The sequence below is a fragment of the Phoenix dactylifera genome, chromosome 17 (genome assembly GCF_009389715.1).
Source record: "Phoenix dactylifera cultivar Barhee BC4 chromosome 17, palm_55x_up_171113_PBpolish2nd_filt_p, whole genome shotgun sequence".
Classification (NCBI taxonomy): Eukaryota; Viridiplantae; Streptophyta; class Magnoliopsida; order Arecales; family Arecaceae; genus Phoenix; species Phoenix dactylifera.
The window spans coordinates 2,442,829-2,514,379 of NC_052408.1; the positions used below are offsets into that span (position 1 = coordinate 2,442,829).

At 42.2% G+C, this 71,551-nt stretch overlaps 3 protein-coding genes across 14 annotated transcripts; all 3 read right to left on the reverse strand.

Annotated features, from left to right (window-relative positions):
- Positions 1 to 12,876: 12,876 nt before the first annotated feature.
- On the reverse strand, positions 12,877 to 20,432 carry LOC103705039 (gluconokinase). 5 transcript variants are annotated; one of them, XM_008788626.4, is made up of 5 exons: positions 20,308 to 20,432; positions 19,131 to 19,286; positions 18,830 to 18,872; positions 15,298 to 15,377; positions 12,877 to 14,546 (listed from the first exon to the last, which is right to left on the reverse strand). In XM_008788626.4, exons 2-5 carry the CDS (start codon positions 19,153 to 19,155, stop codon positions 14,134 to 14,136), a joined length of 561 nt encoding a protein of 186 aa, XP_008786848.2. In that variant the 5' UTR covers positions 19,156 to 19,286; positions 20,308 to 20,432; the 3' UTR covers positions 12,877 to 14,133. The 5 variants fall into 5 exon arrangements, with proteins under 5 accessions (XP_008786848.2, XP_038970670.1, XP_038970671.1 ...); XM_039114742.1 differs by having other exon boundaries at positions 19,131 to 20,168; positions 20,308 to 20,387; XM_039114743.1 differs by having other exon boundaries at positions 19,131 to 19,639; positions 20,308 to 20,373.
- Positions 20,433 to 24,095: 3,663 nt separating this feature from the next.
- LOC103705038 (probable cysteine desulfurase) lies at positions 24,096 to 26,995 on the reverse strand. The gene is made up of 5 exons (XM_008788624.4): positions 26,607 to 26,995; positions 25,891 to 26,392; positions 25,330 to 25,531; positions 24,823 to 25,236; positions 24,096 to 24,550 (listed from the first exon to the last, which is right to left on the reverse strand). Exons 1-5 carry the CDS (start codon positions 26,968 to 26,970, stop codon positions 24,215 to 24,217), a joined length of 1,818 nt encoding a protein of 605 aa, XP_008786846.4. The 5' UTR covers positions 26,971 to 26,995; the 3' UTR covers positions 24,096 to 24,214.
- A 9,704-nt stretch (positions 26,996 to 36,699) lies between these two features.
- On the reverse strand, positions 36,700 to 42,826 carry LOC103705037 (E3 ubiquitin-protein ligase SINAT2-like). Of its 8 annotated transcripts, XR_005506625.1 has the most exons (6): positions 42,564 to 42,808; positions 39,967 to 40,205; positions 38,250 to 38,636; positions 37,431 to 37,762; positions 37,266 to 37,377; positions 36,700 to 36,870 (listed from the first exon to the last, which is right to left on the reverse strand). XR_005506625.1 is itself a non-coding variant. In XM_039114745.1 (5 exons), the coding sequence occupies exons 2-4, from the start codon at positions 40,177 to 40,179 to the stop codon at positions 37,442 to 37,444; spliced, it is 921 nt and encodes a 306-aa protein (XP_038970673.1). In that variant the 5' UTR covers positions 40,180 to 40,205; positions 42,564 to 42,808; the 3' UTR covers positions 37,072 to 37,377; positions 37,431 to 37,441. The 8 variants fall into 8 exon arrangements, 6 of the variants coding, with proteins under 6 accessions (XP_038970673.1, XP_038970676.1, XP_038970677.1 ...); XR_005506624.1 differs by having other exon boundaries at positions 37,266 to 37,762; XM_039114745.1 differs by lacking the exon at positions 36,700 to 36,870 and having other exon boundaries at positions 37,072 to 37,377.
- Positions 42,827 to 71,551: the final 28,725 nt, after the last annotated feature.

Genomic DNA, 71,551 nt, shown 5'->3' on the forward strand with positions numbered 1-71,551 from the left:
GCTCGTTGGTCGGCCAAGGGCTGGCGCAAGCCGAGGCGACCGGTCGGGGCTTCAGGCTAGTCTGCTCCCGGGATGATCATCGGGTTAGCCTGGCATCCGAGGGCCAAGCCTCGGGGAATTCCGCTCGTTGGTCGGCCAAGGCTGGCGCAAGCCGAGGCGACCGGTCGGGGCTTCAGGCTAGTCTGCTCCCGGGATGATCATCGGGTTAGCCTGGCATCCGAGGGCCGAGCCTCGGGAAATTCCGCTCGTTGGTCGGCCAAGGCTGGCGCAAGCCGAGGCGACCGGTCGGGGCTTCAGGCTAGTCTGCTCCCGGGATGATCATCGGGTTAGCCTGGCATCCGAGGGCCGAGCCTCGGAAAATTCCGCTCGTTGGCCACGCGCCTGTCGCTTGCCGCTCGACGGGATTTCTCCATGGCCAGCTACGATCGTGTTTCTCCTCTTCTCCAAGCGTCGCCTGGGGAACACCAGAAGGGTATTAAATGCTAATTGAGGCGTTACCTGGAAAATCGGATCGCCAGTTGCTGCTTGCAAGGAGTGTCAGTTAAGCGGCCGCGATACGCGCGTTCTTCGAGGCGGATGCGGCCTGGGCGCGAGCGGAGATACGTGGGCCGTGGGATACACACCGCCCGGAGTGTCCTGCATGAGGAATGCAATTAAGGAGAACGACGCTTAGGAGATCGTGGGAGGATACGCCTCGAGAGCTGGAACGGCTCTGGATTCGATGCGCCCGCCTTTATTGGAGCCACCCGCATCGGAACGACCGGGGGGCCACAGTTTGGCTATAAATATAAGTGCAGGCGCGGTGGAGCCTGCCAAGCCGGAGCTATTCAGGTTGCCATGGATCGTGGACCTTCTCTCCGGCGTGTGGCTGGGAAACCCCCACCGGAGGAACGGGAGGCGCGCCCCTCGCGACTTCCGCCAACTAGCCGTTTCATCTGGGATCAACAAGGAGGTTCTCCCCGGCGGAACTCCGCTCTAGGCGTTTCATCCGGGATCACATCCCCCCTCCTTTCAGCCCCGCCTCCCGATTGAGCTCTGCGCCAGACGCTTCATCCGGGATCGCGCCTCCTCGCGCTCTTCTCCCTTGTATTCCTTCCCTCCCCTTCTCCTGGGGAGGACCGGAATATCCCTTGGAGGTGGCATTCCTCTGGAGGTAGCGGGAACTCCCCCTTCGTCCACTTCTTCTTCGTCCGCGCCGGCTCTTTGTCTTTTGCGTGAGGCGTTAATGGCGCCTCCGGGGAGAAGCACCCACGCCCGGTGGGATTGCAGCTGCTTCGGATGGAGGGTTCGGGATCCCAGATCTTCGGCTCCACGGAGTCTCCACCTCTTTCTTGTTTTCTTTATTCCCCAATTTCCCTCTGGAAATTCTTTGTAATCACACGAACACACCGTTGTAACTAGGAATTATTGAAATGAAAAGAATTGTACATTTTTTCGAACTGTCTTCCTGGCTTTGTCGTTCTACTGGTGATACACCCGCAGGTTAGCGGAATTCCAGCTTCTCGGAATTTCTCGACCATCTAGGGCCTCCAACTGGTAGGAGCCAGGTCGGTTTACCCAGCGAACCCTATACGGGCCTTCCCAATTTGGCGCCAGCTTCCCACCTTCCGCGAGTTGAGATGCTTTGGCTCGCCTTAGCACCAGATCTCCGATTCTGAAAAGTTTTGGTCGGACCTTGGAGTTATAATATCGGGCCACCCTCCGCTGATACATCGCCATCCGAACCTGTGCCATTTCTTTTGCTTCTTCCAAGAGGTCCAGGTTCCCTCGGAGTTGCTCCGAATTGGCCTCGGGTCGGTGCGCGGCCACCCGGGGCGAGGGGAGTCCGAGCTCCACGGGAACAACCGCTTCCGTGCCATAGGTTAGGCTGAAAGGCGTCTCCCCGGTAGGGGTCCGATGCGTGGTCCGATACGCCCAAAGGACATTCTCGAGTTCTTCGACCCAAGGTTGCCCCGTCCGACCGATTCGCGCCTTAATTCCTTGGAGGATTGTCCGATTTGTGACCTCGGCCTCACCGTTGGTTTGGGGATGCGACACAGATGTGAACCGATGCTCGATCCCGAACTCCTCGCAGAAGTCACGGAAATGCTTGTTGTCGAACTGTCGACCATTATCCGAGATGAGGACCCGAGGTACCCCAAATCGGACAATGATGTTTTTCTTCACGAACTTCCGGACTTGCGCCTTCGTGATAGTGGCCAGCGGCTCTGCTTCCACCCACTTGGTGAAGTAGTCGATTGCAACAATCAAAAATTTCCGCTGGGCTGAAGCGACGGGGAATGGTCCGAGGATATCCATTCCCCACTGTGCGAAGGGCCAGGGTGCGGTGATTGGTGCCAAGGGGACAGAAGGGACTCTCTGGACGTTGGCGTGGCGCTGGCAGGCGTCGCATTTCCGTACATGATCCTTCGAGTCCCCCAACAAGGTAGGCCAATAATAGCCTTGCCTCATGATCTTGTGCGCTAAGGACCTAGCCCCCAAGTGCGATCCGCAGACGCCCTCATGGATTTCGCCGAGGACGTAGGCCGCCTCCGAGGGGCGGAGGCACCTTAAGAGGGGGGCGGTGAACGAGGTCCGATACAGCCTCCCTTCATAGAGTACGTAGTGGGCGGATTTCTTGACAAGTCGCCGAGCTTGATCTTCGTCTTCAGGGAGGATCCCTTCGGCGAGGTAGGCGACGAGCGGGTCCATCCAAGACGGCTCCGGATCAATCGCCATCACCGCTCCAGCCTCGTCGATGCTCGGGGCATCCAGGGTCTCCAGGTAGATTGCCCTCGACAAGTTGTGCGCCTCTGTGCCCACCAAGCGGGACAACCTGTCGGCCCTTGCATTTTCGCTTCTGGGGACCTGCTGGATGTCGACACTGCCGAGGTCGGGAATGAGTGCTTGCACCTTCCGGACGTAGTTCTGCATGGTCGGGCTCCGGGCCTCGAACTCCCCACGAACCTGCCCGACCACCAGCTGGGAGTCGGTGAAGACCTTCAAACGCCGAATGCCGAGCTCCCTGGTGAGTTTGAGTCCCGTGACTAGGGCCTCGTACTCCGCCTCGTTGTTGGTCACTGGAAATCCAAACCTCAAGGCATACTCGGCTATCACTCCATCAGGACTGGTAAGGACCAGCCCGGCCCCTCCACCCTCGGGGTTCGACGACCCATCGATGTGAAGCGTCCAGATCGGGAGGTCGAGGCTGGGCATTTCCGGCGATCTAGGTTCCGCCTCCTGCACCGTGCACTCAGCGAGGAAGTCCGCGAGCACCTGGGCCTTGATGGCGGGTCGGGGCTGGTAGCGGATGTCGAACTCACCGAGTTCTACTGCCCACTTCACCAGTCGTCCCGCATTCTCGGGGTTGCTGAGGATCTGCCGTAGTGGTTGATCGGTTAAGAGGGTGACCGAATGAGCCTGGAAATAGGGGCGAAGCCTCCTGGTCGCGGTCAGCAGCGCGAAGGCGATCTTTTCAGCCTTCGTGTATCGCGTCTCGGCATCCCGTAGGACCCGGCTGATGTAGTACACAGGCTTCTGGAGCTTTGCCTCTTCCCGAACCAGCACCGCACTGACCGCGGTTGGGGAGACCGCCAGATAGAGGTAGAGCATCTCCCCTTCTTGCGGCTTGGACAGTAGGGGAGGAGACGCCAGGTATTCCTTGAGCTGGTCGAATGCTGCTTGACATTCGGCCGTCCAGAGGAAGTCTTTCGGGCGTTTTAACACCTTGAAGAATGGTTGGCAGCGTTCGGCCGATTTTGCCATAAATCGTCCAAGCGCGGCGACCCTTCCAGCGAGCTCCTGAACCTCCTTTACTTTGGTCGGAGGGGACATACCTTGGATGGCCTTGATTTTGTCCGGGTTGGCTTCGATACCCCGCTGGTTGACAATGAAACCGAGGAACCTCCCGGCCGAAGCGCCGAAGGCGTACTTCGCTGGGTTCAGCTTCATGCGAAACTTCCGCAAGGTGGTGAAAGTCTCCTCCAAATCCACGATGTGCTGGTCTGCATGGCGGCTCTTCACCAGCATATCGTCCACGTACACCTCCATGTTCCGGCCGATTTGCTCTTTGAAGATTTTGTTGACGAGGTGCTGGTAAGTGGCGCCAGCATTCTTCAGACCGAAGGGCATTACCTTGTAGCAGTACAGCCCCCGGTCTGTTATAAAGGCAGTTTTCTCCTCGTCCTGTGGGGCCATCATTATCTGGTTGTAACCGGAGAAGGCGTCCATGAAAGACAGCAGCTGATATCCGGAAGTCGCGTCGACCAGTTGGTCTATTCGCGGAAGCGGAAAGCTATCCTTAGGGCACGCCTTGTTCAGGTCGGTATAGTCGACGCACATCCTCCACTTTCCGCTCGCCTTCCGGACAAGTACAACATTTGCCAGCCACTCGGGGTAGCTTACCTCCCTTATGAATCCTGCCTCCAAGAGCTTGTCTACCTCCTGGTCGACCACCCGGATCCGATCCGGGGCACAGTGTCTCTTCTTCTGCTTTATTGGTCGGTGGGTCGGGTCGACGTTGAGGGCGTGAGAAATGACCTCCGGGTCGATCCCAGGTACATCGGCCGCCAACCAGGCAAATACGTCGGCATTGGCTCGGAGGAATTCCACCAACCGGGCCCGAGCTCCCGGGTCGAGATTGGCGCCGACTCGGACCGCCCGGTCGGGGCGGCCTTCCTCAAGGGGGACTTCGACCACACCCTCGGCCGGCTCCCCCTGCCGCAAGGCCACCTCGTCTCTGGCATCAAGGGACTCGACGCTTAGGGCTTCCACGGGCTTCTTCCCTTTGAGGGTTGCTAGAAAACATTGCCGTGCGGTCGGTTGGTCACCTCGGACCTCTCCGATCCCGACCGCCGTGGGGAACCGCATGAGCAAGTGGTACGTGGAGACCACCGCGCGAAGGGCGTTCAGCCCAGGTCGCCCGAGGATAGCGTTGTAGGCCGAGGGAACACGGACGACCAAGAACCCGAGTCGCACCGTGGCTTCTGCGGGTGCGACGCCCGCAGTCACAGGCAGCTCAACGACACCTTCCGCCGGGACAGCGTCACCGGTGAATCCTACGAGGGGGGTGGACATTTTGTGCAACAACTGTCTGGACAAGCTCATCTTTTGGAAGGCCTCGTAAAACAAAATATCAGCTGAGCTTCCACTATCCACAAGAACACGCCTTACATCATAGTTTGCCATAGTGAGGGAGATCACCATGGCGTCATCGTGGGGAGTCTGAACCCCCTTTACATCCTCATCAGAAAAGGTGATTACATTGCCGATCCTCTGCCTCTTTACGACGGCCGTCCCTGACGCTTCCGTCGAGCCCCCTGCGTTCCTCACGGGCCGAGAGCAGCCCCCAGTGATAGTGTGGATCACGCCCGCAACGGGTCGATTCTGCTCCCGAGGCTCCGGAGGAGCCGGGTCGGCCGGACGCGGGTCTGCGGGGGGACGTCGGTCGCTCACATATCGACCGAGACGCCCCCGACGGATAAGAGCCTCATCTCGTCCCGAAGCTGGAAGCAGTCCTCTGTGTCGTGGCCGTGGTCTCGGTGGTACTCACAGTACGCCCGGGAGGGCCTCTTTCCAGGGATCCTTCGTATCTGTCTCGGGGCCGGGAGGTCCTCCCGCCCCTTGATCTCCATAAGGATCTGGGCCCGAGGAGTCAGGAGAGGGGTGTACCGGTTGAATCGTCGGGGCGGAGAACGAGGGCGTGGGGCGCCGTGGTTCTTCGCCGGCGACGGGCTTCTGCACCGACGCTGGGGCGTCGGGCTCCTCCTCTGGCGTGCCTCTTTCCGCCTTTTCTTCCCAAGCTTTTGTGGGATCTCGGCGGCCTCCTTGCTCCGGTGGGCGGCCGCCTCCTCGGCGTCCGCATACTGGTTCGCCCGGGACAACAGCTCTGGGAAGCTCCGCGGCAGGCGTTTGTCCAGGAAGAAGGTGAGTCTGCCCTTCCGGAAGCCACGCTTCAGGGCTGAAAGAGCTACCTCCTGACTCAGGTTCCGGACCTCCAGCGTAGCCCTGTTGAAGCGGGTAAGATAATCCCGCAGGCTTTCTCCCTCGTTTTGCCGGACATCAAAGAGGGAATCGGAGACCAGTCGCCGCCGGCTACTGACGGCGAAATGAGTGATGAAGAGGCGAGTGAACTGATCGAAGGACCGGATTGAGTCAGCCTCCAGCCCGGCGAACCATGCCCTCGCCGGGCCACGGAGGGTTGCCGGGAAAGCTTTGCAGAGAAGGGGATCTGATGCTCCGTGGAGGAGCATAAGGGTCCTGAAACTCTCGACGTGATCCCGCGGGTCCGCCGCCCTGTCATAGGGCTCGATTGCCGGCATTTTGAACCCCGGCGAATTCGGGGTCCGCAGGATCCTCGAGGCGAGCGCCGGCTGGGAGGAGATCTCTAAGTCGGCGAAGGGATCTTTGGAATGGCCCTTCAGGACCTGGAGTTGTCGGTGGAGGTCGTCCACCCGCCGGTCCAGGGAACGCGACCGGCGGGTGGGAGACAAGGAGCGGCGAGAGGGGGACCGACTGGAGCGCGGGTTCCTCGAGGACTGGGGGGTCTGGGAACGCGCCCGGGCCCGCCTCTCGTATCCCGCGCAGCTTCGGTGGGAAGGTCCCGGCAGAATGGAGCGTGCTCGAGAATCCTCCTCACGCCGGCGCTCCTCCCCATGGGAGAGGAAGGAACGCGGGTTGAGGAGGACAGGCGAACGCTCAGGCAGCGGCGACTCCTGAGCCTGCTGCGGCGCCCGGGACATCGCACCCTGCAGATTCTGCACCGCCTCCGCGAGGGTGCGAACCTGCTGGGTTAGCTGGTCGAACTGGGCGGCTTCGACCATCTGAATGGGCGGTGGGGCGGTGGAGTGTTGCTGAGAGCGTGTTGGGGATGCAGCGGCCTCCCGGCCAGTGGCGCGAGAGGCCCCGCGACCGGAAGCATTGGAAGCTCCACGACCACCTCGCCGTGCCATTACGATCGCTCTGAGATCCGGCCCTTCCTCTAGCGCCAACTGTTGCTGGTGGTCCAAACCGAGAACGATTGGCACAGCGGTGTGAACGGGGTTCCCTTTCAGTTGCTTTGGTTGCGCTCCGCCTTCCGCCGTGAAACCTGCAAACAAGCCTCGCACCACCACCGGGGTAGTGGGGGCCCTCCGACGATCAAGTCAGAGGAGATCGAAGGAGAAGGAGAAGGAGAAGGTAGCAGGTGAGTTGATACTCTGGAAGATATATCTTACCCTCCCCCTTCCCCCCCAGCCTCATATATATCAGGCTGGGGGGTTTTTCCGGGGATTCGTCATCGTGGGGCACGATGGGGCTACCATTGACATGGCCGTTACAGGACGTCGTGGGGCAGCGCTGGGTACAGCCATGGCAGGGCATAGTGGAGCTCCGCTTTGTACGGCTGTTACAGGGGATCGTGGGGCAGCGCCGGATACGGCCGTTGCAGGGAGTAGTGGAGCAGGGGGCCGCGGCGTGCCTCAGAGGAACAGTCTGTTGTTGTCGAGAGATTGTCGACTCGGGGTCGGATTGCTGGATCAAGGGGCAGCCGACTCGGGGTCGGGCTGCGGAGCCGAAGATATCCGACCCGAGGTCGGATTGCTGGATCAAGGGGCAGCCGACTCGGGGTCGGGCTGCGGAGCCGAAGATATCCGACCCGAGGTCGGATTGCTGGATCAAGGGGCAGCCGTAGTCTTCCTGGGCGCGCGTGCCGGTCACGTGGGGCATGGTGGCTAAAACACATTTCTTTATTTAATGATAAAAAATAGAGCATCACTCAAACTCAAAAAAACAAGTGTCTGCCTGGTTGTTTTATAGTTCGGTCCGAGGGTTAAATTGCTTCGTGCATGAGAAAGATTCGTGTCGTGTAGTGCTTAGGAGCACTAGGAGTGGTGTTGGAGGAAGGCTCAAAAATTGTTGTATTTATGAATAATGATTCTCCCTCTTGATCTTGGGTTGTCGACGGATGATAGCTATTCTACATTTTCTTGAGATGGCACATGTCTATAGAGATGGCGGATGTCTATAAAGACGCAAATAGTGCTATTAATGGGATAGTTTACAAATGAGACCTCATACCAGGGTAACCTTGAGGGAGTTTATCTCTGCTGCTCCTCTCCAGCTTAGGAATTTTTTATTTTCGTATTCTCATGGATGTATTCATATCAACACTGTGTATATATCCATTCCAAAAAAAAAGGGTATCTGTTTCTTTGAGAAGAGAGACAAATAGAATGATATGGTGCTGAGGACAAACTAAAACATCATTTTGAGATCTTTTATCTTCCAAAGTATATAATATATCCATTCCAAACAAAACATTTCTTTTCTTAAAAACGTGGATAAGTGGAATGATGTGGTGCTGCTGAGGACAAACTAAAAGATCCAACCCTAGTTGAACAAGGAGACAATCAATTAATGATAAATTAGATTTTTTTTTAACTTTTAAAGTAATATAAACCAGCGAACACATGTCACTCGTGTTTTACTTATAAAGGAAAGAAATATTTGATAGAGGACTATAATTCCATCAGATTCCGTAGGATGCAATTTTAGAAAATAAAAGGACGGCAATAAAATCTAGTGGGATGCAAATGAATTAATTGATCAGATAATTATCGTATATACCAGCCAGAGCACCTATCCACTTGCTTATGTCCAAATTTATATGGTAATTAAATATCTAAGAGAGAAAGATGTTCTAGGACTCTCCAAAGTTGTATGCTGGCTTCGAATCCAACTCGACTAACTCAAACATGTTCACAAGTTGATTGACAAAATCCCCCAACCAACACCTTCTTTTAGCACGCCATCCTCTGCACTTGTAGGATTTCCAGCTCCCATGCACCAATGGCCTGAAGCCTTCCCACCACCTCACCGAGGCCTTTGCGTTCGCCTATTGCTTAGCCTAAAAACCCACACCATTATTCATCATAGCCTAAATATTCCGAAGCAGAGGATGGCCCTCTACCGTCATTGGAGCCACTCTGGATCCAGCCAATCACGGTGGCCGAGTCATCCTGCAATATGACTGAGCTAGCCTGCAGCAGGATTCAGGTCGGTCTAACTGAAAAGCAACACGCACAAATACACCTCTACAACCCTCATTTCTTCTTTTTTTTTTTTTTTTTTTTGGTTCGTATTGCTTTTTGTGTGTTGCTTTATGGTTGGATCTGGCTCCACGGCTGAGCTGGTAGATTTGGTCGAACTATTAATTTTTTAGGAGCTAAGGCTTCGTTGCATTTTTGGTTGGAATGCTCCACCTGCACCTAAATATTTTACCTTCTAAGCAGGTGCTGGCGCTCTACCCAAGAGCCCATTGACATTAATTTTAAGCCCAGCCCATTCTGTGCAACGCACGGAAGCAACGCAGAGGTTTTCTAAGGAGCCACCCTAAACTACCGGGTCAAAAATCGCCAACCACGTGCCACCTCGTAGCACCTCTCATCGCTTATGACGACGAAAAAAAACACAGCGGAAAAAAAATGCAGGCAATGGATATACACGCTACCATCACCGTGTCACGTGAGACTTTTTTTAAATCACGTGCAGAGAACAAATAGGAGCAATTTACTTAAAAGTCTTTTAAGTTGGTCGCACTAAAATTGCACACTGTATTTGATGCTTAATGAACTATAGTGTGATATTGGACAAACATTACATAATAAAATGCATGATTGCATGACTGTGGCATGAGTATTGGGTAGTATTACAGGATGTATCCCACGCATCTTGATGTAGGATATGCACCACACCAATTTATGCTAACCATTTCTCTACTTTTCTACTCCGTCTCTATCACTTTTCAGTTGAATCTTAAGAAGAAAATATCTTATCAAAAGTTAAAAGGGTAAAAATGTCATGATGCTTTCATCTCCATATCATCGGACATATATATAAATTAATTATGACCCGTCAATTTTTTGGATGAGCCTTGCCACACATGATACATGACTTTACAGCTTGATGTGGCCACGCACAGTTGTATATCCTATTTACTCTGGGGTTAGCATAATATATGGAGATAGTTGCCTCTTCAATTAATGTAGCTATCTCTAGACTCTACATATAACATACTCGTGCATAACCACATCCATGGTCTTCTTAAATGGATTTAATAAATTTACATATTTGATGCATGAAATTAGATGCTATAATGCTATTTGCATGAGGCCGACGGCTATATATATTATTGTGAGGTGCAGTTTCCATCGTATAATAATGACTCCAAACATTTTCTTAGAGTTTTTTTTGTTTTATATCATTCTAATTCATATAAAATGTGGATGTGTGCATATAGGTGAAATATATTGTATAGATTGAAGAAAAAGGTATTTAAGATATTAGAGGAAATTGATAATTCTAAATCTGTCTCGCGATACAGCTGTACTATTGCCCACAATAATACGAAGCCACAATACCAATTCATAACAAAGTAATATTTGAGAAGCAGGGATTTCAAAATTCTATCGATTCTTTAAGAATCCACATAAACAACTCACCAGATGAGTAAATCATAGTAAAGAAATCTAAGAAAGCTTACAAGAATGAAATATTGGAAAAACTAGAGGCTCAGATTCACCGTTTAATCCAGCAAGCGTTATATTATTCGTCTACGACTGCTGCAGCAACTACAAACGGTTGCCAGCAGACCATCCAAGATTTCCTCGCCGTCAGTCGGAGCCATTTCTTGATTCCCAATGCAGCAAAACCCAGATTCCAAAATCATCATAGCCCCTTCAAATAACCCTAAAGAGATGCCCGATCTTCGATTTGGAAAACAAGAAAGAAGACGGAGAAAAAATGGAGAGAAAAGAAACAAAAAAAAAACCATCATTGCGACCATCACCCACCAAGAAGAACAAGAGCAAGAACAAGAAAAAAGAGAAGGGCTCCAAAAATCATGAGCTAGTAATCAGAGGCTCATTAGACTTCTTGAATCCATCGGACATGACGATCTCTTCTTCTCCGGTGATTTCTTCATCTAACAATGGCTATAAGTCGGTTGCCTACAGAACAACATGCCTTCCAGAGTTGCCTCGCCTACCGTTAGAGAAGAAGGCATACAAAGAAGAGGAGGAGAAGAACAATACTTCCGAGTCTCCGATCTTCGATCTTCGCCTCACTGTACAAAGAAGAAAAGAAGAAGAAAAAGAAGAAGAAGAAGAGGGAAAGAAAAAGAGCAGCCTGGAAGGGTAACTGAGAGATCTCACCTCCTCTCGCGAGGACGGAGCCATGAAGGAAGAGGGGGATGTTTTCGGCAATCGGATAGGGATGGCCCTTATATAGTGAGAGCATGCCTATCCAATACAAACGTTGCAAATCTTGAGGCCGCGACACTTCAATCTGCTCAGAAGCCTAATCCAACAAACATGGCTGGCCTAATAACTCAATAAGATCAATCCATTAGCCTATGTTAACGGGGCTAACTTATTAATCAACGTTAATATAAACTAATCTGACATCAGGATCCAATGCTACCAACTATGCTGTCGTAATATTAGGAGAAAACTTTAGCGTAGATAACTATGATGGATCACATGCAATTCATCTAGGACTCTTTCCTGATAGGCTCGTTTATCATACCACAGTTTCTATAAATCTTGTACTTCTCACCATGGATCAGATTGTATGGGCCTACTTTTCAACTTGTCGATCTCATTGTGCATTATAGTTCTTGCTATTTACATGGTGTGCATCTCAAAAGTGGTTAAAACCAGGTGAAGAAGACAAACACCAACCAAACCAAGGGATGTAATTTTGGTGAATTCTAGGATGATGGCTACTAAAAGCTATATGTTAGTTTTAAAAATTCTCATGTGCTTTTGGTGCAACTCTTATCATTTCAAATAAAACAATAATATGATTAAGTATGACTTTAGCTAATTCAACATACTCTCCTTAAAGATTTGACTTTGTCAGACATGAACTTCAACCTACTTATTATTAGGCTTTCCTCTCCTCAATGATGGAGAAATAATTCGTGAAATGATGGAACAAATTTGAAGCATATAAAATTACTCCACAGTTAAGTTCTTCAATAGAACATCCGATAAACTAACATTGATAGGAAACGACTAGAGAGTTTTAATTTGGCCGTCATGGAGTGAGAAGAGATGAATCAACTGCACTATGACCATATAGGGCAACATGAATGATGTGGTCTTTCGATCTCAACTCATGGTCAAACACTTGTGAGGAAGCCCAAAACATTGCAGTCATTAAGGTTGGTAACCCAAGCCTCCAACTCAATAAACCTCTTGGCCTACAACGATAATATTAGTTCAATGCTGCGCAAAGGAAAACAACTTCATGTAGACCTAATCATTTGCCAGTATCTCCTTTGATGACATTGCTATATTAATATTCATCCAAAAAGCAGAAAAGAGTTTGTGAGCATTCTTAGAGGCATTGTTTCTCAAAGAGAACATTTTGGACAAATAGCTCGGAGGATCTCAATCATGGCTATCAATTGAACCAACATACACCTTCTTGATAGTCTTTTGAATAGTCATTGTCATGCCCCAAACCTAAGATTGCGAACCGAGGGTCGTGACAACCGTTGCATACAAAAAAAACTCTCTCCATAAGCATGCAAGGCATTTTATCACAATATTGTGAACAAGTAGTAGAATAAATTTAAAATTACTAAAAGCATAATTCAATTAAACACCAAATTAAACTAAGGAATAAAGTTTTAAAAATCCTTTTTGTCAAACACACGTCGTCAGATTGGGTATCGTAAAGTTCTGCCGGCAGCAATTTTTGCTTTGGTTCCCTGCATGCCAATTAGGTTACCAAATTGGTTGCAATAAAACTATGAGGCAGTTAAAAATGACAAAATTTCCGAACGGAAACAAAACTGCTAAATTTCATCACAAGGTAGTAAAAATGCCAGCGTCGAACATGTACAGACTATTATATATAATCGCTTTGCTAAAATGTCAGAATTTCAAAAATAGTATAGAACTACTTTACATACAGCGCCTTTTAATTAATGCACAGACTCAGCTACTTCAAAAATATATATGAAAAGAATCCCCAATAGAATTCCTATTAACAAGTACATATGCAACATGGAGTAGATCATAATGAAGATATTTTGCACCTGGATCTCCTTGATGATTGTTAAAACTGGTCATACACTTTCAGCTAGCCAGCTATTATAAAGAATCTACAGATTGCTGAGAATTCACTATCATCTAGCTGCTTTTGCCGCTCCTTATCACAGAATCTGGATGCTAGCTGCCAGCCTGTACAGAAGAAATCCTTGGGAGATCTTGGTGAATCACTCGAAGGCACTTCTTAAGCGAGCAGCAAGCACATTATCTGAATGTTCGTCGGAGCCTGCCTCATCAACTCTGCCTTCTTAATTACTCTCCCCATGATGGTGCAGATGTTGGTGTTCATCCTCCTTTCTATTCTCCTTCATCAAAGAAATCGCATAAACAGAATGCTCTTTGGGGCCATCTTCATTACCTTTACTCGCTGATTCACTGTCATCCTCATGGTGGGGATGCTGACCACCAGTTTCGTTTTCGTTGTTGTCGGGAGGAGAAGGCACATCATCTGTATGACTGTATCAGACTTTATTGCTTCTGCTTCTTAATTCACCTCCACCCTGATGGAGCGGATGCTGCGCCTCACACTCCTGTTCATTATTCTCAGTAGCAGCAATCCCATTAACACAATGCTGTTGGGTCCCGTCTTCATTCTCCTCTTCATTATCTCTCGGAGAAGAAAGCACACCATCAGAATACCACCGGGAGACATCTTCATTACCATCACTTCTTATTACAACTCCACCAGAAACACCATAATGTTGCTCCTTGATCAGTTCATCATCCTCCACGAGCTGAATGGCGGATCGAATGGTATCATCCACATCATGGCTATTGCATTTATATTTGTAGTCAACAAGCTATGCTTCAAATAAATTTCATGGTCTCATTGGATAATGTATTGATTTTTCAACCGGTATTTAAGCCAACTTCAAAAATATTGAGGCAAATCTTTAAATGACAATGCAAAAATGGTTCCATACTTATCTATATTATATCAATGCTGCACGACAAATATATTACTTGATGAAAAAGATAAATAATGCACTTAATCCCAGCACCTTTACATTCAATTGCAATGCCTCATATATATACTCCCTTTTTTATCGCATGGAAGTCATGCCGTCCTTAAAAGAACTAGAACCCTGTCGACAATGGCCTCAAGGCTCATAGTGGCATCAGCCTTTGCAATTCCTTCAGCCTCGTCAATCTGAAGCAAATCCAACTGTGACTGTAGTAGGCTCAGAGGCATGAAGTGCATCCCTTCCTCGGACCTTCTCTTCATCCTATCAGCAATTACTTCCACTGGAGCCTCCAAACATACAAATTTCACCCTACAGTTAGTGTAATTCCCAGGCTTGTAATCTTGGTCAGCGGTCCTCAGGATGTCTCTGTACTTCTTTTGCAGTGCTGAACAAGTAAGAGTTACCATTTCGCAATCATTTATGTTCTTTCTAATGGCATCGCGAAGCGCTTCGAGCCAAGGAAACCGGTCTGTATCTGAAAGTGGAACCCCATTTCTCATCTTTTCTGCATTGCACAAGAGGGATGATCACTAGATTCTCTTGGGAGAAAAAAAAAATTAATCAACATAGAATTCTGTGGCGACTCAATAAATGATTTGTTGACCAAATAAACAATGTAATGATGAGAACTATGAAACAGATGTGTGGTGAAAAGTAAAGGATTCGAAATGAGGAGGCCGGAAGGTATTGATCGAATAAATTAGAATATAAAGTTATGAGGAAAGAGAATTAGGTGGGATGGTTTTGACTTTCAATTATACTTGAACTTCCAAAAAAGCAAGGCTGAGTTTTGTGCGTTAATGAGTCATTAGAGATTCTAAAAATCTTTTTTAAGGATTAAACAATTAACTTAATACAGTGCATAGTGATTTGCTGAAGAAGAATAAATCTTGCATCATCTTTTATCTTATGACAGCAAACATTTTATATCTTTGTCTCATTGCTATACACCTGGTGGAGATGGTAGCATTAGCCAGGAATTCACCACATAAGATAAAACATAAAAGATGATGCAAGATTTATTCTTCGATTATACATATGGAATTCTTCGATTATACACATTACATTCAGTAGCAAAGGTGTCATTTCATACATGGTTATGCAGTTAACAAATTGCACGTGAATGAACTTGCAATGGCAGAAGCAAGAGAAAAAGCGAGACCGGTATTTTGAAAGAATGTTATTGTAGCAACAAGGTTCTCAGTTTTTGAAAGAACTTTCTAACCTAAACATTCAAACTTATACATCTCAAGTACCTTTATTTTTCCGTGAGTGGAAGTCATCAGCTTCAACAAACATGCAGCCTAATGACTTTGCAAGCATCTGAGCAACTGTCCTGTCAGCATAATACAGATTCGGAGTCATATTTCAGCACAAGGATCATAAAGTTTAAGATTGTTTAATTAAAGAATTAAGCGACTTATCAAAAGAAAGCATATGCGAAAGCAACATAATTGCCACTCAATCTGCAAATGAAACAAAAAACTGTTTGTTAACATTACTGCCAGATTCATACATTTGTTAAGTCAGATGTTATGTACAACTTTCCCTGTTGAAAGGAACCATTAAGATTCTAATCTTATCTCAAAGCTAAATTAACTTTTATAAACAACAGAAAAGGTTGAACACAAGTAGGGACTAAAAATAAACAATTCAATAATAAGCTGGTTATTCCATTTCTTCTCAATATTTTTCCAGAGAAGGTTACAACAGACAGTACTTAAAATGACAGTAACTTTATGCATTTTCTGGCAAAACTCATGCACCATAACATGTATGCTGGCACAGATTTTTATCCAGGGCGATGAAAGAATTCCTGGTTTCACTTCTGTACCAGCTTGGAGTATACCAAGCCTTCTCATTCAAGTGTCTGGATTGTTATTGGGAAGGAGTCACCACCCTGAAAAATAGCTTTCGCCAGAACTTAAATTCAAAATCCATAGGCCCATAGTTATAGTCTATGCACATCACAAAAGCTACCATACTATGTCCATGGAGCATTCCTAGCATTGCAATAGAAAACTCTGGATACACTAGCTTCCTTCATATAAATTTGCACACCATTTGATAAGAGTCCTATAAATAAATTTAGATATAGACATTCAGAACATCTCTCCTTGAAATTTATGAACATAATGATATTACTTTCATTCTGCATCATTTTTCAAATAAAAGAGTGCATGATTAGTATACAGTGCAATGGAAGACATTTCTAAAACTAAAGCTTTCACAAGAATGTCTTTGTACTTGTGTTTACTTCACATTGCATGAAGGAAAACAAGATGAATCAACACCTTTACACTCAAAACAAAAACATGACTTGGAACTTGCTACCTAAGGAGATGTGCATGATTTGTACTTTTAGGATGCATGATATCGCCAAATTTATCATGCGTTTGTTTGTTCAATATACTAAAATTACCACTGAAGTCTACATTAAAGTCCAAACTGAATAGAGGAGATGCAAATGTTATCATTACTTGTTGCATAAAATGGTTCCTTCTATGGCTTTTAAAAGAAAAATATAAAAAAAATAATTAAAAAGAAAAAGATGTTGCAACAGAAAAAAAAAGATTTGGTAACGCCTTATTTGCATGGTTTACCATGGAAGGAGTTCAAAGACATCTTTACTAGATACCAAAGATGTGATCAAAATACTAAGATAGAAATACAATTAAGGAATAGTCCATAAGTAGCATCAAAGCAAGAGCAATGGGAAACATATCTGCTAGTCAGTCTAGAATCTCAGCAGGAAAAATGCTCAATAGACAAGCATTTATATATATATATATATATATATATATATATATATATAAAGGTAATACATCTAAAACTTTTAGACTAATTACGAAACAAAAATTCATAAACATAGCCTTAGAGATATAGCAGTAATAAATAGCTATAATTATTTTCACAATTGACAAGCTCCTCGAACACATGCTAAATGGAAGTATAGATACATTAATCAAAAGGGAAATTGCTGATTAAGATGCATTGCATTCCAATAACAAAGTAAGAAACACTTTCTTCAAACACTAGAATTATCAAACTTCTTTCGGTTGTATAACGCAACAGTTCATTTTCCATGTTTCTCTGAATGGAGAGGATTGGAGGGTCAGAGGACTTTTGCTTCAAGAGAATCACACTTGAAAACCTGGAGCTGGTGAATGAGATGGTATTACAAAATGCAACTGGGTAATATTGTAATAATATTGCACATATATTTGCAAGGAGGTCAAGAATTATATGGTGGAGGTAGAAAATTGGTCTAATGGACTGTTGGAATATATATATGATATCAGGGTGACACAGTGAACTTGAATAATTATTGAAAAGAGAAGAAAAACACAATTGAGGTGGATTATAAGAAATGGTAAGGAACTAAGGATAGATGCATTAAGTTCGTATCAAAATGAAGCACTGTTTTTGACTTCAGGTAGGCTCAAAGCTCGTAAAATTTTGAATCCAATTACAATGGAAAAGTTGACCCCTCTTTAGTGATTGGATCTTGCCTATTAAGCTGATGCTGAAACTCTGATGCATTAAACATGGTGATTTAAGATATCCTAGTTGGTGGTTGTTAGATTTGAGAATAATTAGAACGCAATATGGAAAGAGAAAATCAAATAGAGGTAATAGAATGATCATAGGTATCAAGGTGCAACTCTAGATTGATGTTGGGCCTTTGGACCAATATTTTAAGAGAAGCTAGTAGTTTTAGGCATGATAATCAAAAAAATATTTCTGTCAGGATAAGGATCACAATCCCAAGTTGAACAAGATTAGACCGATTTCCATTTGGTTGCACTTATTTTGTTCCAAGAACCCATTAACTTGGGTTATACCCTTTTTGAAAAAAAAAAATTGCCACTATCCAAAAGATAAATGTGTTTTACACATCAAAACAAGTCTATTTCACCCTCAGAGCAGAATTATACTCCCATGGGGGCTTTTACTAGAATAATAGTGCTTCCATATCCCTTTCGTGATCGCTTTTCACTTGGCAAGATGATTGGGATACAACCCATTTACTAATAGTAACTCTATCCTAAGGTACCAGGAGGTAAAAGGTAGGAAAGGGAAAGAAGGCAATTTTTTAACATACTAATGGTTTGAAGAGAGCGCTTTCTTGATCTAAACTGGTTGGCCTGTGAATGGAGGTGTTAATGGAGAACAGCTACAAAACCAAGGAGAATGATAAAGGGCCGAGTTCATATCAAGGAGGCTACAGATCTTGCAAATTGACCAAGCCCAAAATTAAGGATCCTTTCTACCCATGAATTTTATTAATGGAGAGAAGTTACGCACGATGTTGAGGTGGGAAGCCATGGATATGTTCCACATTCAATTACACCGTAGCATAGTTAGAACCTGATGATGTTGCATAATGGCTTTGACAAATATCTGTGCCTCAGCTTAGCCTAATATAAAGCCCTAGGCATTTGTTCAGAACCCAATAATGATGGTCTTTGAAGCTAACAACCAGTTGTAGCGTCATCCTCCATGCAGCATATAAAGCAAATCAAAATACACATATATGGTGTCTTAATAATGTTTAAGGTTATAGGTTGAGCAAAGTTAAACAACTTACAAACCAAAACTAGGTCTTGGTGAATCCTGCGTTCCAGTTCTATATAACATGTTATCGGTATATATCAAATATTAGCTAAACAATTGTAAAAGGGAATCATATTGCTAAATAACGAATAGCATAGAACATAAATTCACAGAAAAAAAATTAGGCATTAAATTAGTAACACTAAAATGGTGGTAGACAGAAGGGCTTACGATTTGCCGGAGCCACTGACCCCCATGATCACAATTGCTAATCCTGCAATGAAAAACCAAAGGAGTGAGATTAAAATCAAATTGAAACAGATCAACAACAAAATTGATACCATAATCTGGCAAGAAAACACGCAAAATCCCTTGAAAGATTCCCAGAGCGTATATAATCAACATATTTTTCATCCAAAATGTTTGGACCACAATCGATAGTGATCAACAGGAGATCAGGAGAAAGGGTTAAGAAAAAATAAGGCTTCAAGAAATGGGATATCTGGAAAAAGAAGAGAGCAAAGGATCAAACCTCGGTCTTTGGGGTTCGAAGCCATCGAGGTGGCTGAGCTTGAAAGCCGGCAGTCACGAAGAGGGGAAATGGAGGGCTCAGCACAGAGCTCGGGCTGAGCGTGGAACCAGGCACAATATATTCATTGTCTCATGTACGCTGAAGAATGTATTTTTGCTGCATAAACAAGAACGATGGTTTTTGTAAAGGAGATGCCAGATAAGAGTGCTGAGAAGTTCATCTAACATGTGTATCTCTTATGTGCACTCAGCTGAGAAGTTGATAGAAAGCCCTTGGACCGTGAATAGGAATGGTCCATTATCTTCAGCAATCATCTTGCCGCTGCTTCATTTTGCCGCAGTGGAATTTGCGAGGCCAAAGGTTGATCTGGCTCGGCCGAAGCACAGACATGGGGAGGAGAATATGGAGCATCTGAAGCATGGGTTTCCAGTTCAAATTGTCGAGCAGGAGCACGGGGAGTGCCATCAGGTTCCACAGATGGCAAGTGTGGTCTGTGCTCCGAAGCAGGACTGTTGGCCGCGGCACGAAGAGGATCCATGGGCACCAATTCAGGCGTGGACAAGGCATTGGATGGGGAGTAGTTAGTTTGGAAAAGTGGCTGCTCGAAAGCACCCGGCATGCCGGCAAGACAACGGATTTCTTCAGCAGACGAAGGAGACAAAGGCAGTGGGCTGAGGGTGAGGTCCGAGCCAAGGTCTCGACTTTGATGGCGGGGCAAAGGAGGGAGGCCAAGGTGGAGATTCAAACCCAACCCACTCATCACGGCCATTCCTGATGAGAAAAATACCATTTTTTTTTTCTACGACCTTCTCAAAAAGATCTCAGTTCCATCAGCAAAACCCTATATTTTCTCAGACCGAGCTCGCAGAGTGCCAAAACAAAATAATAAAATAAAAATAAAAAAATAAAATTGAAAAGCAAAGCACATCTCCCAAACCCATCCTCAAAACCAGATTTTTGGTCCATCTTTCTCTAACGACGCTCTCTTTTAAGACAAGATCGACCGCCAAAAGAAAGATCTCCGTTAGGATTTGTACCCTGGAAGTGAAGAAGAGAAAATCCCTAGAAAATGGGACAGGGGAACCCAATTCGATCGGACAAGTACGAGAAGAGAAGGGTGACGAGTGAGATTGAGCACGACAGGAGATTAATCGGAGGATTTTGGATGATTTCGTACCTGAATCGCCTCTCCGTCCACGGGTTTCCAGTTCCTCCCCAAAGCCCCGAGAGAGGAAAAGAGTTGCATAGTTTTTGTTTGGGTTGGAGGGGAAGTTTGGCTGTTTGGGGAAGTTTTATTTACTATTATAAAAGTAAATAATAGTAATAAACGGCATTACATTATCTGAGGTCATTATATTATTGGAATCTTTTGTCACTAATACTCATGTAAATGTGCCGTCGAAGAAACACGGATATCTGGAATAATTTTTGGAAGGTAAATGGATTGGGGATTTAATGGCTTAAATCTTATTAGTTGAATTAACTTTTGACATGCATATCAACTCTTTTTCTTTGCTGAACATTAATAATGATCTCCCATTTGATCGATCCATTCATCATAGGCTCGTCGGTAATCAAGTAAACAAGGAAAAACAAAAGCATGAAGCCTATCTTACAAGAAGGAATCCGCCACAAACTCCGTTGTAAAAAAAAAAAAAAAAAAGAGTATCATACACATATCATCATATTGTATAAAGATAGTTGTTGCATTCGATTTAATTAAAAAGTCTCTTTTTATTATTTTACATGTTTTAGCGTGATGCTCTTGTTTTTATTCATCCTTAAATTAGAAAACATAAATCGAGAGAAATATATATTCATAAAAATATCTTATTTATAAAATTGACAAGCGGCATTAATGTAGAGTCTCACCTTATTGTAACATATTATGATAATGGTTGTAATAATAATTTTAGAATTTCCCACTACTCATTACAAGTATTAGAATAACAAATATTTATTTGGCATCATTATGTCTCAACGATGAGCCACAAAAAAAATAGATATCTTAGAGCTAATGTCTTAATATTTACATGGATAACCCATTCCATTCAATTTTTGGTTGATGGCCTTAATAACTAATAATTTGAAGTATTATATAACTATCAACCTTTTATTTTAATACCTCTGAAAAAATTAGCATTCGTTTTGTACTACAAAAAGTCATAGGGCAACTATTGCAAAAGAATAATTAAATTAGTTTATACATAAAATGGTTAATTATTAACACCAACGGCTAAAAATCTAATGAGAGAGGTATTCATCTAAAAATGGGATAATTTAAAGTATACGTATGTAAATAGTGATTTTCGGAGTAAATATACAATAAACTATATTTTTCTCAAGGAGATATATGCAAAAAATTCTAAATCATATATATCTAAAATAAGTAGTAGCACACAATTTTAATTATCCAATGCACATAGAATAGCAAATATATAATTTATGATACATATATTTAGACAAATTAGTATATTATAAATATGACACGCGTTATGAAGGGAGATAGCTATCTCAATTCCTCAACATAGTCTTGAAAGTAAGTTGACACTCCCATGGAGCGGAACGGCGGAGAGGCAGAGCGGAACGACAGAGTGGCGGAGAATCGGCAAGAGAACAGGCTGGTGGAGGCTAAGAAGGTTGGGGGAAACGGTGCTCGGCAGCAACAGACGGCGACTGAGAAGCCTTTGTGGTTGTCGGTGGCCCAGACACCCCTACGGCGACCCCAGTGGATCTCGTTTGAGATCTTCCAAGTGGAACTCCGGCAAAACCAAAGCGTCCTCATGGAGGTCTTGGAGCTACCACTGGAGAGGATCAACAAGGCCTGGAGAACCTAGTCGGCGACGACCCTCCTAGCCCGAAGCCTCGGCCGCCCTGTCTCGATTAACCGGATTGGGAAAGAGATCTGAATTAGAGCTCGGATTGGCTACGAGATCGAAGGATTTCCATTGCCGGCCGGACATCTGGCCATCTGCTTCAAGAAGGAGGAGTAGAGGGATGCGGTGCTCTAGAGCGGCCCTTGGTTAGTAGGGGGCAGCCACTGGCCATGGAGAGGTGGCGTCCAGATTTTGTGCCTGATGTCTACAAGGTTACCAAGGTCGTGGCGTGGGTGCAATTGTCGGCGCTCCCACTTGAGTTCTCGGATAAGGAGTCGATCCTTGACATAGCCAGAGTGGCCGGATGCCCTCTGGCACTAAATGCAATGACGAACGGCAGGCGTCGGTTGGGATTTGCTAGGTTTAAAATAGAAGTGAATGCCCTAAAACCCTTGAGGCCTGGGATCTACCTCCAAGGCGAATCAGAGAAGATTTGGCAAGGTTTCACCTATGAAAACTTGCTGGGAGTCTGCTACAAGTGTGGATGTCTCGGCCATGGCAAGGAGAAATGTGGCCCTTCGCCTTCAGCCGCTAGGGGAGGGGGGATCAGATGCGGAATGGCAAGGCGGAGGTGACATCAATGAATCCGGTCGAGGCCGGCCCTAACCAAAACAATCGGCCGGCCTACGGGCCATGGTTGGTCATCAGTCGGAACCGCAAGTTGAAGCAGTCCAGCTCGGAGATGAGGAAGAAGATGACCACCGAGTTGGGGTTGGAGTCAACCCGTGGTTCACTCAATGTCAATCAGGGTCCCCAAACTTCGCCAACCAGGCCAAGGCCGATGAGCGGAGGATCGTGGCCATGCCGGACCGGGGGAAAGTGCTGGCGATGGACGATCTCAGCGATGACTCAACCTTTCCGGCTGACGTTAGTTCTTATGACCCATTATTCACTATTGAGTTGGTGCCGATTCAACTCAGTGTGGATGGACCTGAGCCTTCGTGGATCCAAGCAGGCCAAGCTGTGGGAGCTTATAAGGGCTTGGCCCAACAACCGGCCTTCAACGAACCCAGCCCATCCAAATGAGCCCAAAGTCCACTGAAAGGCTGCGACATGATCGGGCTCGCGGATTCGGCACCCCAAGGCTAGCCCATGGGTGCTGTGCTGAGCCCAGACCATCCACCGGCCCCCCTAAACCCGGCCTGCCTAAGCGGGCCCAAAGCCCATTGAAAGGCCTAGGCAGATCCGGGTTAGCAGGCCAGAACAAGGCGGGTGGGCGGGAAGCTGGATCCACATTATTGAGACAGACCGAGCCCCATCAGTCACCACACAGCAGGGTTCATCAGACTCCACCGAGCCCTCCATGGACCCTTTACCCCCTTCCATGCCGGCGACGGAGGAATGGTCGGTGCCGGTAGACATGCAGGGAGCAACCGGGGGCATGAACGTTCCGCCATGCTCTATCTAGGGAGGCGAACCGGTGATGGTAGTTGCAGTCTCTGGGAAAAACCAGGTGATGGCACTCTCCCAAGATATACCTGAGGCCGGCAGCATGGCTCCCAGTGGCCAGTAGGGGGCGGAGATGGCGACTGAAGAAAGGTGTGGAAAGGGCCTAGGCGATCAGGGGGCTGGCCTCGTGCGGTGGCAGGTTGGTGACCAAGCTAGAGCCTAGAAGGGGTAGGTGGAGATGGTTCCATTATCCACACTCTACATACATATATATGCACAATTAAATATAGTTATACAACACCACTATACACAAAGATACATAGTTGTTGAGAGGGATGGACACTAGGCACATTTACCAGGTGACTATACATGAAGATGCATAATTGTTGTTAGAGGTAGTGGGGGCATATGCACACCATACACAGATGTACAAATATATACGATTATACAATACAACACACAAATGCGCAGTTATTAAAATACATCTAGTGAAATAATATAGAAATTTTAAGTTGAAAATTTTTTGAGTCTTGATCATTGCTGTGGTGGTTAAGTGATTTCGACCTAAATCAGTGCAACTATCAAGCATCATTACTTAAAAGAAAATTAGATAAACTTGCTTCTTTTTCCTTCGAGCAACGAAGTGTAATTAGTTATAATTTTACCCTAAGGAAAATATGTGACCATTTTGAAGGGAACATAGGCAAAACCCGATTAAAATCCTTGTCCTGTAATAGTTTATATATTAATCTCCTTTACAGAAAATAATAAAATATGAGGTTTATATAGCACAAAGCTCCCAAGAAAGATCCCAACCACTTACATCTTAAAGTTCACTAATTGAGGGTCAATGCATTTTGGAATATTTCTCTCTACCGAGAGATTTGGTATAGAGTTGACGACACATCTAGCACTGGCAATATAATCTTCGTAACTCTCGCCACCGTTGCCGCCTCCATTTGTTATGGGAAAGACAAGTCCAGCACCTACATATTCCCAATGACCAGTTTTCCAATCAAAGCCATATAGAGGAAGAAATCGATGACCGTACTCCGCCACAAACTCTATTGCATCCACCACGAACTCCATCTCCTTCCATGAGGTATAGTATGCAAAACTAACCCGGGTCCACCCCGGCCTCGCCCCTTCATATCCCTGCAAGAGGAAGCAAATATCTCACCTTTTGTTCAACCAACTCATATAACAACTTATATTAGGCCATGCACCACGTAATTTTAAATGAAACACAAACTTATAATTTAGAAATTAAGCATAATGTAACTCTAAGTTTTAATATTTCCTATCCTAAGTTTTAATGCTGCATATAAATTATAATTAGATTCGGTCTATAATACATCAGCACCAATATAAACATTAAAAGGCCTACGTAGGGTTAAACAGGAATGGTCCAGAAATTAATTACTCACTCTCTCGACCGCGGTCTTGATGGCTTTGGACCGGGCCCGGTCGATCCCGAGAAGCACGTGACCGTAGGGCCCGGCGCACGCGCAACCGCCGCGTCCCTGGATCCCGAACAGATCGTTCAACAGCTTGGTCACGAAACTGCAGTGTAGGTGCTTGCCACGCATCCCGTCCGGGTACACGAGGAACGACATGATCGGCTGCCGCTCCTCCTCGCACACGTGCCCCAGCACCCGCACCTTCGGGTTCTCCCGGATCCGCTCCATGGCTCGTCGCGCAAAAAGAGCTTCCCTCTCGCGGATCGCTACGTGTCCGACCCACTCCTTCACGCAGAACGCGAGCGCGGCACGAATCTTCTGGACGATCCCCGGCGTACCGGCATCTTCCCGTTCCTCCGCGTTCTCGCAATACACGGTGTCCTGCAACAAAACCGCCACGCCTCCGTTTCCTCAGCTTTACGATTGCCAAATTATGCAAGATTATGGAGACCGGCGGCTGAGATTTTTCCATACCTTTACATCGTGGCCGCTGACGTATAGAACGGTGCCTCCGCCGCTGGTGGAGGGAGGGGTGCCTTTGATCCGGTAGAGGCCCTCATTCATCAGAAGGATGCCGGGGCTCCCAGGTCCACCGATGAACTTGTGTGGGCTGAGAAACACGGCATCGTAGCCGTCCACCTCGCCAGATCTCATCTCGATGTTCACGTATGGCGCGCTGTTAGATTCACGAATTGATGATCAAAATTTGTTACACAATCAAGTGTGTTATGGATGTGCCAAGTGAAAAAGTCTCAGCTTGTGCTTTTTCTGGCCTGAGAGATGAGCCTGATTGCATGGCACTCTTCTTGCTAGCTTCAACATGGCCCAAAAGTTCTACAACCTGATCTAAATGCACCTGGCCTAGCGTGCACAGGTAGAGTGGTGCAATTGAAGGCATTTACTAGTATAGGTATAGTTTCTCAAATGTAGCTGGGTCATTCAAGATAGGGTGGTTCTAACACCGTAATTATAAAACTTCGGTTATCAATATGGTTGTTTCACAAGGTTGTGGGAGGAGGATCCACACGTACATACCTGCATGCGAAGTCGAAGCATGCATAGGCACCATGCCGATGGAGCATATGTGCGATTCCACTTGTGTCGGACAGCACTCCGGTGACATTGCTGCAGGCCGAGAAAGAACCAAGCTTGGGTCTTCCGGAGTACTCTGGGGACTCAAGGGCGGCCTCGAGGGCTGCAAGGTCGATGTGCCCCGACTCATCGAGCCCGATCTCGACCACTTCGGCTAGGGTCTGGCGCCATGACAGCAGGTTGGAATGGTGCTCATATGGGCCTATGAATATGACCCACCGATCGGAAGGCGGGAGGTGGTTGAGGACCACTGGACGGAGGATGGATGGGACAGTGATCCCCATCACCTCTTGCAGCCGTTTGATCGCCGCGGTACAGCCGGTGCCACAGAAGAGGAGGATGTCATGCGGGCCGGCTCCCATGCAGTGCTTGATGTATTGGGAGGCTTGGTGGACCAACTTGCTGGTGTGGAGGCCCACATAGCTATCCACAGTGTGAGTGTTCCCTGTCATGAAATCAAAAAGTCATTGGAGTGGTGCTTTTGGAGCAAGTTATAGTTCATTCCATGAGATGGGATTTCCTTTGAGATGCAGCCTGGCTTCCATGGATTCCTTAGAATTTATGTTTGCCTCTAATATGAGCCTTGAAGTATTTAATGATGCAGCAGCAGCGTAATTATATATGCTAATACTAACAATCAGATTCAGAGAGATATATACCATAGAATGGAAGGACATCTTGCAGTAGAAATTCCTCCACAAACCGCAGGAACCTCCCTGAAGCTGTGTGATCCGAGTATGTGATGCGGCGTCGACCAAAAGGGGAGTCGAACTCAGCCTCAGCTCCAATGATCTGTGACCTTAGAAACTCCATCTTACTGTCATCATCAGCATAACCATCTAACCATTTGCTCAAGGGCTCAATCATATCAAACTCATCAATAGGAGCAAAGGTTGTTCCCTTCCCACTGGGCTCAGCCGGGCTACCGGCATCGGCGCCACCGAGCTTTGCCGAATCTGAGGAGATTTTAGCATGATGGATGCTTGATAATGGCAGAGGAGAGGCAACAAGAAGAGGCATCATGATGCTGCAAGGAAATAGCAATATGTGATCAATACAATCCTGTCGATTGAGACTTGGGAGACAATATCCTTATATAGACTATATCCTTATATAGACTATGGACAGGCGCACAAGGAAAAATATAATACAAGAGCAGCAGAACCAGGTTCCATGCGTTGGACCCTGCCATTTAGCCTTTGGTTTGCGGAAATCCGTGAACTGCATGGGAAATGTGGAGCACACCGTAAGAGAGAAGCGTAGGAACGTAAGGCAGGGGTTGGGCTCATCACGCCATTAAATCAAACGCGGTCCACAGAAATAAATATTGGAGGCTCGAACTCTAGCTTGGTCGAGCGGTGCAGACCAGTCACTTGTAAAGCGAGTGAACTCAATGCCCAACGCGGATATGGGCAAAAATGTTTGTGTGCATATATTTCTTTATATATATATTTCTTTTTAGTTTTATTTTGTAAATGTTTTGATGGATAAAATTATCTTTAATGTTTTTGAAGGATAATTAAAGATTATCCATCTGAGGTTAAACTCGGTTTCACCAAGTTTATATGTGGTTTGGCAAATGAGTCAACTCGGGGCAAACCAACGGTGGGACGAGTCTTAGGTGCCCACAATATTTGACCTGGCGTCGGAGGAAACGCGGCAAGAGCGGCAGAGGGGGTAAAGCTGGCTGGTTAGGCTGAGGCCACCAATATTACATTGGGCGTGACTCTGGCTGTTTTCCCTCTTCAATTCAATGGTATGCACAATGTTATCTTGTGAAGAACTTATATGAGATCTCTGTCATACCAAATATTCATTTATTCTTGGTCTTTTCTTCCCCGTGTGCGAATAACTATTCCTAGCTAGAATTGGCATTTCTTTGTGGAAAAAATGGCTCCAAGATAACTTGATCCCTACCAAATTAGATTTACTGAATCAGCTTGGTTTGGAAAATATAATTCATTTCTAGGAATCAAAAGAGACAAGTTTTAGACTGCTTGGGCTCGGCATGATATATGGGGAACCTGTTTGGACTCGGCTCGAGCCCGAATCTAGCATGACAAAGTTGCTCACCCCCAGCGGTCATCAGTTCCAAGCCTAGCTTCCTCTTGTTTGCAAACACTTGGAGTGCAGGCTGGGCTCATTTAGGAGCAAAGTTCTAAAATGTATGAGTTTTGTTTTTATGTATGATAGTTTATACAAATCATAAGTTATACATATATATGCCGGCAATTTGTTATATTTTTATGCATATATTATTTATAATGTAGATGCAAACTAGGTCAAAAATGGCCGAGTCCAGCACAAAGGCTGCTAAGAGGGAGAAAGAAGAAAAAAGAAATTAAACGATTTAAGAGAGGCCATGTACATCTCATTGGCTCCAAGAAAGTAGATAGGGGGAGGTATTATTTCAAATTTTTTATGGAGGTGGCAGCCACTCTCATTGACCTGAAATGTCCCGTGAGCAAAGGGACATGGCTTATGTTGAAGTTTTTAATGATTCAAATATAAATTAGATTTGCAGTTTATGTTAACCACTAATCAAACCCAACCACCTTGTAGTTCTGGGTGTTAAAAGAGTAGTGCTGCAGGGCTCTATAAAGTGCACATAAGCAATAATTTTGCAAGGTGGCAAGGAGAAAATTGCTTAACTTAATGAATTTATTGCCAAACATGGTAGGTTAGTTGATTATAGAGTTTCCAAGTTAGCAGTCGTGAGCTCGATAAACTTTTCATTTGCAATTTATGAGCGCCCAAAGCATCTTCTATGCTAAGTTATGAAATAAAATCATAATTGTTGATATGGTAAATTGTTTGAAACCATGCTAGTTCATTGAATGAATACATATGATAGGAGGTGGAATTAAAGGTAGACATTTTCCTACTTTATATCTTTCTCCCCCCTTCCAAAAAAAAAGAACAAGTGAATGAATGAATGAAAATATACTTAACTTTTCTTGCAAAGTTTTTTCTAATAAAATTATATATTGAGAAATTTGTATTAGAAATAAGATTTTAATTGCTTGTTCTGTTCATGGTACTGGTGTGCTCTATATACAAGTTTAGCCCATAGATATAGTAGAATACAACAATAGAATCTCATGATTATAGGAAAGATACTCGAGACCAGATATAGTATAATACAATAGTAAAATCCAATAATTTGGTACGAAAACTAAATTTGAATATGATAATCAGATCCCATTATTTTTGGAGATTAATCTGAGCTAATATTCCAAAATTGTGCGTACAATATGTAGCAACTGTGATATCTAATATCGTACATACTATAATGGCGAGATTGTGTATGATTCTGACAAGTATAATACGCCCCCTCAAGTTAGTGTGTGTAGATTTGTAACATCCAACTTGTGTGGTAGATAAAAAAACTGATCACAACCTAAAACTTTGGTAAAAATATCAGCACGTTGGTTGTCACTTCGAAGGAACTTAGTCTGGATTGTGTTTGTTTGTAGTTTTTTTATAACAATATGACAATCTATTTCGATGTGTTTTGTCTGCTCATAGAATATAGAGTTGGCGGCAATAGAAAGTGTTGCTTGGTTATCATAATAGAGAGATATAGGTTGAGGGTGGTGAATAGCCAAGTCAGAGCCTAGAGTTTTGAGCCAGACTAATTCACAAGTGATAGAGGCCATTGATCAATACTTAGGTTCAGCGGTGGAACGAGAGAAATACTTTATTTCTTTGTGCACCATGAGCTAGGGCTATCATCAAGAAAGCTACAATAACTGTGACAGAATGACAAGTAGTAGAACAAGTCGCCCAATTAGCATCACAATAAACACTAAGATAAAAGTTGTTCGAAGTAGGCATGACCAAAACTAGGGCATGATTTGCGGTATCTTAAGACTCAAAGAGCAGCATCCATATGGGGGTGGCATGGTGCCTGTATAAATTGACTAAGAAGATTGACAATAAAGGTAATGTCTGGATCAGTGATTGTGAGATAAATCAAACGACCTATCAGGCATTTATATGGTATAGGATCATGCAAAAGTTCTCCAACATCATGTAATAATTTTAAAATTTGCTCCATCTGGGTGTGCACTGGTTTAGCACCTAAAACAACTTTATCTTCAAGAATATCTAGGCATACTTCTGTTGACAAAGAAAAATACCTTTACTGAAGTGTGCAACTTCGATGCCCATAAAGTATTTAAGTGTGCCAAGATCATTAATTCGAAATTGATGTTGGAGGAAAGATTTAGTGGAAGCAATGAAAGAAGGATCATTGCTAGTAGTGAGTATATCAACATAAACAAGTACAATGGCAATGTTGCCTTTAGATTTGAGGGTAAAGAGTGAATAATCGATAATTGAATGAGTGAAACCAGCCTAAAGTAGTATAGTAGAGAATTTGGAAAACCAGTTACAAGAGGCTTGTTTAAGACTATATAAGAATTTATTGAAGCGGCAGACCAACTGTTCTCCTTTCTCCTCCTTTCAAGAAAAATCTGGTGGTAGTTGCATGCAAACTTTTTTATTAAATCACCATGGAGGAAGGCATTATTGACATTAAGCTGGTATAGATGCCATTGCTTGGCAGCTACAATGGCAATAAGACAACAAACTGTAACCAATTTGGCAATAGAAGTAAATGTTTCATAGTAATCCAGGCCTTTAACTTGAGTGTAGTCTTTAGCAACAACCTTGCTTTATACCATTCAATACTACCATCGGACTTGCATTTGATCTTATATACCCATTTGCATCTGATGGAATGTTTGCCTGGTGGAAGTGGCATCACGGTCCAAATATGATTAAACTCTAAGGCCTTAATTTCATTGGCCATAGCATCATGTCAGTAAGCATGTTTCATTGCTGAGAGAAAAGACTTGGGTTCTTGAGAAGAGAAAATAGAAGCTAGAAAAGCACGATGAGAGCTAGAGAATTTATAAAAAAAAAGATAATTTTAGAGTAGATACTTAGTACCTATTACGAGGTTGTTTAGGTATAGGTAAGAATATGACGAAACTTGAGAGCACTAAAAATCTTGAAGCCACTAGGGAGGACGTCAGATGCTTGTGGAGCGTTTTGGAGGTAGATTGACGGATGTTTTAGAAAGATCAACCGGTTCGATGGAATCTTAATTAGAAGTGGAAGAAGGCCAAGTAGGTGAAGATGGAAGATCAATTGAAGGAGTAGAGAGGATGAGTTCATCACCATTATCAATAATGTAAGGAAGAATTAGTCATTGGGAAGAAGGAAAAATGTGAGATGTATTGGCAAATGGAAAAACTGAATCATGAAAAATGACATCCCAAATAGTGAATATTTTTTTCTCAAGTAGGTCATACACATGATAGCCTTTTGGCCATAGGGATTTTCTACAAAAAATGCATTTATGTGCGCGAGGTCTAAATTTATTTTTGGCTTGGATATGAGCAAAACATCCAAAGGTACGTCCATGGTGGTAAGAGAATTTTTTTTATCAAAAAATATTTCATGACGAGATTTACCACTTAAAATAGGAGAAGGAAATCGGTTGATAAGATAAACAATAGTTAAAACACACTTACCCCAAAATTGGAGTGGTAGATTGGCTTGAAAATGTAATACTTGAGCTACTTCAAGGAGGTGTCTATGTTCACGCTCAACTATACCATTTTGCTATGGCGTTCCAACACAAGATAATTTATGAATAATTCCTAAAGAATCAAGGTAAGTTTGCAATTGATGATCCATAAATTCCATCCCATTATCACTTCTAACTATTTTTATTTTATGAGAAAATTGGTTGCCTATAAGAGCAATAAATTTTCTAAGCAAATAAAATGTTTCATATTTGAATCGCATGAGAAAAATCCATGTGCAACATGAAAAGTCATCTACAATAGTTAAAAAATAACATGCACTGGTATGAGATGGAATAGAACAACTTTCCTAAATATCAATATAAATAAGTTCAAAAATGAAGGAAGAAATAGAAGTACTTGTAAGAAAAGAAACTCTAGTATGTTTTGCTAGAGGACAAACAGTATAAGAATCTATTTTATATTAAAAAGTAGAAAGAGAAATAGAAATATCTTGGGCTAAAATCTTTAATCTTAGAGTCGATGGATGGCCCAAACAATTGTGCCAAAGACTCAACTAGGTGCAATAACTTGTAGAAGTATGAGAAACTGGAGCCTTGTGATAGTAAATGCCATTATTTTCTTTACCGAGACCAATCAAGTTCCTCATTGGCAGGTCCTGAAAAACACAAAAGTCAGAAAAAAAATATGACAACACAATTATGTGGTTTAGTAAACTTACTATTGGATAATAAAAATTGAAAGTGGGTACACAAAGAACATTTTTTTAACTCAAGAGAAGGGGATATTTCAATAGTCCCTTTGGGTTATTTGAATGGAATCTTCAGTCAGTAGTTTAGATTGACGAGTTGGTTAAGGTTCAAGTAATAAAAAAAGATTAAAGTTGGAGACCATGTGGTCACAAGAATCTGTGTCAATTACCCATGTCATGGGTTGTGAGTTGGAAGGAATACCTATGTTGATGGAAGTGGTGGTTTTGTCAATGTTTAATATGGATAGAAAATGAACATACTACTCTGGTGTGAGCTGGGGCACAATAGATGAGCCAAAAGGATTTTTACTATTGGCAATATGATTTACAATAGTAGGGTTTTGGTTCCTCCACGGTAGTTTGGGCAGCCATATAATTTATAATAAGTGTCACATGTGCAACCAAGATTATTGCAGTAATCACAATGTGCTTGTCCTCGACCGACACGATCTCTACTACTACGACCTCCTTGTTGGTTACTGAAGTGACTAAAATTGTGCTTGTTAAAATGTGAAGTAGCCATGGCAGCGCCTTCAAGAGATTGCATCAATTTGACTTAATGTGCCTTCTATTTCTCCTCTTGCAAAATCAGAAAAAAAAGTTTTGCTTACTACAAGTAGTGGCTCCATGGTGAGTATTTAGCTTCGAACAGTTGAAAAGAAGTCATTGAGCACTATAAGGAATTAAAAAACCTTTTCATTTTGAGAGATCGGATTCAACTCTTTCATTGCACCATAGGTGTAAGTAAGAAGTGGACATAGACCATTGATTTTATCCCAATATACTTTGAGTGTAGTAAAATAAGAAGCAACAAAAGATTGATCTTGAATATGCATTGAGATTTCTCGCTTGATACGATAAATTTGGGTAGCCTTACCATGAGAAAAGTGCTCTTTCAGATCTTCCCATGCCTCCTTTGCAGTTTTAAAATAAACTATACTGCTCACAAGATCTTTGTGGACTATGTTCCAAATTTAGGAAAGCACCATGGTGTTGCAACATTGCCTTGCATCAAGTATTGCTAAACTTTTGTCAGGTTTTTCAAGCAAGCCATTAATAAAGCCAATTTTATTCTTGGCTAAGAGAGCAGTCTTCATGGCATGCCTCCATAGAAGATAATTGTCACTAGTAAGGATTTGAGAGATCAGGATCATGCTTGGGTTATCTAAGTGGTGGGGAAAGAACGGTGACATTATATCAGCACTAGGATTAGAAATATCAGTAGAAAATGCCATAATTATCAAATGGAGAATAGAGGGTCAAGAAAAACAAACACTGAAAGGATGATAGGAGAACAAGAAAGAGGGGTTGACTGATCAAGAAAAAACTCGCTCTGATACCATGAAAAATTTGTGTTAGAAATAAATTTTGAATTGCTTGTTCTACTCATGGCACTAGTGTACTTTATATACAAGTTAAGCCCCCAGATATAGTAAAATAAAACAATAAAATTTCAAGATTATGAAAAAGATACTAGGGACCAGATAGAGTATAATACAATAGCAAAATCCTATAATTTGGTACAAATACTAAATTTGAATATGACAATTAGATCCCATGATTTTTGGAGATTATTTGAGCTGATATTCTAAGATTGTGCATGTAATATGTGGCAGCTGTGATATCTAATATCGTACCAACTATAATAGTTGAGATTGTACATGATTCTAACAACTATAATATATATATATTATGTGAGCATACAGACAAAAAGGGAATAAATATTTTGAGTTTGCCATGCTAACCCACTATATGTTTGACCTGCACTTCAAAATTGGTTGTGTGGCGCTCAAATTTCTTCGAAGTCTCCCATGTAAAGCATCAAGGACAGTACCCTCGCATAACCTAGGCCTTGGTTGGACTTGGCATACATAGTGGCGTTATTTGGGAGGTCTAACTCGGATTTTCAGGCATTTGTTAAAAGATTGACCTACTCGAAGCAAAACCGGGAGGTCAAACTTGGATTTTTCAGGTATTTGTTAAAAGATTGACCTACGTGAAGCAAAACCTGGTTCTCATCAAAGCCTTTTCCTAAACTGTGGTCTTGCACCACAGGCTCTCAAGCAGCCTCTTTCCAATTAAAAAAATGGACAAAAATCTCAAAGGAAGAACTTTTAGTAATTTCTGTTATTGATTCCAATTAGTTATTTTAAGAGGGTAATTAAAGCTGAGATCTCCCAAAGCCAATAGATTTTTTCCTCATTGTCATAAGATACATATTTCCTAAAAGAAAATAAAGAGATAAATATTAAATAAATAGTAGAAAATAGTTTCTAACTTCTACTAAACTTTTAAATATAACATGAGTTTTTAGAAGAAAGAAATACAAAAGTTCCAACGACAATTAAAGAAAAGTCATCCTTGAATTATGAAATATGGAATTGGCCTTCAAGTTTACTCAAGCATAATTTTTGGTGTAGCCATGCAACTCTCTTGAGTTTTGACAGCCTTCTATCACTTGTGTTACTGTTATGAGGCCTCCTTTTGGATGTTTAAACTCCTAGTCCAGGCACAAAGCAGACATGGAGTCCTTCGACTGCATCAACGCATTCTAACTCACTTGTTTTTAGATATTGTGCAAACATGTTTTAGTAAAACTTATTGAAAATAAAATCCAGTTGTACATTGCAATTTTCTTTATGTGGTACAACTCAGACTTCTTTATATGTGTCCATAAAGCAAAGGTATCAAGTGGTTATATGCGAGGGTGCAAATGAACCTAAGCTACTAACGAGCAACTCGGGCTTGGCTCGCTATGAGCTTATTTGAGCTCGGACCTGTTAGGAAATAATCCAAGCTCAAATTAATTCCAAAGCTGGCTCGTAAAAAAGTTGAACCTAAACAGTGGTCTTGTTCATATATAGTGAAAAAAAGCTTGGCTCGACTTGGCTGAAGCTCAAGCCTCACCGAACCGAGCTTGAGCAAATAGAGCGTATGTTGTACCTCCAACTAGTGACGAGAAAAGCTGCCATACGTCACAAGAGATCAAAGACCACGTTTCAAGCTTCAAGGAAGTTTCCTTGTGAGGGCCCAAGAGGCGCATACCAGCAACTATAGCTTGAATGGATGCATAATTGCATATGTTGATGGTATTTGAAGAATCAGAGAATGGATCACCCCCTAGGACTTGATATGAACAGTAAGTCTGTCTCTTCTCCGCAGTTAGATCTTTTCTGAGACCATATTCATGGTACTCACAATTGAAGTCTGTCGTAACACAAAAAGAAAAAAGAGAAAAGAACAAGAAAAAACAGGAGAAGAATAAGAGCAAGCAATATTTCCATGGTTTAGTTTATTGATCTACGTCTCTTAGCAGAAACAATGTAAAAGCTTCACTATAAAAACAAACTAAAGATTACAAAGTACAAGATTGCCTCACAAATCCTAGCCTCCAATCTATCCGATCTCTAGGACACTCAATTGCTCTCTTCTCTTAAGATTACAAAAAATATATATAATAGAGTAAGGCGACGTAGACTCGAACTGATTTTCAATATGGTGTCCTCAATCGATTTAGACTTGATTTCTATAATTTGTAGACTCAAGACATACTCAACACAGTAGGACAAGAAGACCGGTCATTAGTATAACATAAATTTTTCTCTCCTTGCAATAAACTCAGATGACTGTGTATCTTTAACTGCCAAAGGAGACAGATGCATGCTTTGCTTGGCCAACTAACATTGGGAACTAGGATGGAGTTATTCTACCAACTTCAAAGGCTGATGGTACGTCACGCTTCAAGAGTTTTAGCAGGATCCTGGTCAATGGAGAAATGTACAAAATGGTGTGGAACACAACACGGTATACAAGCTCTGCCATCATAGGGACGGATTATTTCTGGATAGATTTTGCACAGAAGCTTGAGGTATGAGGTCACTACTTTGATAATTCAAAACCTAATGGATTTCGCCATCATAGGGATGGATGATTTCAACAGATATGAGTTGCTACAGAAATAAGTTTCGATACACCCAGTAGAAGTATGCAAACTTAGAAAAAGGTAATATACTGACAAAATAAAAAAAAAATGAAATTTTATAGTAATTGTGTGCAGAAATCTCGGAATGACATCCAGAAAAGTACAGCAGTGGATTCTGGAAAAGGTTTGAGTGCGTGGCTTAAAGAAGCATGCATCATGAAAGAGGTTGACATTTCACAGGTTAGAGCCAAATGATTTTTCATGTCTCTCATCGTATTTTCACGTTAATATAGTATCCATGCATGCCTAATACATATCTGAATGGGGGTCATCTAATTCAATGCTAAAAGCAATTGTTGGACAATGGTGAGCACCAATTTCCATCAATTTTGATTATAGACACAGCCATTTGTTGTGTCGATGGGTTTTTGCAATAGATCAAGCAACCTTGGCTATGCTGGACAGCATCTTTGTCCTGCTCACACTCAGTTTCCAAGAACTAGCTATCTTTTAAAATTCCGTTTGCTGTCAAGGACAAATAACCTATCCTTCACATTCTACCAACATGAAATCCAAATAAACAGTATTGCAGAGCTAGATGAGAGGCACCTACATGTGCAGTTCACTTTTATTGATGTTCCCACACCCTAGCAGAGCATGTTGGATCCCAGTGGCACTTCCTTTAGCCTGCTCTATCTGCACATAGGAAGATTTTAGTTAGCGGCCAACACAACCACTCTTAACAAAAATTATTATGAACATACCTCTATGGTACAAAATGAAACCAGCATCATGGACAAAAGCAGAGACAACAACAATCTCTTCCTGCAGAAAAAAATCACAACACCCTTTTCCTCCTGTACAGGATACTGCCTAGTGTTGTCACAAGGAAATTAATCACTTAATCGGGGCTTTTATAAGACAGTGAAAGAGAACGATAACTCAAGTATCAGGCACTTGATCCTCCTCTTCTCTCTCGAGACCTTATGACACTTGGACATGAATGGCCAGTCAACAAATGTTTATCATGTGCTTCCTCTTATCTTGCATCACACACAAGTGAACATATACAAAAGCAGAGTTCGACTTATGCATTTGCTAAGGTACAAAATGCAGTGTTAAAGCATACAGACTCAACATAATTCATCAGCTAACCACAGTCCTATTGTTGCACTCAGTTGAACAACAAAAGCTTGGAAAAAAGCTCAAATCATTGCTCTTTCCAAGCTTGGAAAACAACAGAAGCTTGGAAGACAGTTCAAATCATTGCTCCTTCCAAATTCGACCAGTCACCCGCAGTTTCAGCTCCTGCCGGCTGCCACCTGAGAAGAAGAGGGCCATGTTTCGGTGGATGATCAACCCATCGTAGCTATCCCGAACCTTCCTGTGGCTGTCCCTGATGCTTCTGGGCACTCCCTGCCATATCAGTTTCCTCCCATTGCCACCCACTTCCAGGCTGTAACTGAAGTTCTTTGCCTCACTGTCTTCACCCATAAATCTTAAGAACCCCATGTAAACTGGAGCCATTCCCAAGAGGAAGGCCTCAAAGTGAAGACAGAAGTACTGTCCAAAACAGCTGAAAACCTGCAGGATAATTTTGCGACAGAAAAACAGAAGTGGTATGAATGGTCTGGACTGGGATGATGTCTAAAGACTAAGAATTACACCAAATGCGTGATATTTTCACTTTACATAAGTTATCTTTTAGCACTACATCTATAAACACACTTGACTAGAATATATTATGCTTGCAAGCAGTAACTAATATTTGCATGAGATAAAGTACTCGCTTTTAAAGTTAACTATAAAATTAGGACTGCTATACATAACTATAATTGGACTCTAAACTTAAAGCTGCTATCCATAACCATAATTGGTGTCTGTTAATCTCAAACATGTCCAGTGTGATACGCATGTGGAAGTAAGTGTTGTTTGAGAAGTAAATAGGTGAAAAATATTGCAGCAAGGACTAACTATTCTAACTTGTCATCATAAAAAAAAAGAGGAACATTTTAAAAGAATACAGAGTCAATAACAAAAATAATAGTAATAAAGTGAGGAAAGGGCTTACAGTGAGCATCCATGTTGCATTTTCAACATCATGGGGGTTGGATTTCACATAACGGTGGTTGAATGTGCACCCAACATGCATATCCACTTTATGATCGTTTTTCAGGTGGGCCACAAGCATTGGAATGTCACCCATGACCAGGCATTCAGAACCTGCATAGGGGCAATTGTATGGCCTGAACCCGCATAGTTGCTCGTGTTTCAATTTAGTATAATATGGATGTATTTCAGAGCATCCCAGGTTCTGATATTTACAGGGAAGCTCGAGTGACTCTGCCACCTTCTCAAGAGCTAAGCATCTGATATTACCCAGTTCTTGGCGACAAGTAGGGCAGTGATTATGTACTCTGAGCTTGCAACTTGAGCAGAGAGTGTGACCATTTGGGCACTGCAAAATAAAATGGCGGAAGCATGTTCCTTATAAGTTCAATGCCTCCTATGCATGATGATTAAAACTTAAATTAGCTCTCTGGGGAAAAAAACCCAAGCATGCATCAAATAGATCAGCCAATTGTGTCATCTTGCAATGCATTGTGTAACTAGTGCAACATAATTTGGAGTAGAAGCCAGGCATACATTCTCAAGCATCTCAAAATTTGTCTATAAGTATGGTATTGCTGCTAATTATCACGACACAGGACGAACCAAGAAAAAAAAGGGTTATGTCAGTTAGGAACCTAGGGAAAAGAAACACACATGCACTCATGCATACATGCATACCATTATGTGTATTCTACTTATAAATGTCAAACTCTGCCACCAACAAAGGATGTGCTAGGCAAACTCAAGAAAGGGAGTGCTAAACAAGCAAGTGCAGGTTTGTTCATGTCCTAACTCCCAAACATGCAAGTGACAGGAGTGGAGAGAAGAGGAGAGTGGAAGAAAAAGGTGCTCCTGATGGCAACAGTAGGAAGCATGACCTAGAAGATGGTGAGGGTGGCTCCCACAGGCAATGGTTAAACCGCTTTTTCTTCCACCCCTTCTTCTTCCTCTCCTCTTTCTCTTCCTCCTGCTGCTGCCACTGCACCTCTTCCTCTCCTCTTCCTGTGTCTGTCATCGCTGCTCCTTCACTTGTTCCATGCCTTCCCTTATTGCTCATATTACTGCTCGATGCTGAATTTGTTGATGCAACTTATTTTCTGCCTTCGCCGACTTCTCTATTTTTTTTAACTTATTTGATTTATAAGCTAGAGTTTAATTACTGGACAACTGTTTAATTCAATTTGCCTCAGCACCTGTACCTGCCTAGGCACCATTGGGTCCACTAGGCGCCTTCTGTCCAGAATGCTTTTTCACTTGTGATATTTCTAATATATAGATTCATTTTGCAAACAGTTAAATAATCTATAATACTATACATGAAAACGCAAAGTAGCAAACTCAGAGAGACTACCACAAGCAATCTAAGAGACCTACACAACAATAAAAAGGTGTTTGAGAGTAATTGTATGCTGTGGAAAAATACGATCCTATTTAAAAAAAAAGAAAAAGAAAATAACAGTAAGTGGAAAAATATGATCATGTTTACAAGACTCTGCATGGCAAGATATTGGCCAATCAACAAGCATAGTCACATCTGTTTAAACAAAAAGAGAAAGTAACCAAGTAAGCACTGGAGAAGACAAATTTATCCTGATGTTTTGTGCTTTTATTAGTAACATAAGCTCAGATAGAGAGACAGGAGACACCATTCATGTAGAAGTGGAAGAAGAAAAAACCTGGTGTATGGGAGGGTACATAGAGTTTGTACAGACTGGGCATTCAAGAAGCTCATGCACACTTCTCGTAGAAGATAAGCCTGCTTTAATACCAGAAGCAGTGGAAGACTTGGAAGGTAGGATACCATCAAGTTCAATGCTAGCATTGGCAAGTTCATCATCTGTGACCTGAGATTCAGGAAATTCCATGCAAATGCTGCTTCCAGGAGCCATAGATATTTATTCTTTCAGCCAACTTTCTTCACAAAAAAAAAAAACAGATATTAAAGTTCAAAATACAAGCTTCTTCCCACGACTCTCCCTACACATCATATTCCTACTATAAGTTGCTACTGTTCCACGAGGTCTTAAATAAGTCTTAATTATTTTGGTGTTTAGGCAAACAAAGAGCACCCTCTGAGCCTCATCAAAGACAGTCAAACTTGGAGGAACCTTACCAGAAAATAACCTGCAACTTGCCATAGATTGGTTTTAGTATTAGATAGTTTTTACAAATCTATCTATTTTTACTGCTCAAAATGCACTTTCCATTTTTCAATATTCATATTGCTTCAAAAAACATGAAGGTCAAGCACAAACTCTGCATGTTAGAAAGAACACTACTGATACAGATAGTTATTAGAGTGCTAATTGAAGAAGACCAACTACCACTAATAAACCTTTCCCATAAAAATTCAGCGATAAGAAAAGCAACAGTTGGGAAGAGAAAATTCTAAGATCAGATGGTTGGAATTGTCTATTAAGTTGTTGCTTTACCTTACTTGACCCATTAAAAGAGTCAACAATATGGAATCACAGATCTACACCGAGAAGAAGAGAAGAAAGAGAATTAGACATCATATGATAGTACATCTCCTAGAAAGACTAAAGTCAACAAGCCAAACTTGAAAAGATTGGATGCTAAGGCTTCATTTGGCAAAGCTTTTGAAGGATCACTTTCTGGCCCTCCAGATGCACTTTTGGATGATATAGTGGTATTTGGTAAAAAATCAGAAAGCTGTTTGGTTTTGTCAGAAAGCTGAAAAGGTCTACTTGAGAAAACCTCTATTTTGGAGCTTCTCTCCAAAAGTACTTTTTGGCCAATGTCGGAAAGTTGTTTTGATTTTAATGAAACTTGCTGATGACCAAAATACCCACCAACAAATCTCATAATTACATCTTATATTATATGATATCATATCTAATAAATTATTATATAATAAATATAATATAATAGAATAATGAATTAATAATATATTACGTTATATTATATTATATTATTACATTATAATAGTATAATATATTATATTATTGTAGTAATACATCATTATAAAATAATATATTCTTATATTATATTATAAACATAATATAACATATATTACAATCATAATAATATATTATTATTATAATAATAGTTATATTATGATAATATAATATATTATTATTATAATATTATAATATACTATTAATAATATAACAAGATAATATATTAGATTATATTTCATTATATTATATTATATTGTATGAGTATATTATAATAATATCATATTATTATTATATTATTTTGTTATATTATATTGCAATATTATTATATTATAATAATATAATATAATATAATATTATAGTAATATTATACTATAAATAATATATTATTATATCATATCATATTATGTTATATTATTATGCTACAATATTCAATATTATATTATATTATATAACAATATTATACAAAATAAAAATATTTTAATATGTAATAATATGTAATATTATATTATATTATACTCCACTATGTAATATCTTTTGTTGTCATTTTATTATACCAAATTTTTTTTTTAATTTTAGTTACCAAATATATATTAAAATTTCATAATACTTTTGAAATGTAGTTACCAAACAGCAAATAGCTTTTTATAAAAGCCCTAATTCTAAAAACTCCACTTTTCGAAAGCTCTACTTCTATAAGCTCTAAAAGTTCTACAGCTAACAACAATCCCAAACAGGGCCTAAAACTATCAGCTGCATTTGAAACTGAATCCGATGATGCGAGAGAAGCACATGGCCACATGAAAAACGTCCAATAGAAAAACCAATTAAACGATCAAAGCTGCTCGAAATTTCAAGCTCACATCCGCAAAATCCAACAAACATCCAACCCATGCTTGCAAACAATGGGCCAGAAAACCAGCAGCAGAGCATAATCTAATGTGATGCATGTCAGCTGCCGATGAGCTAAAGGAAAAAGCTGTTATACAGTTCAAGCTAAAGCCTGCAATTCATATCAAATGCTTCATTACGGAAGTAAGACAACAATATTTGATGATCAGAGAAGAATAAGCTATTAGATTTCTTACAATCCATCTGACAAAAATGAAGTGTGCAAATCCATTCGCCAGTTAGAACCATATTCTAAACCAAGTTCCAAGCTTGATCCTTTCAAACAGTGGAAAACTAAACAAATGCTAGTTACTCACAGAAATTATCAAAAAAAAAGAACAGAAAATTCTGAAAATAAGATCGACAAAATAACCCTTAGAAAGAAAATCCGATAAAAAAGAAAAAAAATCCTAGACAAAGGGGGAAAGCAAGAGCGAAGCTAAAAAGGGACAGAAAGATCGAACCTTTGCGTCGAAATCGAATCGGTCGAGCTCGAATCAGTAAGCGCCAACCATAATCCAAGCAAAAGATCACGGAAATCGAAAGGACTCGTGGAGGAATTGGGTAGAGGACGCGAAGAAGATCCAGGGGAGACGGAGGGCGAGGTGGCCGCCTTCTAGGGTTTGGATCCGGAAGCCACTGTTATCTCCTCCGCGTCGGCCTCGGCTGTCCATTTGTAGCCCTGGGAACGGAAGGCGCAAAGGAGCTCCAATGGATTCCATTCAATTTTTTATTTAATTTTTAACATTTTTTTTGGCAAAAATTAATAAAAAAGTAGGAATTGGACCACACGGTGTTCGCGTAGGACACTTGGCCAAATTCAACTGCCATGAAAGGTCCCTCTCTATCCCCTTTTTTTATAATAAAGAATTAGATATTATTTCTTCATTTTGTCGGATATATTTATAATAAAGAACTAGATATCTAATAAAAATTTGATATTATTTTATATTTTTTTGGGTGAGATAGTGGAAAATGGGAGATCGGAGGCATCTCATCTTTTTTTCTTTTTTGGCAATCCCCTGCATGGAATTTATGCACAAGCACTTCTTTTAATATTTCATGATAATTTACAATTTCAATAAAAAATTTATTTTTAGACCTACTACTTGGATGTGCAAAGAATATATAGAAATTCTAAAAATGTGAAATTATAAATTTATATTTTCAGTTAAATCTCTACGGATCATAATTTTCTTTAATCATTATTTTACACCTCTTGTATCTTTGATCATTTTCTTATTCCAACAATCAAACACTTTAACAATTCTCCGCACTTAAAATTTTAAATAATTTAAAACTAGAATAGAAAAAAATTGTTTCTGAAATTAAAATTCTAAATAAAACTTGCATAAAATTTTCAAAAGTCTAGAGAGTTTCAAGTTGAATAGACGCCACAGCAGCCTTTGACTTGTTTATTTAAGATAGGTTTAGCCTTGATTTGTTTATCTAAGTTAGCTTTATAAGGGGCTCTATACTAAACTATGATGTATTAGAGACAAATATAATTGTGAGGCCTAGTTGACTAGGCCCGGCCAGCCATTTTTGGGATAAAGCTTTATGTGATCGCACATGAGGAAGGTAGGGAAGAAAACTCCGGCTGGGAGTCTTTTTTTCTCCCCGATCGCGTCGGAGATCGGAAAGCTTACTACGATCCAAAGACCAGCTGGATCAAACTAGATTTAGCCTATTTAAAGACCTCCTCCTCCTCATTTAGCTCCATCAACAAATAACCAAGAAATCATCACCAATTCCAAGAGTTTTTTCCTCCTATTTCTGTCGGAAAGAGTCGTCAAAACGTCTTGCGGGACCGATGTAAGAGTCCTTCATCTTATTCTCTTTCTTCTCTGGTGTCTTGGCTTTTATTCATCACGATTTGAGTCGGCGAATTGCCAGAAATCATCTGAATAGGGGGTGCCGTAATTCAGTCTTCATCTTTCGATTCCGCAGAGAGGTTTCTCTCTCTTCTTCCCTCTTCTCTCTTTTCTCTCTTTCTCTCTCCTCTCTCTTTTCTCGCTCTTCCCACTCTCTTTCTTTTTTCTCTTTCTTTGTTTTGTTTTCTCTCTTGATTCTCTTTCTACCGGATTTTTTCGCTCTACTCTCTCTAGAGATGATAGATCTAGTAAGCCACTTCTCTTCATGATTTTGGATCAACCCTAGTGAAGGGCCCTAATCCATATTCGACGGGCGGCACACTAACCCCTATCTTGGCTCTTCTTGGATACTATTAGATTTGGTTGCCTCCGATCTTTATTAAACCATCTATACCCTAGTTTGAATATGATCAAATGAGTTTTGCCTTGATTAGACCAACCGAGGCGTCGGGCATTTTCATTAGATCAGCCCTATGAGAGTATTGAAATTAGGAGTTCTACTCTTGAAATAATCATGATAAATTCTGATAAAAATATAATTTTAAATACCAGAATCTTAAAGGAATTTTTGAAATTGATTGGACTAATACTTTGGATTTGCTCGCAAGATAAGTAATATAACTCCTTTTCTAAATTTATCGACAAATTATAAATATTTTTTGAATTGAATTCTTGATTTATAAACTTGATGCATAGTGTTTTATTATTATATATATCTCTTTCTAGAATATTGTATGATTCTTAATTGAACGTATTGATTTTGATATGGATTATGTTCAATTAATTTCGATATTGTATGATTTTATATATCCTATGATTTGGAATATTGAATATGCTTCAAGAAAATAAGTTTTTGCTTCAAAATAGATTTGGACTCGTAGCCAGACTATGTATCGATACCTTGCCAATGGAGGTTATTCGTTGGAAAATCGACACCCTAGTATGGAAGTTATTTGTTGGTATATTGACACCTCATCAGTGTAGGTTAAACGTTGGTATATCGATACCCCGCCAGTGAGAATTATACGTTAGCATATCGACGCCCCGCTAGTGGGGGTTATACGTAGGTATATCGACACCCCCGCTAGTGGGGGTTATATATTGGCATATCGAAACCCCACCAATGATAGTTATACGTTGGCATATCGACATCCTGTTAGTAGAGGTTATATTATGTTGGCATATTGATACCATACTAGTGGGGTTATATGTTGGCATTTTGATGAGCTCAAATTCTGACCCAGCCATAGAGTATAAATGTGGTCATAGTTCATGATTGCCAAGATGAACTTGATGTTTTGAAAGAGATTGACTTATAAACAAAATTTGAAATTTGAAATGACCGGATAGTGTATGAATTTAGTTTTGAATTGTGTACTTCATATGATTAATTTCAGCATATTATTATTATTATTATTTTATTGCTTGATTTATCTAGCTAAAGTATTTATTGCTTACTGGGTTGTCTAGCTCATTATACGATTTTTTACTATTTTTATAGATCTGAATAACTAGCGTGACTCGAAGATTTATCTTGGAAGAATGATTTGAGAAAAAATTTTGACATCTTTATTTAGACTAGATTTTATTTTAGAGTTGATGTAAGATTTCAGAATATTATTGAATTTGTAAGACTTTTAATTTTTGTATTTAATTAGAATTAGAACGTTATTATTTAAATTATTTTTGTTGTTTGATTATGATACCATGATGGGATGCTATGTATACTCGTGGAGAGAGTCTTCTATGAGTATGCAGTGATTGACGTGATACCCAGTTTGCAAACTCGGGTCAGGGGCATGACGATTAATATGGTATCAGAGTATAAGTAGATCAATCATAAGTTAAAGATCAGACATAACATGAGTGTAGGTGGGTAGACACTAGGGACATTGGGATGTAAATTGATATTGATTACATAATAAGTTATTTAAATAATTGAAACATCGTATTCTAGGATTTCTAAATAAAGAAAAAATATTGTACATTATCTATTTGATACTTTTTGGTCCTTTCATTAAAAGACATCTAGTGGATTCAGAAAATTTTGATAGTTTAAATCAGAGTTGCACAATCAAAGCATTGTGAATGGAATTATTTTGACATTGGTTAGACAAGATGACTTTGATTTGAGAAGTGTTATGACTTGATCCTCTACTCTCTGAACTATATGTACCAAAATTTCATGAATGGATTTTTTTTTTTAGGAGGGAGAATGTGAGACCCATTACATTGGGCCTAGTCTACTTGACTGGCCCGACCATTTTTGGCCAAAGTTTCACGTGCGATGCACGTGAGGAAGGCAGGGATGAAGAGTTCGGCTAGGAGTCTTCTTCTTCCTCAATCATGCACGTTGGAGATCGGAAAGCTCATTGTAATCTAAAGACCGGTCAGAGAAGACCGGATTCAGCCTATTTAAAGACCTCCTTCTCCTCCTTAAGTTCCATCAACAAATAACCAATAAATCGTCGTCGATTCCAAGTGTTTCTTTCTCCGATTTCTATCGGAAAGAGTTATCAGAATGCCTCGCCGGACTGAGGTAAGTTCCTTCATCTTCTTCTCTTTCTTCTCTCATATCTTGGTCTTTGTTCATCATAATTTGAGCTGGCGAATCGCCGACAAATCGTCCGAAATAGGGGTGACCTGTTTCGGTCCTTATTTTCCAATTTCGCTGCCACTGGCCACCGAATTTGGCTGGGGTTGTGGCCGCTTGTGGCCGCCATCGAGTGGGTGGTTGGTCCACCGTGGCTGCCACCCCCTTGGACCTGCTGAAAGAAAAGGAGAAAAGGAAAGGAGAAGGAGAAGAGAAACTTTCCTATTCATGGAGAGAGAAGAGAGAGCCCTCTCTCTTCTCCCCTCTTCTCTCTTTTCTCTCTCTTACTCTCTCCTCTCTCTATTTCTTTCTCCTCCCTCTTTCTCTTTCCTCTTTCTTTCTTTATTTTTTCTCTCTCTTGATTCTCTCTCGACTAAGCTTTCTCTCTCTATTCTCTCTAGAGATGATGATCCAGTAAGACACTTCTTTTCGTGACTCTAGATCAACTTTGGTGAAGAGCCCTGATCTATATTCGACGAGCAGCACACCAACCTCCATCTTGGCCCCTTTTTGGATACTATTAGATTTGGCCGCCTTCGATTTCTATTAAACCATCTGTACCCTAGTTTGAATATGATCAGATGAGTTTTGCCTTGATTAGAGCAACCGAGATTCCGGGCACTTCCGTTAGGTCAGCCCTATAAGAGTATTGAAATTAGGATTTTTATTCTTGGAATAATCATAATAAATTTTGATAGAAATATAATTTTTAAATACCAAAATCTTAGAAGAATTTTTCAAATTGATTGGACTGATACTTTGGATTTGTTAGCAAGATAAGTAATGCAACTCTTTTTCTAGACTTATCGGCAAATTATAAATATTTTCTTAATTGAACAATTCTTGATTTATGAACTTGATGCATAATATTTTATTATTATATATGCTTCTTTCTAGAATATTGTATAATTCTTAATTAAACGTATTGATTTTGATATGGATTATGCTCGATTGATTTTGATATTGTATGATTTTATGTATCCTATGATTTGGAACACTGAATATGCTTTGAGAAAACGAATTTTTGCTTCGAAATGGATTTAAACTCGCAACCAGATTATGCATCGATACCCTGCTAGTGGAGGTTATATGCTAGTATATCGACTCCCTGGCAGTGGAGGTTATTCATTGGTATATCGACATCCTGCAAGTGGGATTTATACGTTGGTATATCAACACCTTGCCAGTGGGGGTTGTACGTTGGGATCACTACAGAAAAAGTGGTCATTCCCGACCTCTAGCGGCTGATGCTAGGTAGAAGCGTTGGTAAATTTGGCTATAGGGTCAAAATTTGCTGACACTTTTAAGTAGCGTCGGCAGGCATTAAAGCAGACAACACTTAAAAGCGTCGGCGAACTCCTGCCTGCTTAGTCGACGCTTTCAGCAATCCATAAGACGACGCTAAAAAGCGTCATCGGACTCCTAACCACTTAGCCGACACATTTTAGTGTCATCGGAGTGTATGCCACCCTAAGACGACGCTTATAAATGTCGTCGGAGGCCTGGACCTTTACGATACTTATAAGCGTCGTCGGAAGCCTGGACATAAGAGGATGCTTATAAGCGTTGTCAGAGTCCAACTCCCCCAACCCGAAATACACCCAGCGCCCAACCTGATCGATGCCCTCAAAAGCCCTAGCCCCTTTTCCTCCTCTCGGCCGGCGACCACCGAGCGACCCCTCTTCGGCATGATCTCCTCCTCCCTAGCCCTAGCCCTACCCCAATCGATCTTCTCCTCCCTTCTCTTCGTCGCGAGCTCCGCCTTCGCCTGAGGTATTTTCTCCTCCTTCCTTCTCTCCAATGCCGACCGATCGGCTGCAAGTCCCGATCGAGCTCCGCCTCCGCCCGAGGATCTTCTCCCTCCTCCCTCCTCCCTCCTCTCCGGCATCGACCGACCAGCCCCAAGCTCCGATTGAGCTCTACCTCCTCCCGAGGTATGCTTTGTGTTAATTACAATATTTTGATGATGTTTGATGCAAATTTTTTGTTGGATTATTAATGTTGTGGATTGTTGATGGAGGACCACTACAGGGAGAAGAGGAAGAAGAAAAGAGGAGGAGAAAGGAGAAGAAGAGAAGAGGAGGAAGGAGGAGAAAGGGAGGCTAGATTTTATTCAATTCTTCAATGCCCTAATTCATGAGAGGGGTGACCATTATATAGGCCTTACATCAGGTCAATCAATTAATGACATACCAAACTTAGACCCTTACATTAACCCAATCAATTGATTGATTATATACCAAAATCGATCCAATCACTCGACCCAATTACATAACTTAACAGCTAACCCAAATGACTTGTCTAATAACAAAACATCTGACCAAATTGACTTGACTAAAAGCAAATGACCTAATTGACTCGATCAAACAAAAGCAAAATATAGAAAATAAAAATGAAGCAGACTCAAATGGATCCAATCTGGGCCTGACTCAAACCGGTGGCTCAAGATCATCTCCCAGCCACAATGATATCAATTTCTGGTGCGAACGCGAGCGAGTGGCTCTGATGGTGCGATCGTCTGAACGAACGGCTCTGATGTTCCCATCAATTGTTTTCTGATTTCATTTTCGTTGTGACGAGTATTACACGAGCAATGTACGTGTATTGCACGATGAAATTGATAGGAAAGAAGGAAAAACAAGGACAAAGATTAATTAGCTTTTGAAAAATAGTAACAAAAAGGATTTGGATTTGCACTCTAGAGTCCCAAGTTGGTGCTCTGTGCTAATCACGGCTTTGCAATCAAACAATGGACGAGTCCAAGGTGCGGGACACTGTTGGACCGTCACCACACAAATATATTAGTGGTTGCAGCTTTCTATTATAGCACTCAGAGAATGATTAAGCATGGCGTCCAGCATCGGTGCATGGATTTATGAGGACTGAAAGATTGAAAGCATATCCAAGACTTGACTGCGACCTCGTAATTTTTGGTTTCTCTGCCTCGTTTTATCCTAATTATTACCCCACCTATTCTTACCCTTTTATTCTTAATTATTTTTTACCATCCTGCGCCATCAACATCTTCTCTCCTCCATTCTGTTCAGGGGTGCAAATGGATCGAAACGGGTCGGGTCCTGAGTGACCTCGACCCGATCCGATTTTTTGTTCGGATCCTAATTTTAGACCCAGATCTGACCCGGTTGAAGATCGGGTCGGATCCGGATTCGAGTTCGGGTCAACTCCTTGTGTGCTTTTGGAAAAAAATTTGGGCAAATCTAATTTGGTCATATCATAATTATGAGGCGCGGGGTGACCCATGACTCAGAAAGACTTGCAATTGACCTCCAGTCTGAGCAGATGACCCATGACTTACTAACTAAGTCTGTCTACAAGCCAAATTTCATATCAGACTATTTTTTATCTATATGACTGATTGGACGGAACTTGGTGTCTCCCAGCTCCCCTCTCACGAGGGCAAAAAAAAATCCCAGACCTTCTTCCAAAATCCAATTCCATTGCAGAAAACTGGCACATGACCCATATTCAGTTCAGTGTTCCCCCACTTTCTCCCTTCAAAAGTTAAAAGAAACGAAAACCAGAAAACTGAAGGAAAAAAAAAAAAACCAGCTACCGATACATCAGAGGTATCAACAGTGTAATAGAATTAGAGAAAATCCTGACGGGCCGAGGTTCCTTTGGATTCTATGAACCTATGCTTGTTGCTATCCTTCCATGCTTGAACCCTACTCGCTTTAGGGCTTTTTTTTTCCCTCTATCTCTCTCTCTCTCTCTCTTCGGGTCCATTCGGGTCAGGTCAAGTCCGTTTTGTAAACCCAGATCCGACCCAGAAAATGATTCAAATCCAATTTTTAGACCCGACCCGGATCCGCGGATCCTAAAATTCGGGTCGGGTCGGGTCTACGCGAGTCGGATCGGGTCGGGTCACGGGTCGACCCGACCCATTTGCAGCCTTAATTCTATTTGCTTGATACACAGTCTGTATGGTAAAAACTGTCTCCTAGTCTTAACCCATTTTAATTCTGTTTGCATGATCATTTGCTTGGAAGCTATTTGCCTTGCTATTCCTTTTTTCCTGCTTCTTAATGCTTCCAAAGATAGGTGTTAGAAGCAGTTTTCCGATCAATATTGTTGAAGCCATTTTTGTTTCAACTGATTGTCATGGGGCTATATCCTCCTTTTTCTCTGCCTTTTTTTTAGAGAAAAAGATGATAGTCTTGGGGCTATATCTTTGTTCGTGTATGTAGAGGAGAGTACTGCAATTACCTAATTTGTTTTCAGCCCTATCATCTATGGGCCCTTGTTTCAGCTTGTGTTTGGGACTAAAACTGCTTAACCAAGATCAATATCTTAAATCTTTAAAGAAATGGTTGGCTAACCTTGTTACATGACTTCTATGCATAAGTAGTTAATGACGAGATATATAAGGGACATATAAAGCCGCATGTTCATTAACATACTCTTTTTTGATCTTTTCGTCAAATAAATTTTATGCCATCCTTTTTCATACCCTAATTTTGTTTATCTTTTTTAAATAAATTGTAGTTCAATCATTATCCTAATAGAATAGACAAAAGTTGGATAAATATGTCGAGATCTAGTGCCGAATATTTGAATGGAGTTCAGAATTTCATTAAATTTGCTTTTGAAAAATCTAATATGAATGGAAAGATTTTATGTCCATGTCGAAAGTGTATAAATTGTTCTTCTCTCGCTCCAAAAACCGTTGAAGAACATTTAGTATGGAATGGTTTTCTTAAGGGTTATACTGAATGGGTATTTCATGGAGAGTTCATATCGTCCTCTTTGTGTAACGAACCCTCGTATATAGAACACACTCCTAGTTTTGGATCCAATAACAAGAAAAGAAATTCTGTAGGAGAAGATGATATAAGGGGCTTACTTAGAGATGTTCTTGGACATAGTATTAGAAATTTAACAAATTTTATTGGAGGACAAGAAGCAGCTGCAATAGGCGACGAGCATACAATTACTGATTCTATGTATGTTGAGGAACCTATACATTCTGAAGATGACACAACTCGGTATCATAACTTGGTGAAAGATTGTGATGATGCGGAGACTTATACTCAGTATATGACTTATAATGTTGTGCCAATTGATGAACTAAATACTACGAGTTTGGTTAGGACGGATGTTGAGTGAGAGAGTATAGTTTCTAAATGGTAAGAAAAATTTACGATGTTATTTATTAGCAATTCATTTACTGTTCAATTATTATTTAATTGATATTGTTTTTTTTGGCATACTAGGTAACAACATGCCCCGAGAGAAACGATTCAGAGATGTGGAGTTCCAGTAGTCTCAGGTAGAATCTTCTTCTGATTAGGCCCTGCAATCGCAGCAGGCCAACGAGCCCCAGCGGCACGAGTCCCAGTCTTAACAATTATTCAGGCGAGGATGTTGTTATTGATGACTTGCAGATCTATACTAATTTGATTTAAAGCTCATATATTAAGTTATATTACAAACTAATTATTTTAATTCATTTGCCTTCAATGTATTAATGCATATTTTATTATATTTTAATAGATGGACAGGAAAAAGTGACAACGAGATGGGGACCCACTCGAGCAAAGGATGTGTAGCAGCTTTATGAGGATGAGAAGATTGTCATTCGATGCAACAAATTGGAGCAGCCCATCAAGAGGGGTGGAGGCCTTTTACCAAGTTTTCTAGGATTGGTTGCGCGTAAGGGTCAATTGTGTCTGCTCAACTATACGAAGTAGAATGATATGCTTCTTTCGTATAAGGTTGAGCTTCTTAGTGTTATACAGGTAAAGAATTGAATTTGATATTGTTAATTTAATACATACTGTATGTTAATTTGCTTACTATTATAATTATAATTTTTGATTTAATATTGTTATAATATTCTTTACTTTGGTATAGAATAAGTTTGTGCTCCCTCCAGAGAGCCATGATTGGGTGTTAAAGTCCCTCAACCGCAAATTAAAAAAAAATAAGGAGAAGTTGAAGGCGGATTGGAAACATGAGGGTATGACAGAGGAGGAGGTTGCTCGTGTTTGTCTTCTTGATGTATACCCTCATCAGTGGAGGGAGCTTGTTCACTACTGGTTTTCAGAAAGAGAACAGGTTGTGTATACTTTATATTGTATTTATTATTAATATAGATTGTAAATATATACATTGAATATATTACATTGTTTACTTTTTTTTCGCAGACATATTCCGACATTGGTAGAGCTGCACGAGCATCTTAGGCAGTTCCTCATACTTCGGGCTCGAAGAGTTATGCGAGACGTAAAGCTGAATTTGCAAGTTTTTTTGAAACTCTTTGAAACTCTTTGAAACTCTTCTATCATATAGCACGTATCATGATATATAGCTTGCCAATATACCTCTTGTTGTAGATGGAAGAGCATGGGAGGGAGCTTGGTGAGGTAGAGTTCTATAGGATGACTCACACCCACCGAGATGGCAGCTTTGTTTGAGAGGAGTCGAGAGATATAGTTGTATGGATTCATCTTTGATTTGTACAATGATTTTTTTATTAGTTTCATTTTTTTCAAACATTAACATCTGACTTTTTTTGAGAGATATAGGATAGGGCTACATCTCTTATTTCAGAGCGCGTCGGAGAGTTATCATCATCCGGCGCGACCAGTCGCATCAAAGCTCAGGTGTTCGCCGAATTGATGGGACCCGAGCGTTATGGTCGAGTGAGGGGTTATGGCGTTGGAGTTACTCCCACTTAGTTGTCTGCAGTAAGTAGATATACTTAAAATGCCAGACAAGGTAGTAGCACTGCAGAGATTTCTAGTCTGAATGCCTCTTTTGAGAAAGCGATGCAGAAGATGAGGCAGAGCCATAAGACAGAGATAGAGCACATAAGGCAGAGCTATCATACCGATATTGCAGATTTGAAGCAGAGCCATGAGACACAGATACAATCTTTAAGGGCTCAGCTTGACCAGATTTCATCTGTATTGCAAAGTTTTGCCCCTCCTCAGGTAAATAATTATATCTATTTAAATATTTTACATAATTATAATGTATTTTTGTATGAGTTTAATGACTTTCGTATTCTTAGCTTCTAAAGTTTCTATTTTTTTCTTGTAGGTTTATAATACTTCATCTACTTATAGAGATGATGATGATGATGGCAACGACCCTTGATACCTTGCAGACTGTTTATTTAAGAGTTTGATCTGTATATTTTTTATGTTTTTGAAGCACATTGTAAATGTAAATTGACAATGAAAATATAATCATCTATGACAATATAAATATTTTGAATTATCTGTTTGTTTGTGACATTTGAATTTTGTTATGTATTTGTTTGCTAAATAATGTATACAGAATTGAAATTTTTTTTATTGATTTTTTTAAAAAAACTATACCGATGCTTTACTGACGCTTTAAAGCGCCATTAGAGTCATCTGGCATGGCACGGCAATACAAAAATGGCACGGCACGCCACCATTGGCACGGTGGGTTGTTGGCTTCCATCGATGCTTATAAGCGTCGACAAAGGACAAATATTGGCTGATGTTTATAAGCGTCGGTCGATCTTGAGATTTGCCGACGCTTATAAGCGTTGACGGAATCCATGATGGACTGACGCTTATAAGTGTCGGCAAAGCCCTAAGATGGACCGACGCTTAAAAGCGTCGGTAAAGCTTCTGGTTTTGCCGACGCTTTTTGAAAGTATCGATAAAAAAATTTTTCACTCTTTATTTGCTAATGCTTTTGCGACGCTTTTGAAAGCGTCGGCGTGGAAGGTAGCGACGCTTATAAGCGTCGTTAAAAACTCTAAAAAGCGCCGGAAAAGATAATTTTTTTTTGTAGTGGATATCGACACTCCGCTGGTGGAGATTATATACTGGCTTATCGATACTCTACAAGTGGGGGTTATACATTGACACTTTGATGAGCTTAGATTCTGGCCTAGCCACAGAGTATATATGTTGTCATGGTTCATGGCTATCGAGATGAACTTAATGTTTTGAATAAAAATGATTTATAAACAAAATTTGAAATTTGAAATACTAGATAGTGTATAGATTTGGTTTTGAATTGAGTACTTCGCATGCTTAAGTATTATGATTGTTATTTTTTTGCTTGATTTATCTAGCTAAAATTTTCATTGCTTACTGGGTTGTTTAGCTCATTATATAATTTCTTACTATTTTTACAGATCCGAAGAACTAGTGTGACTCAAAAATTTATCTTAAGAAAGTGATTAGAGACAAAATTTTGACATCTTTATTTAGACTAGATTTAATTTTAGAGTTAATGCAAGATTTTGGAATATTATTGGTTTTGTAAGACTTTTAATTTTATTATTTAATTAGAATTTGAACGTTATTATTTAAATTATTTTTGCCGTCTGATTATGATATCATGATGAGATGTCTTGAATGCTCATGGAAAAAGTTTCTTATGAGTATGCGGTGGTTGATGCAATGTCCGGTTCGTAAACTCGGATCGGAGGCATGACAAATGGTGATTGCAAGCAGCAATTTGATCACTTTGGGGTTTGTTATTTTATTGTTGAAGTAAAATATTTTTAACTAGCTGGCAAAAACTTCAAGGTAGCGGTTCAAAAAACTTTGCTCAGTTTTGTTGATTATATTGAAAAAAAAAAAAGAGATGTCAAAAATCAAACATCCATTATTAACTTTTTAAATTCGCTATAACGCTTTGTTGATGGTTAGGCGTGGCAAAGACAAATTAGATAAGAAAGGCGACGAAGGGTGATGTGATATTTAGTTACATCGAGAAGAATTTGGAAAATCAGATTTTTTGGTAAAAATTGAGTTTTCCACGACCTGGGTGATGGAGAAGAAAAATAATATAAAAAATTATCTTTCAAATCCAGCTAGAGTTTTATTTTCCTAAGAGATACTTTTTGTTTTCCTTTTCAAAAAGTTTTTTTTGGACAATCATATATACATTGTTAGAAAAGAATGATGCCCTTGGTCTCGTCAAGAGCTATTTCTCTTTACCATATTTTTTTTTTCTTGTTTTGCGATTATTATTTATGGTTTCAATGAATGAAATTTTAAAAATTATTATTTTTGTTTTATTTGTCCAAATATTTGATGTGTAAAAAATTACAAGACTTGTAAAATCATGAAATTATAATTTTTATTTTGAGTAGAATCTTTTTAATTCATATTTCTTTTCTTATCATCTTATATTTTTTTGATCCTTTTCTTGTGCTAACAATCAAAGAACTTCTTAAACTCTTTAGTTCTTAAAATTTTTATGACTAGAAACGGATGAAAACATGATTTTAAAGTTAAAAATTTTCAACTGCAACTTGCATATTTGTTTATCAAAGAGGGTTTGGGTTGTATCTTTGGAGGAAAGAAAGACTCTTCTTTTTTACGACATTAACTATTGGATCACATAACATCCACTTTGAAACCAATGCAAGCAGATAGAAAATAGAGCTTATAGTGCTTTGAAAGCTGTGCAAGCTTAATGCCGACTTTGAGAGGTGGATGGAAGATAGAAATTAGAGTGCTTTAAAATTTGTGCAAAATGCAATTCAACTGTTTATGTGGAATAAGATCAATCATTCTTTCGTTCTGAAGATAACAAACCCCAAACCCTATCTAAGATAGTTTTATAGTGCGTTTGCTTATCTTTGGAGGGGGCAATTTACTATCCCACCTATTTTATTAAGTATTAAATATTGTTGCACATTAATTTGCTTCCTCAAGAAGAGGTACCTCGGCTTTAGCGAAAAAAAAGAAGAGGTACCTCGGGGGACAACGGGACAGAAATAGGAGAAGGAAATCCTAGTTGGTTACCGAGAGAGAAACTAGATAGAGACGGGCAAGTTTTTTGCCTCCCTCGTTGGTGTGGAGTCCAATAGAGAGAGAGAGAGAGAGAGAGAAGGAGAGAGAGAGTCTTTTCTTCTTATGAAAAGAGAGTCCTAAAATACTTCAAATTATATTCATAGAGTGCACTCCAAACCAATAAGGGAGGAAAAATAAGGGGAGAGAAATCTCTCTCTTTTAGCTGCTGTTAATAAGATCGTCGCCTCTCCAGTACCCACCACCACAGAGATGGATCTCCGTTGCGAGTCCACCGACCCTCGAACGGAGCTCCTCCCCTCGACCAGGCCTGACCGGAGGCTCAACGTTAACGACTTCCAGATGCCGGAGCGTTCCAAGGCCAAATACCCTCCCTCGTTTGTTTCTCGAGTCTTTTCAAGGACTCGTTGTATCTCTCCACCCCCTCCTCCACGCATCTAACTTTTCTCATCTTCTACCACTAAGTATTACCACTTCAGTTTACGTGTATTAGTCTTGTATGATATGATATGACGGCTAAAGCTTAAGTTCTTATGCAGAAGGAAATTTTGCCTTAGTATGTGTATGATATGATATGGCGGCTAAAACTTGTAAAAGGATTCAATGACATGGAAACTAACAATAAATCAGGTGGCCCCGCAGGAGTTCGAGGTCTATCATCTCCGTATCAACTTTTTTTTATCATCCATTAGTGACATCTAAGCTATTTTTCTGTATAAGCTTTAAGTAAGTAAAAATGGAATACATAATATATATATTGATGGTGAAAATATTGAACATCTAGACCTCGGCTTAGACCGACCTCCTTGACTTTGGTATTAACTAAGATAAACAATTAACCAAGGTAAACAACCTCGGTGAAAACCGAGGTGCCATTTTGCTCGTGCTAATAAAGACCGGTAATTATGGTAACATTGCAGTCAATGCACGATCGATGTAATTATCGCCATGTGCTGCTCACGCGAGACGGTTTTCATGTTGTTAACGTACAGCCGATCGTTACCTTGCAATTAAGGCACGTCACGCCAAATCAGGAACTTTCCGGCAAGTGGACTTCTTGCTGATTAGCCTCGAAGGCAACCAGGTCTTCCTCATCTTGGTCTCATCCGACCTCATTCAATTCGGTTCTTACTAACCTCAAAGCGAGCCTTGGTTCAGAATTTAGCAACAACAGATTAGTGCTAGAAAAAAAGCCTTATACCGATATTAAAGAAAGGAGAAATTATCATCATGAGGTCACGAAGAAGTCCTCGAGCATTCCATGCCTCACAGCACAGAGCTTTAGCCTCACGAGGTTTACTGCAGAGTCCGAAACATGCCCCACTAGTACAGTTCGCTGCACCTATGAACATTGAGCAATTTAATCTACTTGTACAACAAGTGCAAGCCTTGACTATGATAATTCAGGGCTTACAACAAACAACAATACGGCTGGAACCAATCTGACTATAACCTATTCAGCCTAGCTGTCACTCTCCACAACCAACGCGCCATACACGCCAAATTAACCAACGTGCCATATCGACCTCGGCCATCAATCAAGTTACAAGTGTTGGCTGACTTTCCGGTGGAATGTACCATTCCTAATGAAGATCCTCCTGAGCATTGTAAGAAAAAGAAGACTACCGAGCAGCCATGGGTCTTGTACGTGGATGGGTCATCAAGCTCGGGGGGCAGAGAGGTCGAACTCATATTTACTAGCCCAGATGGAGTAATTATGGAGTATGCACTATATCGACCTTACAGCAGGATGCGGCCGATTTTGTCAAGAATTGTGACTGATGTCAACGCCATGCAAGCATCCAACAACGACCAGCGGTACCATTAACACCAATCCATGCCTCTTGGCCGTTTGCACAATGGAGAATCGATATTCTTGGACCTTTTCCAATGGCAACTGGGCAGCGCAAGTTTCTCATCGTGGTTGTAGATTACTTCGCCAAATGGAAGGAAGCAGAATCAATAGCTCGGATTACCAAGATAAAAACTCAAGACTTTATTTGGAAGGCTATAATTTTTAGGTTCGAACTTCCTCAGGTAATCATCGTAGATAATGGGCATCAATTCGGCAATGCTCGATTCAAAAAATTTTGCACTGAGCTTGGAATCAATCACCGGTTTACTTCGATAGTGCACCCCCAAACTAATGGAGAAGCCGAAGTGACCAATCGAATAATTCTACAGGGCTGAAAGTAAAATTGGACCGAGCAAAAGGACTATAGACGGAAGAGCTCAATAATGTTTTATAGGCGTATCAAACGACATATCGAATTCTTACTGGAAAAAAGCATTTCAACCTTGCTTTTGGAACAGAGGCATTGATTCCACTGGAGATCGGACTTCCATCACTTTGGGTAGAAAACTTCAACGACCAAACAAATTCAGATCAGCTTTGAGCCAATCTTGAGCTTCTAGAAGAAACTAGAGAACGGGCTCAAAGCAACATATCAACAGAAGGTAACTCGCTGCTACAATTCAAGAGTCAAAAGTAAGCTCTTTTGACCTGGCGACCTTGTCTTAAGAAAGATTGAAGCATCACAACTAGGAGAACTCGGGAAGCTGAGTCCAAATTAGAAAGGTCCATACCAAATGGCCAAAGCAATAGACCAGGGATGTATAGGCTGGAGCATCTCGACAGTACTCCGATCCCTCGGACTTGAAACTCTGAAAACCTGCTTATATATTGCCAATAAGGTCCATTATATTCTAAGCTCATTTCTAATAAAGATCTTCTTGTTATATTTCTATCTTTTAGATCGAACAATTATGACTAGTATGTCCGACTTAGATAAGACAAAGGACACCCCAGAAATGCTTGGGCCCCGACCTAAGACCTCTGAGGTCAAGGAAAGTTTGGTAACAAAATCGGCTACTCCTATGGTGACACCTCGGATATATTCGGGACCTCTGTAAGCCAAGTTCACTCAAAATTTGAAGCATATCTAGAGATGAACTCCAGAAAATCATATGGGGAACCCAAGATTAGCTAGGGATCCTAGCCGATCCTCTGATCAGAATTAAGCCTAAGAAGAGGCATCAAAAGAAAGGAAGTTTGGTACGATGAATCAAACTCAAACAAAAAAGTAAGTTATGCACATACAACTTAGTCTAAACCGATGTTAAGAACTTGGAGAAATTTTTATTACTTTTAGAAGTTTGTACAGAGACCTCAGAATACCCGAGCAAAAGGAAAATACACTAAGCTCGATAAATCCAAGTAACAACAAAAAGAAAACTTCAGAGAGTTTCTGGTGGGGACATTCCAATGCCTAAGTCAGAATAGAGTTGCAAAAGTAGAGAAGGGAGAAAACTTCACTAGAGTATGGTTCTCTGTGAATGGTGTTGCATAATGTATGTCATAGAGCGTACTTGAGTCCTTCGAACTACCCCTTTATATGGAGGAGTCATTTTTTTATTATCTGGGTCGGCATGGTGTTCGCTAGTCGCCAGGCAGCGGCAAGTAGTATAGCCTCGGCATGGGCGGCGTACGGTACTGACCGCATGCCGAAGGCAAAGCTGTCATAATAGCCAGTCGTTACGACGGCCGATTGCCAAGACTATTAGTCCTTATCGGCACGTGTCGATTGACTTCTCGATTGGAGACGAGGTCGCTTACCTCCGTTGGTCGGCTCCTCAGCTGTTTGAGGTCGATTCATACCGATGTCACGAAGAGGTTGGTCAATATTTTCCCCAAAGTAATATTTTAGGACCAAGGTGGATCTATGTGATGTGATGGCTTATAAACTTCCGGACCCATTCGATCCTCAATTTCATTGGATTGGCTTGAGCCACCAAAGTCAAATTATTATTATTTTTTTGGTGTAGGTCTAATTACACATCACTTTGATTTGTTTATTCAATAAGAATTTTTTTCATTCATTATATAATTATTGTTGCTGAAAATTGGACCCAGGGGCGACCGCGAGCCAAGGAGGAGGCGCTTCTACTGCCGGCGCGGTGGCAGACGGCTGTCTCCGGCGAACCTGCAAAAAGCCTTTGGCCGGGGATTCCGGTGAAGGCCCTTAGATGGCCCGAGATTTCGGGCTAGCTGGCGATCGGCTGAGATTGTGTGGATTCAAATATTGACAGCCGTTGTGGCGGAGGTTGCGGAATTTGATCCCGGATGTGGTGGACTTGATGACTCCTTCTTTATGTAGGCGTTACGACGTAGAGGTCGGCTTGGTTTTTGTTGGAGTTGGAGTTGGCCTCAGCTTTTGACTGGATCTTCCTCGGCCTCGAGGTCAATTAGCCTCGCCCAGCCGAGACCGAGCTTGGCGAGGTCGTGCTCGTCAAGACCGTGCATGCCGAGGTCGCGCTCGTCGAGACCGTGCATGCCGAGGTTGCACTCGTCGAGACCGTGCTTGCCGCCAGATTTGGGGATTCCGACCATATGCGCCGAGTAACCCACTTTTTCCCCCAACACTACCTCCGATTTCCGAGCTCGAGCCGTTCACGGGCTCGGGTGAAGGAAGTAGCGAAGCAGCTAATTCTGTTTCACATTACTTTGTCATTTCGAAAAGGAGGAAAAAGGCGCTTTTTGGGGCGTTTTTAATGAGAGCACGAGGCGGCAGCTTTTTGCTCTTCGAGGTGATTTTGAACTGCGGCTTCATAATGAGACTTCAGTGCCCGAAGAGACGGCTACTTCGATTCTGCTTTTAAAGCGACGATCCAGGTTGATTCACTGGTTCGGTTTTCGAGGCCGGCACGTGGCGTGATCTGGGCAAGAGGCGCGGCTTGCTCTCGTCGATCCTATCCGTTGGAGGAATCTATATAAAGCCCAGTTCAGTCCTAGAATCTTCATTTGGCCGTCGTAGCTTTCGTCTCCCCCTTTCTTCATTTTCTCCTTGACTCTGATTGTTGTGTAGTCTTCCTGAAGGTATTTCGGGGTGCTGTCCGGTGATTCTTCTAGCCGTCAGTGCTTTCGATGATGACCATGGTAGGTTCTTCAATCACGCTTGCTCGGAGGCTGGCTTTTTCTTCTTCATCCTTCTTCCTCTTCCTTTGTTCCCTTCTTTCCCCTTCTTTTTTTATTTGTTTCGTGAGCGGGGTAAATGTCGGGCAGTGCTTCATCTTCTGCTGGGGCTCCTTCTCGTGGGAAGGAGGTCGAGCCAGAGGTGAGCCATGGTCCAGATGGGGTCGGGTCAAACCTGACTGAAGAAGAATTGGGCGTGATTCGAACCCAGTTCTCCTTCCCATGTGAGTTCGCCTTTGAGTTCGCGGGGCCATGGGACCGAGTTACTAGACCCCCCCAGGCCGGGTTGGGGTGTATGTGGAAACACTTCGAGCCGGCCTGAGATGCCCCCTGCACGGGTTCGTGAATGAGCTCCTGGAGAGGTATCGTCTCGTCCCAGCGCAGCTCGCTCTGAACTCGTGGAGGATAATCATTGGCTTCTTGTCCCTTTGCCTTGCTCATGGGATACCGACCTCGGTAAACGTCTTCCGCGGGTGTTATATGTTGAAATCCAACCCCGCAGACGGAAGGTGGCTGTACTTTATCCTTCGAAGAGGTAGGCCGCTGTTCCGAGGTGTTCCTTCCTCCATCCGTGGATGGAAGGAGAGGTTTTTCTTTCTCTCCTCCGAGCATCCGTGGGGGTTCAACCCGTCGTGGGGCCTGCCGATACTTAAGACCAATAATAAGACCCCTGAACTAACCATGAGCGAGCAGAAAATCCTTGCAGCTCTTCGCGGTCTAAAGGGGGATATCCTTCTGAATGACCTCCTGAGCGAGGAGACCTTGATAAACGTTGGCCTGAGCTCGGTGCGTCCTGGGGGTAAGGGCGGTTGTACTGCTCCTCCCTTCATTCTATCGTTCTTCGTTTCATTTTTTCTGTTTTTCTTCCTCCCTTTCTTTTTAGGGTTGGTCTGATACTTGAGTTTTTTTTTTTTCAAAGATCGCAGGGATGGTGTCCAGCAATGAGGCCCTCCTTGCTAGGTACAATAAGAGAGTGGCCGAGGCTGGTGGAGCTCGTCCTTCATCCAGGAAGAGGCCTAGGCCGACCTCAACTTCTTCCCCTGTGGAGGTCGAAGATCTTGAGGCAGAAACTTTCCAGCTCATTCGGAAGAACAGTAAGAAGAGGATTGGGGAGTCTAGATCAGAAGAGGCTCCCCCCACCAAGCGCGCAGCTTCTGCCGAGGCTGCAGAAGGATCAGCGGCCTGTGCCCGCCCGACCTCGGGCCCTCCAAATGCCCGCAAGGTCGTCCATCTGCGGCTCTCGGGTCCCGAGCCGGGCAGCGGTCTCGGGGTCCCGAGTTCTTTGCACGCTCCGTCGCCGAGCTCTTCAAGGCCTGATCTCCCGAGCTCTTCAGGGGTTGATGATCGCCCTGAGAGGAGGCTCTACTACCCCGAGTGGTTGGTTTTCGAGGATGACTCAGCTCTCCGCAATAGCGAAGTCGCTCGCAAGGTCGTCCGTGGAGCGTTGCTTCCAGCCGACTGAGCCGAGCTCGAAGCTGGCGAGATCGGTGATTTTGTCGACCAGGCCTACTATTCCGCCGTCCGAGTAAGTCTTTCTCGTACTTTCACTTTCATGTCCTTTTAAGTTTTTGACCTCGGCTAACCATCGCTTTCCTTCGTTGCAGCACCTCCACGAAATCGATGTGTTAGCCTCTGCGTTGGCTAACTATCAGAATCTGGCTTGGAAGAGTCAGAAGGGGCAGGAGCTCGCTGAGAAGAAGCTCGCCGAAGCCGAGGCCAAGCGGATGGAGGCCACTGTGAGGGCGGAGGCTGCCGAGGTCGAGCTTAGTTCCAAGGCCGAGCACCTTGATGAGGAAGAGGCCTCGCATGCTCTGACTAGGTCGGAGCTCCGTGCCTCTGAAGCACGTTTGGCCGACACCCATTCTGAGCTCGCGGGGAAGAAATATGAGTTGGGAGTCTTCCGCCTGAAGATCGAGCAGCTTGAAGCTCGGGAGAAGAAGTTGACGGAGCAAGCTTGGAACGCAGTGCAGATCTTTCGGAAGTCAGCAGAGTACCATGAGGAGCTGGAGGAGGAGGCTATTGACGGGCTCATCCGGGGCTTCGAGGATTTTCGGGCTCAAGCGCAAAGGGTATATCCCAAGCTTGACTTTAGCAGCTTTCGACCTCGTCTGTTTGGGGTCGCTAAAGGCGAGGATGCTCCGGACAGCCCTGCTCCTGTGCCCGTTGAGCCTGAGTCCGAGGTAGCTCCCGAGGCAGCCTGTGAAATTTCACCCGAGGCTGCTACAGCAAACGCTCTCGAGGCTGCTCCAGCAGAGGATCCCGGGGTTGCTCCTGTAGGGGATCCCGGGGCGATTCTAGTGGGAGAACCCGAGGTCGATGTCGAGATCATCGCTACCCCAGAGATATCTTAGGACTTAGCTTTTCCTTCCTCTTTTCTTTTTGTAAACGAGGTCGGCCACTGAAGCCATTGTGCGGCTAAGTGGGTCGGCCTCAGAGCCAATATTTTGTACTTAGCCTTATGGCTTTTTATCAATAGAACACATGCGGTCTTCAATTTTGTTGTGTCTTTGAACTTGTCTTTTGTGCTTTCGACGAATCCTTTGTCTTCAATTGTTTGGGCGGGACTTCACGCGTCGCCTATTTTCAAATGTGATTCCGACATTTTTTGAAGAATTTTACTAAGTCTTCAGGCTCGGATCTAGTCGTAGTGCAGGTCGACGCCGGGCTGTTATTCGGCCGTTGGAACTTGAGTGCCCTTCGACCTGTAGTATTTTCCTTAGGCATCCCGAGCTATAGTTGGATTTCCGTTCAGTAGTACCCGAGGTCGAGGGAGCTTTGGCTCGCAGTCGACGCAGCGGAGCGTCTCGAACTTGGTCGGGGCATCATTAGATAGAACCTGAGGTTGAGGGAGACTTGGCTCGCGGTCGACGCAGTGGGGCATCCCGAACTTGGTCGGATTATCCCGAGCTTGGTCGAGCGTTGTTAGGTCTCCCCAAATGATTCGAGACATTTTAGAGACATCCTGAGGTTCACAAGCAGATCATCATTAGAAGAAGTTTTGAATGGTTAGGAGAAATCTTTGAAGAATATCTTATTAGGTGGATTTTCAAATATTGAAGACCCTTAAAAAGGGCTTTACTAATAATACATCCTGAGGTTCTCGGAGTGCCAACTTCGGGGAATGAGGGTTCTATCGAGGGACTCCAATTTATATGCTCCGGGCCGTTGGACCTGGGCGACTCGATATGGTCCTTCCCAATTCGGGGCAAGTTTCCCTTGCTCCGTAGGCCGAGATGCTTCGATCTTCCTCAGGACGAGATCACCCACTTTGAAGAGCTTGACCTTCACTCTAGAGTTGTAATATTGTACCGCTTTCTGCTGGTATCCCGCCATGAGGACTCGAGCGGCTTTCCTCATTTCTTCGAGGAGATCTTGGTTGTTTCGGAGTCGCGGTGAATTCGAGTCTGCATCCACTACAGTAAAATTAGAAAAAGCCGACCCTTTTTTGCCGACGCTAGGAAAAAGTGTTGGCAAAATTTTCTGTTGTGCTAAATTTTGCCAACGCTTTTTAAGAGCGTCGGCATTTTGAAGAATCAACGACGCTTAAAAGCGTCGTCATAGTCGTCTAGCGAAAGCGTTGCTGGGAAGCGTGGGAACTGGACCTAGGATGACGCTTTTAAGCGTCATTGTTGTCCCCGGCCTAAGACGACGCTTATAAGCGTCGAGTAAACACGACGTGTATAAGCGTCGATCAAAGACGACGCTTCTAAGCGTCGTCTAAGGCTAGAAACCCTTAAAACCCAGCGTCCGACCCCGATCGATCCCTCCCTCATTCTGCCCTATTTCTCCTCTCCGGCACTGCCCTAGCTTCCGTCTTCCTCCTCTCCGGCACTGCCCTAGCTTCCGTCTTCCTCCTCTTCGGCGCTGCCTTTGCCACCCGTCTTCCTCCTCTCCGGTGCCGAGCATCTGACTCCAACCTCCTCTCCTCCTCCCTCCTCTCCAGCGCCGAACGACCAACCCCAACCTCCACCTGAGGTATTTTTCTCCTCCTCCCTTTTCTCCCTCCTTCTCGTCTTGCTTGTTCTCCTCCTCCTCCGCCTCTTCTTGTTTGTGTGTTCGTGGGTGTTTTTTTCTTTTTTTACTGATACTCTAGCTTTGCCTCCACCCGAGGATCTCCTCCTCCTCCCTCCTCTCCGGCGCCGTCCGAGCAGACCTCAAACCTCGATCGAGCGGCAACCCTGATAAGTATGATCGTTGATGCACATTGAACAATTATTATTTTTTATTATTTTGTTGCTATTTGGCTAAGTTAAAAAATTAAGTATCAAATCAGTTCTCCTAAGAGCCTATTTAGATAATCTATCAAGATTTGGACTAAATTTTCTACTGGATTTATAGGCTTGTAAGCCCATTTGAGTACCGTTTTTATCAACCCAACACTCTCCGGCCTGAATCATGTTGGACTTTTTTCCTCCTTGGAGATTAATAGGCCTAGGATCAGTGAACAAATCCAACCCCCCAGCTTCCCCAAGAACCTTTAATCAAAGGAAGGAAACATGAGTATTATGAACCATAGAAATCTTGATCAAGAAGCTCGGTCCCAATTCAGATTCACAGTCATTTGTGCAAATCACTAGATCATGATTCATATTGGAGGGAAAAGAGAAAAGCATAATTAGGGTTTAGATAATACTACCTTGAGATCCAACTGGTTCACTATTTGACCAAATGACCACAGCCACATAAAAACAACATAAATTTGTGTTAGTATGTCAATTAAGTGAGATTCATTTTTTGCAACTTCAGACCAAGCAATGAAGCACAATCCAATGCTTGTAAATTGGTTATGAAACTTTGCTAACACAAAAGGGGGAAGTGGTAACATTCATTTTTTGCAACTTCTGACCAAGCAATGAAGCACAATCCAATGCTTGTAAATTGGTTATGAAACTTTGCTTTTGGAAATGACATAGGTGATGATGATGAGTGGCTGCAATTTGAATTTTGTTATTTCTCTGATGGAGTTTTTTGTTGTATTTGATTGGTCGACAATGTTTGAAGTAGATAAATATGACAATGCATTGTGTATTAGGATTATGTAATCATAGTATCTACATTTATAATTTACAAGAAGTTGAAAGTGCACAAGAAAGGGAAACCCTTAACAACTAATGAACTAAACACAAGTGTTCCAATCACACTCATATTTTCAAAGGGAAAGGTGGCAATGCTTATCTCCATTCAGGAGTAGATAGAGGCAAGGAGTGAACTCAAATGGAAGCAAAGGACTCTTTAAAATCCTTCATGAGCAATGTACTAAAAAGTGGATTGCAGGAACATAGTAGCCAGGGGGTTTCATGGCGAAGAGCAGATGGCAGGTGCTACAGTGGGCACCATGTACTCAAAATGGGTTGTTGAAACATATCAATATATTTTTATGAAGTATCAAAAATCATTATTTTATATCAACTTCATGCAACAAATAAGGAAAAAAGATCAAGGCCAAAGCAATGAAAATATCAACCATCTAACAACATAATGTCATGCTAATATCTATATAATGTCTACAATCACATAATATCTATATAATGGCCACTATAGCTGCTGTAGTGGCTGTTTTTAAAACAATGTTCATAAGAATTCCGCATGTAATCTTTTTATTTTTTTGTTTATTTGCACTTTGTATACCGGACATTAGTGAAACAAAGTATAAAGCTTGCTGGTTGATATTAAAATTATGGAAGAATTTGAAAGGCTAACTGCATTGATACTTTGTTATCATCAATTTCTTTTGGGAACAGAAAAATTGTTGAATCTGTGGGGTTTGGCATTTAGAATATACCTAAGGGCTCGGTAATTTGATTGTGCTAAAAGCATTGCTTCTATTCACAGTCCTTTCTCGCTGGCTATTTAGACCCAATTATTAGGAGGATCTTGAATGAGCTTTCTTCTTGTAAGTGGCTTTCTCTCTTCTTACTAGGGGAAAAGGGGGAAGTGGCTATCATAAATCAAATTCCCCACTTTTTTTCCAAGCCTTCTTAACATCCTTTTTCTAGATGCTAACACAAATTGGTAACATTCATTTTTTGCAACTTCAGACCAAGCAATGAAGCACAATCCAATGCTTGTAAATTATGAAACTTTGCTTTTGCAAGTGAGATACATAATTATCGATTGCATTACGCGCAGCATGCAGTATGGTGGGGAACTCACTAAACTAAAATAAGAGCAAAAGATGGTGGGGAACTCACTAAACTAAAATAAGAGCAAAAGATGGTGGGGAACTTTATTTAGTATAAATTTATCATTTAACCAATATTGATTCTTTTTTGTGCATACCAGGTAACAATATGCCCCGAGGGAGACGATTTAGAGATGTGGAGTTCCAGCATTCTCAGGTGGGATCTACTTCTGAATAGTCCCTGCAGTCCCAGCAGCCATGTGAGCACCAGCAGCACGAGTCAGGATCTCAACACGAGCCTCCTGCTGATTGCCCGGAGGATGAGCTCCGGATCCAGGATAATTCGATTTAAAGTTCATATTTTATGTTCATATTTGTCTTCAACTTTTTAAGACATATTTTATTTAATTTTAATAGATGGACAAGGGATGGTGAGGACGAGACGGGGACCCACTCAAGCAAAGGATGTGTGGAAGCTTCCTCCAAGTGAGAAGATCATCATCCGATGCAATGAATTGGGGCAACCCATCAATAGAGCTGGAAGTCTTCTATCAAGCTTTTTAGGATCGGTTGCACGCAAGGGTCAGCTGTGTCCGCTCAACTATACGAAGTGAAATGACATGCTTCCTTCGTATAAGGTTGAGCTTCTTAGACTTATATAGGTAATGAATTGAATTTGTTCTTTTTAATTTGACACCTCTTGTGTGTTAATTTGCTTACTACCATAATTTTACTTTTGAGGTTCTATATTATTATAACATTCTGTATCTTTTTGTAGGATAAGTTTGTACTCCCTCCAGAGAGTCATGATTGGGTGCTAAAGTTCCTCAACCGCAAATGGAAAGAATATAAAGCAAAATTGAAGACGGACTTCAAGCGCGAGGGTATGACAGAGGAGGAGGTTGCTCGTGTGACTCCTCCTGATGTATACCCTCAGTAGTGGAGGGAGCTTGTTCACTACTGGTTTTCTGAAAGAGGACAGGTTACGTATATTGTACTATGTGTAAATATATACATTGAATCATATTATACTGTGTGCTTTTATTTTGGCAGACATATTCTAATATTGGCAGAGCTGCACGAGCATCTCAAGCAGTTCCTCACACTTCAGGCTCGAAGAGTTATACGAGACGTAGAAATAAATTCGTAAGTTCTTTTGAAACTATTTGAAACTCTACTAACATATAGCACGTATCATGATATATAGTATGCCAATATATTTTCCGTATGCGTAGATAGTATAGCATGGAAGGGAGCCTGATGAGGTAGAGTTTTATAAGATGACCCACACTCACCGAGATGGCAGCTTTGTCCGGGACGAGTCGAGAGATATAGTTGTATGTATTCATTTTTTATTTGTTCAAAATTTTCTTATTAATTTTACTTCTTTTAAAATATTAATGTGACTGTTTTTTTTTTGAGAGAGATATAGGAAAGAGCCACAACTCTTATTTCAGAGTGCGTCGGGGAGTCATCATCATCCGACGCGGCCAGTCGCGTCGAGGCTTAGGTCTATGCCGAATTGATAGGCCCAGAACGTTATGGTCGCGTGAGGGGTTACGGTGTCGGAGTTACCTCCACTCAGCTGTCTGCAGTAAGCCGATATACCCAAGATGCCAGACAAGGTAATAGCACTGCAGAGGTTTGTAGTTTGAAGACAGAGATGGTACAGATAAAGCAGTCATATGAGACAAGGATAGAGAAGATGAGGCAGAGTCATATGACTGATATGGCGAAGTTGAAACAGAGCCAAGAGTTGAAGATACAATCTTTGCAGGATCAGCTTGACCATATTTCATCTTTTTTGCAGAGATTTGCTCCTCCGGTACATAACTAAATCTATTTGAATATTTTATGTAATTATAATGTATTCTTGTATGAGCGTGATGACTTTCGTATTTTTAGTTTCTAAAGTATTTTTTTCTTGTAGATTGCTGATACTTCATCTACTCGATGATGATGCCGTCGACCCTTGATACATCGTAGATTGTGTACTTAGGAATTTGAGATGTATGTTTTTAGAATATTTTTGAAGTACAATGTAATCAAATATGATAATATGAATATTTTGAATGAAAAGTTTATTATTTGTGATGTGTATTTTGTTATCTATGTGATTTAGTGTATTTGTTTTGTTAGAATTTAATGTATACAGAGTATTAAAAATTGCTTTTACGAATTTTTTTTTTTTAAAAATTCTATTGCCGACGCTTTTAAGCATCGGAAATAGCAAGTGGCACGAAATCTGGTACGCCTTTAACGACGCTTTATAGCGTCGGTCAAGAACCATAAGCCGACACTTTTAAGCGTCGGCCTAGTTCGACAGAAACCAACCATTTGGAGCGTCGGTTTAAGTTCGCCGACGCTTTTAAGCGTCAGTTAGGTCGCGGATGAACGACGCTTAAAAGCATCGGCATAGATCGAGCCCACGCCCACCTACCCAACGTCTTACCCACGCTTTGGGGGGCATTGGGTGGATATCTACCGACGCTTAAAAGCGTCGGTAAAGACCAAAAAAAGCGCCGGAAGATATCCTTTCTTTTGTAGTGATCGTAGCTCTCTACCCTTGGCGATGGAAGCCCTATCTCCAAGAGAATGACTGCTTCCATTCCATAGGCTAGGTTGAATAGAGTTTCACCGATAGGGATTCGAAACATGGTTCTGTAGGCCCAGAGGACATTGTATAGGTCTTCGACCCATTGCCCTTTAGATCGATCCAGTCTGGCTTTAAGACCTTGAAGGATTGTCCGATTTGTCACCTCCGTCTCTCCATTAGTCTGGGTATGGGCGACCGAGGTGAAACGATGGTCGATGCCGAGCTCGGAGCAGAATTTTCTGAAGCGGGCATTGTCAAACTATCGGCCGTTGTTGGATATAAGGACGCGGGGGAGTCCAAAACTGCAAATTATCGATTTCCAGACGAAATCTCGCATCTTTGACTCGGTGATTTGGGCCACTAGCTTGGTTTCGACCCACTTGGTGTAATAGTTGATGGAGACAATAAGAAACTTCCTTTGTCTGGTAGCTTGGGGGAACGATCCCAAGATGTCGATTGCCCATTGGGCAAACGGCTAGGGAGCACTGATGGAGGTCAGTGGAACTGAGGGTCGGCGCTGAATGTTAGCGTTCCTCTGGCATCAGTCACACCTTTGAACAAAACTTGCGGTGTCTTTTTAAAGTGTAGGCCAGTAGTATTCTTGGCGTAGAATTTTGAGGGCCAAGGCTCGACCTCCTAGGTGGTTTCCGCATATCTCCTCATGGATTTCTCGCATGGCAAATCCGCCTCCGAGGGGCGAAGGCATCTAAGGAGCAGAGACATGAAGGACCTGCGATAGAGCTTGCCTTCATACAAGAGGTATCGGGAAGCCTGGCATTTGATTCGGCGGGCCTCGAGCTCATCATCGGGGAGAATTTCATTCTGTAGGAAGTCGACAAATGCATCTATCCAGCTCGGCTCGGTTTCAACGCAGAGGACTGGTTCCGGCTCCTCGGTACTTGGTGTTTTGAGGTACTCGAGCATTGTGGTCTTCGGGAGCTCGCTCATGCAGGTCAGCCCTCGCGTTCTCTGCTCTAGGGATGTGCTGGATGTCAAAATTATTTAGCATGGAGGTGATATCCCGCACCTTCTGAAGGTACTTTTGCATTGACGACTTCCTTGCTTCGAAGTCTCTTAGGATTTGGCTCACGACCAATGGGAATCGCTAAAGACCTTTAGGTTGCCAACCTTGAGCTCCTTTGCCAGTTTCAGTCTGGCAATGAGCGCCTCATACTCTGCTTCATTGTTCGAGGCCGGAAACTCGAGGCGTAAAGCTTGCTCCGCGACCACTCCATCCGGACTGGTGAGAATGAGGCATGCCCCACTACCTCTCGAGGTTGAGAAACCCTCCACTAGCGCCAACTATTGCTGGAAATTGGACCGAAGACGACCGCGAGCCGAGGAGGAGGCGCTTCTGCTGCCGGTGCGGTGGCGGACGGCTGTCTCTGGCGGACCTGCAAAAAGCCTTTGGCCGGAAGTTCCGGCGAAGGCCCTTAGATGGCCCGAGATTTCGGGCTAGCTGGCGATCGGTTGAGATTGTGTAGATTCAAATATTGACAGCCATTGTGGCGGAGGTTGCGGGA

Bases quoted from the DNA above. Each gene is read 5' to 3' on its own strand.
- LOC103705039 (XM_008788626.4), bottom strand. From the start codon at position 19,155: ATGGCTTCGAACCCCAAAGACCGAG. The intron at 18,873-19,130 runs GTTTGATCCTTT...TTTTCATTGCAG, and splicing joins TTCGAACCCCAAAGACCGAG to GATTAGCAATTGTGATCATG. The intron at 14,547-15,297 runs GTACTTGAGATG...TGTGCAATGCAG, and splicing joins CCACTCACGGAAAAATAAAG to AAAAGATGAGAAATGGGGTT.
- LOC103705038 (XM_008788624.4), bottom strand. From the start codon at position 26,970: ATGATGCCTCTTCTTGTTGCCTCTCCTCTGCCATTATCAAGCATCCAT. The intron at 26,393-26,606 runs GTATATATCTCT...ATTTCATGACAG, and splicing joins AGATGTCCTTCCATTCTATG to GGAACACTCACACTGTGGAT. The intron at 24,551-24,822 runs GTGAGTAATTAA...TTCCTCTTGCAG, and splicing joins TCAAGACCGCGGTCGAGAGA to GGATATGAAGGGGCGAGGCC.
- LOC103705037 (XM_039114746.1), bottom strand. From the start codon at position 40,179: ATGGCTCCTGGAAGCAGCATTTGCATGGAATTTCCTGAATCTCAGGTC. The intron at 38,637-39,966 runs GTTTTTTCTTCT...TTTATTTTGCAG, and splicing joins TGTACCCTCCCATACACCAG to TGCCCAAATGGTCACACTCT. The intron at 37,763-38,249 runs GTAAGCCCTTTC...ATTATCCTGCAG, and splicing joins ATGCAACATGGATGCTCACT to GTTTTCAGCTGTTTTGGACA.